Genomic DNA, 72,089 nt, shown 5'->3' on the forward strand with positions numbered 1-72,089 from the left:
CAGTTAGGTGCTGTGCTTCTGTAGTGGAAGACAAGATTAAGAAGTATCAAAATTAAAACCTAACAGTAAAGTTTCAGATGAGAACTATGATTACAAATGCTGAGAACAGGCACATAGATGTTTGCAATGTGTGCTCTACCTTACGTAAGGAAGATTGGAGGTCCTCTCTCCTACCAGAACCTAAGCCCTTTACAAGAAAGCAAAGGCAGGTGAGTGATGGTCATTCCTTAGGAACTGAAGTGGATATTATGTAAGCCAATTAGCAAATTCTGTTCAGGAAGTCGTTTAGAGGCTGGCATATTAAAGCAAAAAAAATCAGTTAAACCTTGTTATGCTCAGTGTAGTCTGGCAAGTTTAGTCTATGTCATCAACAATACACAAGCTGATGATTAACTGGGAAACTTGTTAATGTCTTATTCACAAAAGCATTCAGGGTTTCTTTGAAATGGTTCTGTTGCCTCTCTTGATCCTCCAGCTAATTTCAGCTCAGCAGTTAGGTTCAAGTGTCAGTGATGTCATCACATAGCAAGAAAAGGGCTTGGTTATAAAGTTTTATCTATGTGCTTATCCTTTTCTCAGCTGTATTGCAGCTCTTTCCTGTCTCGTGGATCTGACAGGAAAAGGCTGCTCTGAAGGTAGACAAAAACACAAGTAGAAGGGCATGTGTGACTAAAAACCCTCATGATCAAGAGGAGAAGTAAGGGAGAATGAGAAGTAGTCTAACAAGTCTCAGGATGTAAAGACTGAGAAACAGTAGAGAATTGTTAATTTAAAAAAAGTTCATTGTCTGGTCTGATGCTTTCTGTGCTATCTCCTCATTAACACAAAGTTGATTTCCTTCAAGGTCCCTTAACTCCTCTACTTTTATTAAAATCAAGGACATAAGCTGTTATGTATTCTGTAAGTTGTACACAAAACTGATTTCCTGCTGAAATTTCCATTGTTTCCCCATCTTTCTTGTCACTGTTTGTTTGGATTGCCTTATGTGGAGAAAATCAATAGACAAGCATATTCTAGGAAAGCCCCTCATTGTAAAAAGCTTTAAAATAAAAATAAAACAATAAAATAGAGCTCTTCTTCTGTCTGCTTCTTTTATGCAAAGCTGACTGTTGATTTGCAGAATACTGTGTTATGATTGAAAAAAACAATAGTCTATGCATAATAATAGGAGAGTTTGATTAGAAAAGATTTTTGACAGGCAATAGGACCTGTTTTGATTTTTTTTTTTTTTTTTTTACTTTCTTACTGTAATCCTGATAAACAATTTAATTACTCTTCTCTTGGCTATATTACTCTTGGACAGTGTCAACCTTTAAAGGGGCTATTTAGTTCCAGTGAAGGCTAGATTCATTATTAGTGAGCCATAGCCTTCATCAAACCAGAGACAGTGTTAATTGCACTATCCATTTCTTTAGTGATTAAAAGACAGATAAATCTAGGGGTTGAGTGAAAGCATTTTAACAACAGATGAAGCTTATTTATCTTCTGCTTTAGATTTTTTCCTTTCACTAGTATAATTTTGTTTGAACATCAGAGATACTTACTCATAAGCACTGACTCTATATGGTAACAGCATGACAGACTTCATTTCTCACTAGCATCATATTTAGCAATGAATGGTGCTGAATTACAGAAACTTCAGAGGGGGTTTTGAAGTAGATTTCTTTCTCTTTCTGTGTTTGCAGTTGTTGGTATTGGAAAAGGAACAAAAATGCTGAGGACTATGTTGGCAGGTTCCAAGGTAAGGAGTGCTAAATGACTTGTATTAGTGGGGGTTTTTATTTGTTTATTTTCATTTTTTCTTCCAATGAAGAGCTACATCAACATACAAATACCTCAACTATCCTGTGTATTTAGTTCAGTTTGAATGTGTACTTCAGTTCCTCTTTGTATTTAGTCAGAATTTGACATGAAGACTTTTACCTCCAGAATGGTTATTTTAAATTCTTTGTTTCTCTTGGTTGTTCTAGAAAATTTTCTAAAAAAATTTTCTTTCTAAGAAAGGCCAAATTCCTGTTTTTCAGGAAGATTCCTGTAATATTTCATGTTTTCAACAAAAAAAAGGGAGAAAAGTTGTAATGAAGATGGTAGTGTAAATCATGTTTTTGGGATGTCATTGTGTATAGTTATTCAGTTTCTGGTTGTTTGCTTGATGTGCAGATAACATAATTGTTATTTAGCTTGCAGTAACAGATGTTTTTTGTTTCTTTTCTATGTTTTTAAATACCATAAGGCCTTAAAGAGCCACCCGATGGAATTGAGTGTTATGCCTTGATGATAGTACCTATCATTCCAGGCTGCAGCTCTTGTAGATGGGTGCTCCGCAAATGCATGGATAAGCACATGTAAGAAGCCATGAGATAATCCAGACTGGAGCCTTGGCAAACAGCAATCTTACTCATTGCTGCTTTTGATTAGTTGTACTATGTCTTTGGTGAGTGCACTGCTGATTGTAGGTGTTACACAAACCAGTGCAGATACTCCCAAGAAAAATCTACCACTGTTGATTCCTTCTTTGCAATTAAATTCCCATTGTTTTAGCCATTATTTTTAAATGAGAAGTTTAGGTAAGAATGAGAAATGCAAAAATCATTTAAGCCTTCCAGATTTCATCTATACTCAGGGGAACTCAATAGTGGGCTCAGAAAATGGATAGCCTTTCTAATGCATTTTATTCTGCTACTTTTCACATTCTCTTCTAAGCTCTTTACAGGTGCTAAACTGTTAAGTTCAACTCAAAGGAAAATAAGTTGACAGAAGAGAATACAGTCAGGATAAAAATGCACAGCTGTAGAATCTGATCCAAAACTTTTGTATAGTCAGCATCAGTCTCTGCACTGGTTATAATGGGTTTGCACTTCATTTATAGGACCAGGTTTCAGAGGCATTTGCATTTTGAAACATGTAGTAAGCAGCTGGAACTGATTTACAGTGGAAGTGTAGGCAGTTAACACCTGGCATCTCCTTTCGAAGAACTTTTAACTTAAAAAAAAAAAGGCATTTAGATGTTCAGCTAAATGAGGTCATCTTAGCTAATTGTGTGAGAATTGTTGATTTAGAAACGTGTAAACCAATTGAAGTACATCTGAAGCTGAAGTTCACAGTGGAAACAGCTGTGATGGATGAAGTAGTTTAAACCATTTGGCAGAAGAGGGTGTGTGTATGCTCCTTAGTGACTTCACTGTGAAATCATGTAGCCAGTAGGAGTGTTGTCTAGCCAAACATAGTGCTCAGGTAGCTCAGGAAGGCTTAAAGCTGCAGCCGAGGGACAAGGGGGAGGAACTTGGGAGAAATGGGCAGTGGGGGCAGTCCTGTAAGCTATCCTGTCTGGATCAATTGGCTCTCATCTGGCCTTAGACTGGGTTGTGGGCACATGATTCAATGAGGCAAGCAGTTACATCGTTGCAGTGCTCTTCTGCTGTGATTGTTGGTGTGTTCTGATGTGGTGGGGAGTGGGAGGTAGCTGCCATCTGGGCCAGGTGGCGTGGTGGGCATGAGCCTTCATTTGGAGCTTGTCTTGTTTCTGCTCTTTATTTATATGAGGCATACAGTAGCTTGAGAGACTTAAGGAAGTTGAGAGGTCTCCCAGAGTTATCTGCCTGTTTGTTTTTTTGACTTCACTGACAGCAAAGGCTCATAATGTAGTGCAAGTTCTGCTACAGATAAATCCATGGCCATCTAAATAGATTCAAGTATTTTTTTGCATCCAATGTGCTAAGAGTTCATGTTCTTATTTAATTTTTATTACTGCTGTGAATGTTTTTAAGATGTTTTTCTTTTGTTCCTTTTGTTGCTATAAAGATTCAGATGAACTGCTTGAGCCTCTCTGCTTTGAATTTACTGTTTGGTTATAGGAATATATCTTATAAAGGAGTAGTTCAGTCTATCATTGTTGGCAGCAGAGCTGTGCTGAGTGGCCAAAACGTATGTTGCTGCAGTAAACTCCATATGGTGGCTCTGCTAGGGATTAGACTATTTCTGATTTTTTTTCCAAACATTGTGTGAAACTTTCCTGACTCTGTGGCAGCTCTAAGCACTATCACTCAATTTTGCAACTCGTACACATTTTACAAGGAGTGTTACTCAGTTTAAATCTAGTTCTCCATTGGTTTGACCTCCTTATGAATTAACTAAAAAAAAAATAGGAATGTGCAGCTAAGAGCTGTACCTACTTAGTCTTCCAGATTTCTCATTGAATTCTTAATATTTATCCAGAAATAAAAATATATGCAAGCTGGCTTAGGTTTTGTTTGTTTGCTTTATTCTGTTTCAAATGTTTGAACTGAAGAGGAGAAGCTGAATCCTGGTGGATCTGGAATTTAAATACTGGGCATTTAACATGTGTTCCATAGGAGAATCACTTTTCCTTCTTTTTTTTTGGCACTTTGACTTATTCTTGCTTGGACTTTTTGCACTGCATTATTTTTATCATGCTTGCAAAATAAAGGTAGTAGATGAGAAAATATTTCCTGCTTCACCAGGAAAATGAGTATGATAGGAGTGGACCAATTTTTGTTATGGTAAATTGTTTCTGAACCACTCAGTCTTATGGCTGACTAGTCTGTCTCAAACACAGTGTAGAAGTGGTTGTTTTTTTGGGAGGGAAATGAGTTAGAAAATGCTAGGTAGCAGCACAGTTTCCAAAGCTGTAATCCTGTTTCACAGCCTCATCTACCAGAATGTTCTGTTACATAGAAGAAATGAGGGAAGAAATGATCAGGGGCTTGTCAGAGAAGAGAAAAAGGAAGAGCAATGTGCAAAAATAATGTTCATTATTCTAATACTTTCCATTGGGAGAAGATATCTTCTAACACATATAGCCTTTATTTTTAGCTGGGATAAAACAGAATAATTGAAATTTTCAGACTTCAGTTCTGTGCTTAATTTGTCTTTTTCAGTGAGATAACATCTGGGCTCACCCTAAGAGAATTTGAGTCATAATAGTGTGAATGAAGCCAGAACTTGGCCATCCATCAAACTGCTTGAAATCACTGCCTCTCAATGAAGAGAGAAAGCAAAGGCATATTGGTTTTATCTGAGGGTGCAACTTCTTGTACAGTCTGAAACCCCAGGTGCTCAGTCATGTGAGAGGAATTGCTTGAGTACTTTGCACTGGTTGCACAGCCTTGGGGAAGGGACTAGCTAAAATAGAAATTTAATCTCAAAAGCTGTGGCTTCCCCAGACTGAAACACTATAAAAAAAATTAAAAAATCACTGGATGAGTAAAACACAAACTCCAAATGATCACAAGAACTAAAAAGATAAAAAAAGATTATGGGCAGAATGAAGATAAATCAGTGACCTGATATGTGAAAACCTCTGTTTATGTTAAAATTTGAGTTCTTCTGCATCTATGATAGAAAATGAATGCTAGTTCAGTGCCCAGGACTCAAAACTTGCCAGTCACACTTGCATCCCATGAGAGTGTGCATGCCTGAGCAGGAATTGCTTCAAATCACATAAGAGAATTTCTGAGAGACATGTGAGTCACTTCTTGCAGTGTCATTCCAATATTAGAGTTTGTATATTGTGAAGTTTTTTCTCTCAAGGGTTGGCACCAGATGCTGTGAAACAAGGTGTTCATAAAGGAGATTGTTTCTTTACCTCCTGTGATTATCTTACTGTCCTAAAAATTAGGCTTTAATTTGTATCTTTTAACTTATCAAACATGAAGGTTGCTAGCTTTCTCCATTAATTAATTTTTTTTAATGAAGTACTTAGCTTCCATCTTTTGGCAGTTAGTTCAAGGAATTAATAATACATTAAAAAGCACATTTAGTAGCTCTATAAAGAGCAGAACTAATGAAGCATTTTCTTGTGACTTCGTTTGTTTACAGCTCGTTAGACACCAAAGCCCCATGTGGACTCTTGGTATCCCATACTGTGAGGCTCCCTCTGGAGCCTTTTTCTTAGTGGAAACTATAATGGATTTATTTTCTCTATTTTCAGGAGGCTTCGAAGAACTCGGCATCTCTGAGACTTCTATTTTTCTGCCAGCACTTGTGTATTTGCACATTAGCCGTGATGGTGAAAGCACTATTTCCTTAGACATCCAAATTCCCTTTTAAAAGATGTTTGTGGTGTCTTTTGTTTTTGTTTTAAATGTATGTCAAAAGCAGTTTGCCTCAATTCATATATTTGAGTTACGAGTGCAAAAAAATTGAGTTGACTTTCCTTTTGGAAGATCCTCTTGGTGGTGTGTGCCCTTAATCTTAAAAATTTATTTACAGCATCACCAGCTGAGCTCTTTGCTTCGTTGTGCTTTCTTTTGTAGCTGGTAAAAGCAAGTTACTTATTCATACAGTGCATAGTGTTGTTTTCTGTTTTCTTTTTTAATATTCTGATAACTTTAACGTTCTTTTGGAAGGGCAAGGTTTGTGGGTAGTGGTAATATTAGTGGTAATATAGTTTTTATTAAACTAATCAGTATAGTATGGAAAATTAGGTATTTGGACATGAAAGACCTTTCTGAGACCTAAAATAGAAGCTATGGATTTTAAAACTAAGTGTGTTTCGGATTTGTATAAGGTTTAGTGAAGTAGGCATCCTACCATTTCTAAAATAAAAAGTAGCTACTGTTTCAGTGTGGTATACCAACAATTCTGGGTGGGCAAACAGTTACAGGTAGGATCCCAAGACCATTCCAGTCAGATGACCTATATTTCATTGCCTGCTTCAATAAAATAGAGTAAGAAAACAATTTATCTCCTGTGTGGGGTTGCAAAGGTTTTGTTCACAACTGATCAACCAAGCTTCCAATCACAAGGCAAGGCGGGTGGCTGTTACGGCTTGCTTGATGATTCTTCAGGTCCCACCTTGCTTTTGTTCATATATGATTTTCACTGGGCTTTTTCTTCCAAGCTGCAGCATTACTGTATCCAACTGTCTATATTTGTCTTGGAGGAGTCCAAGTAAAAGTGGTTTGTTTGCTCTTTAGCTCTTGCCCCAGGAAATTTTTCATTTGCAACACCTTCTCATTTTTCACTTTGTGGTTCATGCCCTTTTACATTCCCACACCTCTTTGTTTGTGGTATCCCATCCACAGTAACCAAGGGTCTGACTGTGTTGCTGTTTCTATTGAGATGGGAGAGGTAACAAAAGAACAGTTCAGTGTGTGACCTGCTCATTAAAGCAAAATGGATTGTAGCTACACAAAATGTCATCATTTTGCCTCTGTTCGAGCCCAGAGAAATTACTTCCTTGCAAGAGAGGAGAGAAAGAGATGATAAGGTTATCTCTTCGTGGAAGGAGAGAGCCTGGTAGATTATACATTGTGGCATGTGAAGGCGTTAGTGTGAGGTAATGTTATAGTGTGCCATAAATCCAGTATCTCATTGAGCCCTTTTTTTTTTTTTTTTTCTGAACTCAGTGGAGTTATGAATTTTAGTTCCCAGGCTTGTTTTTAAAGGTGTTTTAATGGTTTCCCTTGAGGGACAGGACTGGCAGATTGGAGGTGGTGTGATTGTTTTATGAGAGATGTTAACCCACAGGCAGATAGATGTGTTTCAGCCTTTGTAAGACTGCCTAGGTTAACTCTTCCTGACATGCAGTGGTTGCTTAATTTCACCCGTCTAGTTACCATTTGGTGTGTTAGATTGAGGACATTACATTCCTGAAATGCAGGTAGAGGACAGAAATCCTGATATTTGATAAATGATATTTGTTACAGTATTGTGCAAACATGCAAGGAAGTATGTTTGCACAATACAGTGCAAAGATGTCATGTCTATTAATAAAACCTGTCCTACTTATGTCTGTAGTCTGTCACAGCTGCATCTAAGTACTACTATAATAGTTTGCTTTTTTTAACCACTACTGACACCTGAGAGAGTTTTAACAGAACCAGAACTTTCTACTTTAATTCCACAGCCTCTTTGTAGAGCAGAGGAGGTTGGTTCAGAGACCTATTGTTTATGCAAACCTAACATTGGTTTTGTATCCTGTGTGTATTATTGTACATTACTGAAAATGAATTTCTTTTCCCTGAATGCCTCAAGCTAGAGATCAATGTCAATTTTTAAAAGTATGGTTGTCCTTATTTTGTCACAAGGAGAATGCTTATATAAAAGGAAGGCTGGTAAAATGCACGCATGATGTGTTTTGAAAATGTGTAGAAGGTGTTATCAAAACTTGAAGTGCTGTCTCTACAAAACAAAATGAGCTGAGAGAATGTTAAGCCTGCACAGTGGAAGGTGCAGGAATGAGAAAGGGCTGAAGTATTAGCTGGATAAAATGGTCTTAGATATCCTCCTTAACATGTTTCATGCTATTGTTGATATCTTTAGTTACCTGTTTCTGCAAAACATGATACATATTTGTTTTAACCTGCTTTTTTTGATAACAGAGCGTAAGAAGATAAGAGACTGATTTGAGTATCTGCCCTTTCCTGCCATGCCCAGTATCTCCACGACAAAGTTATAGAAGAGCTCTTAATTAGCGTAGATCTATGCTTTCCTGCAGTGGTACCATTAGTAAGCTGGCTTAACATTCTATGTATTCCTTGAGTCTCTTTCATGCTCACCCCAGAGGCCTAATCTATTAATATCTCAGCTTCATGCTCTATTAATATTCACACTTTTTTTAAACTGTTGGAAATCTTCAGGAGACTGCACCTATTCTGCTGCAGAAGCTCTTTCCTTCAAAAATGCAGAATATTTTAAGAGCATGCTCTAGTGTGCTCTTCCATTCCTAAGGTCAGTGTCACCTTCTTCCCGCCTGACCTTTCTATAATTGTGCGTGAGTCTGTGCTACATCTATAGTTCTTGCTTGCATTAATAAAAAAAAAAAAATCAAGACTGCAACATGGCAACGCTTTTTTCCCTTTCTTAATAAAAACACATAAAAAATAGGTTAACCGATTTGAACTAACCATTCTGCATTGTTTTCTTTAGTGTTTCTTTTTTAGTAATTTGGAGATGCTCTCAGACCACTGCTTTTTAGAATTCAGTGCATCTTGTCCCGAACAATGTCTTTGAATTTACCTAAAGGCTTTTATGCATTCAACTTGCTTTGTCTTTGAATTTGTACCTATAGTCTTACCCCTCTGGAAGGACTGAACTGTCTTATTTCTGGGCAGGGAATTATGTATTTCCTTAAAACTCTTGTTTCTCAGTAGCTGACGGTCACCTTTATTTGTATAATCTCTGGTGTGGGTGCTAGAAGACAGAATGATTAAGCAGGTAAATAACAGGTATTAAAGCTGAAGATGAAATTTGAGGCAACCTGAGACGTTTTGGTGAGTGGGGTAGGTTTCCACAGAGAGAAGGTTTTCATGAAAAGAACGTGGATTACAAGTAGCTGTTTTTGCATGAGTCTGCATCTCCTCTTGGATGCTGTGAGCCCGTACTGTTTTTGTAATTGATGTGTGGCCTTGCTGTCACCTTGAGTGACCTAGTGATCTTGTTACTGTTGGAATTGCTCCCCCTTCTACCCTCTTTCTTGCCTTCTCTTGCATCAAAATTTAAACTTAATACAGTTTTAAGCTACCATCTTTAAAGCTTCTCTCAATTCCAGGGAAAGTATATTCAGGTGGTTCTAGTCCTTCACATTAAAAACGTAAGTCACCCCATGTTTGAACCTTTTAAATAAGCCGACATAAGAGGTCAGAAAATTCTTTTAGTCCAGGAGTAAAGGTAAGATAGTTCTTCAGCAATGACAGTGCAATTACAGCATTGAGCAGTAAATAAAATTTAGTGCAGGCTTAGCACAAAGTCAGCTTTTTATTTTAGGAGAAAAAAGTGAACAGTAGAGAAGTTGTAACGTTTGTGTGTGTTAAGAGTACATGTTCAGTGGTTGATAATTTCCAATTTGCTCTATCGTAAAATATGGACCTCCCTCACCTTTCAGTCTTTATCTTGCCTCTGTGCAACCTGCTTTTAAGAGATTAATTTTCTGTACTTGTAATATATTGGAATCTGCTTAGTGAGTGTGCTTTGTTTTGGAAAATGATTGAAACTATGGCAACCCTCAGTTTTGTTTTTTTCTCAGCTTGTTTGTCTACCTTATGTACTCCTCTAGTCTGGTGGATGGTTAGCATACTGGAAGCCATTGGTAGCTGTTAATGTTATACAAACAACAAGTATATGTTATATAAATATTAAATCCAGAGCACGTTAGTTGTGCATTAGAAATCATTGCAAACAAACTGAACATAATTGCAAAATGAAGAGTTTAAGGTCTCTTCACTGTCTCAGTGGTGTAAGCCTGCAAGAATACAACTGCTCACACTAATCCTGATCAGTGCTTGCCTGCTGCATGCTGGCTCTGATTTGCTTCAGGTTCTTCAGAGCACTTCTATTTTTGTTTTTTTTGTTTGTGTTGTTTTTTGTTTCCTTGAACTTGTCAGCCTCACCAGACATCAGTGTACATACATTGACTTTCTGTTTCAGTAGAACATGCCTTCTCTTCTGGTTTTCAGTCTCTTGCACAGAGGACTGTAGCCTTTATTTATTTATTTATTTCACTTTTATGCTTCTGTGTTTGGTTGTTGCTGGGATTAGAAAATGGGTCATCCTTGGATGAACTCTTAGGAACTGCCTCTTCCAGAGAGCTTGCTTGCCTGGGAAATTCTTGCAGTGGGAGCCATCTTAAAACCTTCCTGACAGCTACTAGTGACCTTATTTCATAATTACTTGTATTTCTGTCTGGCTCTTCCAAAGTGTGGCTTTTCCATGTTTGAAAAAGCTTTTAAAAGATGTTATAGTTCAAGATTTCAAGTCTCTGGCATCTTTCCAAGTAAAACTTTGATATATTAACAGTTAAACTGAGAAGCCCTGTTCCATGGTCTGTCTCACAATAGCACTGATAAGTGGGGCAGACATGCCTGGCATTCAGCCCAGGGGCTTTAGCCTCCAGGAGCCCCTCCTGGGTGGGTTTGCAGCTAATAGCTATGCTGGCAGTACAGCCTCTCTAGTGGGAGGAGATTCTTCTCCTCCTCTTTCTCCTTTCATAGTTAAATAAGTATACTGATAAAAGTTTGCATTTTGTTCTCTTTTTAAGGATATGGTTTGTATTTCCATCTTAGCAGAAGGATTTCTCTGAAACTGGATCTGAAATACGAAAGCCAAATGATAGATATTCTCTTACAAAAATTTTATTGTAAACATGTTTATTGTTTGGGTGCATTTTGACTGTGTCCTGTGCTTGTGACTAAAACAAAAATCCTCTTCACAAGATTTATTAGAGAGTTTTTAATTTATTTCTTAGGAGTTCCTGTAATCCTGTTCTTTTTCCGGTCTTGGCTTTTATGGAATGCTTTTTTCTGGTCACAGATATGATAGTAAATGTATGGCTGCTGGGCACTTTCATCTCTTTCTGGTCTTGTTGAGGTTGCATCCAGCCTGTGCTCCAGTCTGTGTTTTTATGATACACCATCATTGACAGAAGTGGTTTGGCACTGTAAATCATCTTCTTAAGGCTGTCTCCTCACCAGTGTTGAGGAAAGAAAGAGTTGCTTGTACTTCAGGACTTCTGATCACTTTATTGCCTTTTGTTTCAATTGCAGTAACATCAAGAAAATGGTTTTCTAAGCAGCTGAGAGATGTAGCCATTCCCTAATGCAGAATAGTTTTGGGAAGGTCTGTATGCCCTCAGGGTTGTTGTACTATTGTACAATTGTGAGACTTAGCTTTGGGACCACACAGACCACCATTAGAAGTTGGAGTGAATGTGCAAAGCTGCAGTGCTTGCAAGTTGTGACTGGGAATGCATGATCTTGGCTTTTAATGTGCCGCACTTGCGTGTTGCGGAGTCCCATAGGGAAGCTGAGGGGCTACTTTTAATCTTTAAACGGTTTGGGTCATGGTCTCCTGAGATGAGTAGGGGGCAAGGACCTGGGGGCTGTTGATTGGCAGAGAATTCTCTGACGAGCTGCTGATACAACTACAGTTCCTGTCACAGTCTGCACTTGCTTGGCTTTTCCACTGCCTGCAACACCTACAACCCTGCTTTTTTTATTTCAGGTTGAGTGGGTTGAAGACAGTGTGGTTGTGAGCAGTTGCTGTCTGTGTTCCTGCAGTGATTTGCAATTAAAAAGTACAGGAAAGATGCCTCTAGATGTATTTTATAAAAATAAGAGAAATAAATTATTGCCAACATAAGTGAGAAAAGGTCACCAAAAACTTTATTAAATGACTCAGAATCCATTGGGTGCTTCTGAGGGCAGTGTGAGTTAGAATCTGAAGGGAGTTAATGCTGAATTTTGACAAAACATAAAGAGAAACAGTAGATTAAATCTGTCCCCTCATATTATCTTCTACAAGCTCCAGGTCCGGCACGCTTAACACAGGGGAAGTAAGCCCTTCTGAGTGGCTAGTAAGTATATGATATATAATTGTAGGTACCCAAGGGCACTCCAGAGACTGATCATAGACCAACTGTAATTCTTAGTCTCCTGACCTGTTATAGCCTGCTTTGGGGATTACTGTATTGCTGGCTTGTGTCTTTTGTGATGCTTTAAGGAATGTGAATTTGTGCCTAATTTTTAAGAGTGCTCTTTTTACAAATTAGATGGCTTCTCACCCTTTTAGCAGAAACCAAAGGGGAAGTCAAATGTTGAGATTTGGGTTGTATTGTTTTTATAGGTTGTGTTTACATATAAACAGATTATGTTATTTCTCTCTTGCTAGGAGGTTATATGTTACATGTTACTGTAACAGGCAGTCTGAAGCAAAATAGCCAAAACCAGAATTAAGAGGAAGAAAGCAATTTATACTTAAGTAGCATCAATACTTTGATTAGGAAGCATCTTAAGCCAGAGTATAAGGTTGCAGACTTTCAGATTTAGAGTTCTACTGAATTGCTAAGATCATTCATCATGCTAGAATTATTAAGATCTGCTCACATGTTTTATTAACCTCTAGAATAGTTGCTGAATAATGTCTCTTTCTAGCTATGCTATTAAATGTTAAGAACTAGATCATTACTTGTCTTGGAATGCAGGCAATTTTATGGTCCTAAAGGCAGATAATAGACTTTAAAGTTTGATCATTAGTTGGGTAGCCTTCATCAATTCTTCCCTTCATTTCTTTTCTATACATTCTGAAAGTATGTAAACTTAAAGAATTTTATTTTAAAAAGCCTAATTTTTCAGGGTTGTCAGGGGATTCAGACATCTGCAGTACGTAGGAAAACAGTAGCCTTAATGTGGTAAGCAAAGAACAGTTATTTTTATATTAGTCTGTGCTCCACTGCCTTTTGTCTGGCTCTTCCTGCAGCTTCCATTTTGTGGCAGTTGCTTGAAGAAATACATTCAAGTGGCAGATTTTCACATGGAACAAAACCAAAGCATATCTTAGTAGTTCCATTTTGTAGGTGTGATTTATATGTCTACAGTTTTAATTCTTGAGCTTGTTTGTACTTTGCAAGTACATGAAAAAGGATGCATTGAATCAAGGAGTAAAATGTTAGTGCTTTTGCCTGTTTGGATACATTCCAGTAGACTTTGGTTAAGAAAAAAAGTCTAGAAGCAGCAGCATCTCTTACAACTTGGTTCAAGTTTGTATTCATTCAATTGGGAGTAAGGTCATGGAAACCTTACTGGGAATCAGGCATATGGAACAGCTTGATTTTTCTTTCCCAGTCTATGTAAATCACAGATAAATCACAGAATTGTCATGGTTGGAATCACCTCTGAGGTCACCAAAGACAACAACCAGCACAAAAGAAAAACAACAACAAAACCAAAACCCAAAAAAACCCCACCAAAACCCAAACAGAGACAACCAGGCACACTCCACCAAAAAACACCCACAAAAAGCCCCACAACATCAGGCACTAGAGCATGCCCTGAAGAGTCACATCTACACGTTTCTTGAACACCTCCAAGGATGATGACTCAATCACCTCCCTGGGTAGACTGTTCCAGTGCCTCTTTCGGGATATAAATTCTTCCTGATATACAATCTGAACCTCCCCCGCTGCAACTTTAGGCCATTTCCTCTGGTCCTACAGTTATTTACGTGGGCTTTACTGTCAAGGCCCTGGACTTAACACAGGGCTGATGGGAATGGAATGGAATGGGTTAGGCAGTGGGTCAAACTGCAGATTTATACCTGAAGGTATCTAAAAACATGACCCTCACTTATGTTCCAGAGTGAGTCTTTGTGTGTTGGCAGCCTTGTGAAAGTACAACTGGTTCATGAGACGCCTTCTGTCAGCTGCAGCAGAGTCTGCCACGTGCCCACAGCTTGGCAGTACTTAGGGTGAAAATGTAGAAAGGGAGGACATCAGGTGAAATTCAGGAAGGACAAGAACTACTGGCCTGGAAACAGGTTAAATCCTTCTTGCAAGCTACAAACACATACACCAAAGAATTCTTTAGGGAAGAACTGTGTAAGGAAAAACCCTGAAACAGAAATATTCAGAGAACAGATGATAAGCAGAGATGTCACTCAGTGGCTTTGCATTCCTTGTGCTGGTTCCAGGATCCCTGCCAGATTCCACATGTTCAAAACTCCAGCTTTCGGCTAGTGCTTATCACCGTCTCTCATAGCAAAACTGAACAGTTGAAATGCTTTGCCTTGGAAGTGGGTGTTTTGCTTTCAGAAGTAAAGGTCTTTGTGTCCTTTTTTTTTTTTTTTTTTTTTTTTTAATTGTGAAGGAATAGAACTGTGTGAAAGGTACTCTGTGTGCATTGCTTCAGCAGTGACATATGACACCCCACAGAGACTGATTTTACCACCCTATTTCCTTCATGGTATTGATGTATTCATAGTAAAAATCAGATTCCATGTCTTGGATTTTCTAAAACTGAAATCATAGCCACATGTAATGCAGGATTTAATTGTCATGGAGTTCCATATCCTTTCATCTTGTTGCTTCCTCAAAGTTGCTGGATTGACTATTCAGATAGTATTCTTTCTGTCCTGATTTGAAGTACTTGGTAGTTGCTGTCTTTATTAAACATGAAACAAAACCAAACAACAACCTTGAAGACCTGACTCTCTGATCTTTCTCTTTCTTTCCCAGAAGTACACTGCTATTGGACTACTGGGCAAAGCTACAGATACATTAGATGCTACAGGAAAAGTAACTGAAGAAAAACCTTATGGTAAGCATAAATGTGTCTATATACTTAATGTAATTTGAAGGCATAAATGGTCTTTATCATAAAAAAGAGGAAAAGATGTTTGGGATGCTGTCAATTAAATTTAAATGTGAAATCCAACTTAAGATGATTTCATCTTCAACTTCAGTGCTCATGTAATTCAGACCAGATTAATGTGATTATGTCCAGTGCAAGTGTTCATTTCTTTTGGGAAAAAAAACCAAACAAACCAGGCATTAGATTAGGAGGAAGAAAATAGAATTGGGTAGGACTGTGTCATTTTAAATTTTTGACAGGCTGACAAATGGCTTGCTGTGTCCAGTAAAATTTTTCTCTTTCATTATATAGTCCCATGAGTGCTCTTTTAGTAACACCCTTCAAGGCCAGCAGAGGAATAATGTACTTAGATCTTCCCTCTGAGATGCCTCTGAGTACAGATGCTCAGCATTAAAGAAGGATGGCTTAAACTACTCTCTGTATATGTTCACCTGCCAATTATTGCTTTTGCTTGCAGTCTGTGGACTCAAAACTATAGCAAATGAGCTTTTCTGACCCACAGAGCACAGTGCAAGAGTTTAAGTCTTCAGAATTAATTCTGAGTGTGACTTTATTGGAGTGGGACATTTCACACTACCCAGGGCATCTTAGAAACAATGTAGGACTAACCAGAGACAGTCCAAATGTGTCTTCACATTTGGAGTTCTTTCACAAGGTTCTTTCACAACCTGGGGAAAAAAGAAAAAACAAACCAATAGGTAACTGGTTGTTTAGCAACTCTTACATGTTCTCACACTGTTTTTGCTACCTGGTAATGGGCATATGAAGTAAATGATCTTTTTTTTGATAGCATGGTAGTCTGGATTCCACCCCTCAACCCATGTCTCCTTTCTTTTGCTGTTTTTCTTTTTGCAAAGGCAGGCAAGTGAGAGTTTCCTGTCCAGTTTAACTTGATGGACCATTCTGAATAGCGTTTGCTAGGTCATGTTATTCAGAGATGTTGCATTATTTGCTCTCCTTCAGGATCAAGTTCTAAGTCGCTCTCTGAGCTTCTGAAGGAATGAGCATCCACATGGTGTTAGAGTTGCCAGCACTTCAAGATGGTTGGAAAACACTTAATTAGTTTTTATGTATCTCTCCCAAAAAGTGGAATTCTGTGGTTCTGCTGTGCTGAGTAGTATTGATGGTAGATACTTGCATATATATTAACTGTGAAATAGCAGTTCAAGTAGATGCAACTCCTGTGGTAGTATCATTTTTAAAAAATAGTTAATGTCTCTCTTGAAAGACTAGTCCTGCTTTTTAATTTTGTCTTGCTTACTGCAGGCAGAATTGAGAGTGTTGTTTTCATGGGTGTTTATTTCACTGGCAGCTCGTGGTTAGAAGTACCCATCTCTGCACCACCTCCTCTGTTATGGTAGTTTAGGGGTTTCTTAGATGGTGTACTTAGAAAACTGATTTGGATTTAAAATGTCCTTTTTTTTTAGTTGTTGATCTTAAACTGAGATGAGTTGCATGATGCAGTTCATTATGGAGTCTCAGGGAGAGCAGTATTGGCATTTCTGAGGCAGCGGAGTTGTGGGTACTGGACAGTTGCCTTTTGCTGAAGCTCACAACTGAAAGAAATCTTTGTGAAATTGGTCTCAGTTGCTTTCCATGTTGGTGCAAATCAGTCAGACTTGAATTCTTGAGAAAGAAGAAAAAGACAACATGCATACTCCTCCTTTTTCTCCATGCGATCTGCATATTTGGTATTTCCGTCCTTTCGTCTTCTAATAAACCAGGTATTTCTCATCTTTTCCAGTGTCTTCTCCAAAGCAGCTTGGTTTCTGGTATGATTCTCTGGGTGGCCCACCATCCCTAATCCCAACTAATACTCCAAGAACAGGCAAACCAGATATTTGAGCTGAATTTCAGCTTTCCTTTTGACACCTAGAAGAAATCTGGTGAAGCAGAGCATCTGTTAGGGAATATAAATCCTGCAGGGCCAGCAGCATCCAGGATTGGCCTTGGTGCTGAGAAAGGCCACTAGCACAGTTTGCAAGAGATATAAAACTCCTCTTGAATGACTGCTGGACCACAAGAGGAAAATGCCTGCAGAAAGTTGCCAGCTATAAGGCACTTCAAGAAAATGTTGCATTTTGGTCCTCAAAGTGTCCCCAGACAGCCATTTAGGAAGCAAACTTTTTTTTATTGCAGTCAGTTGCAATGAGAGGATGTACTGAAGAGACCTCCTTGGGTTTAACATGTCCTGAACTTCTCATTGTTTTTTTGTTTGTTTCTTAGCAAACAAACATTTCCACATGAAATTAGATTTTGCTTTCATACTGCTCCCAGGCTATCAGATACTGAGTTTGGATGCAAGTAGTGTTTTGCATTCCTCTGGTGCCTTCTTGAAATTTAATGTTTGTTGCCCTTTTAAAATTTTATAACTATGCACAGGAATGTACATTCTGAAACCTACTTCCTCCCAGCTGCATGCAGACTATATCCAGACATGGAGAGCAAAATTAATGAGGATTATTTGCAGGCCTGTGCTGATTTTGCTGAAATAAGTGTTTAATAGGGCAACCTGAATAATTTGAAAAAAAGTAATCCTTCCAGCATTCTGTGTGTTTGCTAGGAAATAATTTGTGCTGAGCCAGACTGAGTCAGGGTCATCTAATATAGTTCTGTTGAGCTGTGACAGATAATTCTTCTGTTCTGTTTTGGTGTAGTTTGTTAACAACCACAGGGCTGTGTCACCGGTCAGTGAAGGCTTCTTGAGGTTGTGGCACAATTGGCACCTTTTGGTTTGGTGACTACCTTATGAGTATAGCAGGGAAATCAATCAACAGTGTTCAGAAGCACAACTGTTCTTCAATATTTTCATCTTGGAAGCTAGTAGGCTTATGTTCAAGGTTTTTAGAAGCATTGGAGAACTGAAGTTTTGGGTGCTCTGAGATGCTGATAGAATCGTAAGAAATAGTCCACTGGAAGATGCATAATGTTTGCAGAGATCACACAACAGCAGTAGTGGTCTTAGGAAGAAATTCAGAAAATGGTGTTGAATTCTAACTAGTCCACATACAGAACAGGCATAATAATTTTGTCCTAAGACAAAATTCTTAGAACTGTTAAAATAAAAATAAAAGGAAAAAAAAATAAAATTCTGTTATTCCTGGGAACTGGATGCAATTACCCCATGGGCCAAACCTTCACAATCTTCTCTGAAATAATTGTAAAGCAGGGTGGCAGCTTCTGCACCTCTTCCTGGAAGGACACAGAGCTGCAGTTTAAGTCCAACTTCTAGCAAAAACTGCATGGTGTAGTTGATGAGGATATTTGGTATTTGCAATGCGGATTTTTGGAGGAATAGACAAACTCTTGGTAGCAAGGGGAGTGACAGATGTGTCCTGCAGAAATATGTCTCAACCCCATACTTTCAGGGAGTGGAGAAGGGAGGTCAAATAGGGAAAGTTTAGGGACTGTTGACACTGATTAGCCTTTATGGGTGCGTTCCTATTTCATGCGGAGGATGGAGGGCTGAGTCTAAATGCAGCCCTAAACTTTCTGACTAGACAAGCTATTATCCTACTAAACCCAAGCCCACAGCTGGGTGAGAGAGACCTGTGGGCCAATGGCCTGAAGGGATACAGTTCTCCTGGGCAGCAGGAGAACCTCTGTTGTGGAAGTAATTACTGTGGGAGCTGAAAAGCGGTGAAGGAGCTGGTTGAGAGAGCCCTGCAGAGTCACAGGTCCAAGCCAATGCCTGGGACAAATACACACAGTTCAGTCATAGTGAAACTGTTTGGGACAAGACTAATAGAGCATTCTTTGTGACCGAGAGCTGGCTGAAAGCTCCACCAGCTTGTGTGTTGTTCTAGGAGACGGCAAGAATCTAATACAGTCTATTAACACAAAGGCAGGGCATGCTGGAAGAAAGATACAGAAAAGCACATGAGTTTGTTTTCAGAATGTAATACTAGCCAGCTTGTGCCACAGTGTATTGCAGAAGACAAATATGATTGTTTTCAATCTTAGTAAACTCACCTGTAAATATTTACTTTTACAACAAACCACACAACTTGGTTAATGACTTAATACATAGTTCCTTGCATGAGGAATTATGTTTTTCCTGAAATAGAGATTGCCTATAGCATGAGGGATTTCCTTAGAAGCTGTGTGCAACTTGTCAAATGAAGGATTGTGAGATCAGAGTGGGAACTGAACTTCAGTGTTTCATTAAATGCCCTAGCCACAAATTCAGGTGAAAATGGGAAGAGACCCCCAAGTGACACTTATACTGAGATCTTAAGCACTGAATTCTAGCCTTAAGAGACCAGAGATTCACAAGAATGCTGCCAGGATCACTGGCATAGAGCTGGGTCATGCCAACTTTCCACCATGTAGTTTTGTTGTGATATGTTGCTAAATTGCCTTGCAACCTTGCTGTTAATGTCACTTCTTGAGACAGCTTCTACTCTTGAGGCTGCCAAGTGTGGTCTTCTAAAGCTGCTGTGGAAAGAAACCTCTTCTCTTTTACTTACAGCATGAAGTACGTTTGTTTTGTAAGGTTTTCAAGTAGAGGTCTGTTCCAAAACATAATGAAGGCTCAATAAACACATTTTGTTGGTTTATGTTCCACGATGCTGTTGACTTAGAGTGGCACTAATTGAATATAACTTTAAGAGAAACAGGACTAGTCAAGTCCTAGACAGTAGAAGTGCACTGAAGTGTGTTATGATTACAGATATTATGTTCGTTCTCTCTAAATAAATTAAGGATGAGTGTCATCGCTATTGAATTTCAAAGGACCAGTGCAATCAGCTACTTAGGTTATAGCCTTCTAGTAAAAGTGGTACAAATGTGTATGTGTACTCTTAAAAGAGATTAGATTGCCTAAAGCAGCTATCTTTCTTTTGCAGGATTTCTCCTCTAAAATTGCCTTACTTAATATATAACAATACCCTGGTGTGCATTTGCAGGTTAGTTGTTTGATATGGAAATTTAGTGTGTTGTTCCATTTGCAGTCTTTTTCTTCACTAGAAAAAAACTCACAGTCCTCTAATGTTTTAATTTTGCCTGCAGTAAGGTGTGCACGTAAAGAGAAGATGCCAAAGTTGGATGAGCATTTTATTCTCTTTGGTCCTTTAACAGAAATTAAAATAGGACTAAATTTGTAGTTTTTGCAGTTTTGCATCCCAAGAAAAATGAATTTACAGTCCTAAGAGAGAGAAATTGCAAAATACGACTGTATATTGGGATTTCTGCCCTTCTGAAAGCGTCCAGACTGTCTTAATCACCTTGGACAGTTTGTTCCACTCTTTTGGTGATAATTCACACTCCTACCCACATTCTGTTTTTTATCTCTCTTCTTTGATGTTTTTCACCCAATCTAAATTCAGATGAGAGGGAACTCTTCTTTGTATTTGTTGCAGAATATGATTGCTACCATTAATGAATGCCATGTGAATAATGAATGCTAACATGCTGTTTTCTTTCTACAGACCAGATAACAAAAGGAGATCTTGAAAATGTGCTGCAGAAGTTTACAGGGGAGATAATGCAGGTTCCTCCGCTGTAAGTTCCGCAATGTTCAGACACTCTTGGCAGTTGTGTTCGGCTGATGGGACTTGCCAACAGAAGTAATTTCTCTCAGAAATAAAAACCCCCACATTTTGGCAAGAGGATAGAGGCAAGGCAGTCCTAGGAGTTTAACATTTGCAACTGCAGGTTATATGCATTTGAACATAGAGCACAGAAAACAGTGACCTTGCGTTTGTGGGTCTTTTGGGTAAATGAAGTAGCAAAGCAGTCGTAAACAGCTTTGCAGGGCTTGGTGACTTCTATCCTGTCTTCCAATTAGAAAGCAAAGCTCCAAGTCTTTAACTTTAGTTGTGTGTTATGGGGAGGCTTACTGACATCTGTCTGGAAGTGCCTTAAATGGCTTCAAATTAGTTTTCTGAAAACCTAAGCGTGTGAATGAGTGATCAGTGACAGAGCTTCTGTAGCTTAGCAGATTTCTTCTAGTCAGGTGAGACACAGTAGCTGGCAATGTGCAAGCACTTAGCTAGTGACAGATGGCTTTTATGGTGATTTAAGCTAACATGCTTTCCTTTGCATTTACATTTCCAATGGGTTGGTTACTGTGGTTCCAAGTGAGCCCTGTAAGGTCAGTAATTCAGTTGGTGTTCTGCTTCATGTGACTTGTTTCAAATTATCCTCTGCTAATTTGAGCAAATTTATTTTATTTTTTTTTCTCTGGTCATCTTTCTGTCAAGATAAAAGTTGGGTTTTTAGATAAAATTTCATTAAATCTGTGAAATTAAAGGTTTTTTTTGTTCTATAGTAGTTCCCTAACCACCCTAGAACAAGGCTCATAACCTGGCAGTTGCTGTTCAGGGAAGACCTTGTTGTGAGACCAGTAAAGGTGCAAAGTGGGATTACAGCAATTGCCTGAGGAGCTCCCAGTTCTCAGCCCAAGGTGACAGGGACCTAGAGTGTGCTCTGCAGACTGCCAAGGGATGAGAGGCTGGCAGCAGCTGCGAGTGTTGTCCTCCTTGTAAAAACCCTTTGTTTTAATAAACTACAAATTGAGGGATGAAACATTTTGATCTGTACAGCAAGAGAGAAATACAGGATCATCTCTTGATTTCCAATTTATAGTGCTATTGCTGAATGAGATGAGATTTCAGAAGCTGATTTTTGGCATTTTTTTTGTGAGTGCTTGGAGAGGATTAGAAGGGTAAAATGAACACAACTGTAGTACAGTATTAACAAGATCTGCAGGGTGGGAAACGTTCTAATACAACCATATGACACACATTTTCATGCTTTATCTGATCAGCTATTCTGCTTTGAAGAAGGATGGAGAAAGGCTATCAACTCTGATGAAGAGAGGAGAAGCAGTTGAAGCAAAGCCTGCTCGGCCAGTAAGAGTATACAGCCTCTCTCTCCAGCAGTTCCAGCCCCCACTGTTCACACTGGGTAAAGGCCAAAGATTATTTCTTAGAGTGATGCTCGCAGCTTGTTAGTCCTTATTTATACTCCAAATGGGAATAAGATAGTGAAATGGGTTTCATTTTGGTTAGCTACTTATTTTGATGTGAGCCCATGTGCAGAGACTTTCACTTTGCAGTAAGAGCACTGTATTTTCATTTTCAGTTAAGCTGATTACATGTAATCTTTCTGTGAGGGAAAATTCTGAGTGGCTGGTCAGGGGATTATTTGCATCTGTCCATGATTTTGCAACCTCCAGCTCACTCCTCCTTCCTCAGGTTTGCTTACTCCACTTCATCTATTCTTTTAGCTAGATGCCCAGATCTGCTGGCATCTCTCCCAGGATGCAGCAAGGACCAGTGTCAGTTACTGTCAGGTCTCTTTCTCAGTTGGGGAGGCAGGATCTTATCCTTCATTCTGTTATACATGAGGAAACTTGGGTTCTACATTAAGAAGCACCAAACCAAAAAGCCGGTTGTAAATGTTTGATGCTACTGTGAGGTCAAGATAATGTCTTGCATTAATCAGCTTCGTAGCTGACCCGTAGTCTTCTGATGGGCCAGAAGGTATATGATCAGCAGGTACAAGGGACAGAACTCAGTGCTGTGTTACTTCAGCCCTTCCTTTAGGGTTGGGTGACTAGCAGCTGATCACTGGCACAGGGGAAAGGGAAGGGCTGAGAGAGCAGGGAAAGATAAAGGTGAAGTTTACATTTTTATTGGAGCTGCCTGTGTGCAGTATCTTAAAAGCATTGATAGTCAGTTTAGACTATACTTGAAATACCTTTTAGTCATTAGAAATATGGAACAGCCTTCTGAAACCTTTAAAATTAGTAGGAATTAAGCATTTGTTAACGTACCAAGGAAGTACTTAGTTCCTAGTGAGTTAGTTCAGTTGCCATTGTATTTGCTTTCCCTGCTGTCTGGCCTAGCAATCTCGCCCGCACATATGTTACAGGATGAATAATTGATGTTGCATCCTATAAATATTTTATCACTGGGTTGTTTGCTTAGCACATTTTTACGTTGATGTGGGGGCATGGTTTCTATGTAGAGTTGCACTTCTGTGTAAAATTACACTGCTAATTTACCATGTCACTGTTAACATTCCAGATGTTGAGTGTGGTGGTGGCTTTTATGTCAGGAGCCTGGTCAGTGACATTGGCAAAGGTAGGCATGAAAAAACAACATGACAGCTTAAGGAATGAATGTGTCTGTCTATGCAAAAAATTTGTCATTTTATAAATCCCCAGTAGCTAGACTTCTGCGTTATTGTGCAGAATTGCAGTGCTATCACTTGTTTTTATATACGAAGGTATTTTTCTTGGGAGGATGGGTGAATAAAGGCTAAATAATTGCCAAGGGACCTTGGAAGCTGGGGGATAAAAATGGTGCAAGTAATAGCACTGAGCAAGATAATACAAGGCAAGGTGGAGATCTTTTTTTTCTCCTCCATGTGTTAAAGCAAACTCAGATTAAGGATAAGAGGAAAAAGATTATTAATCACATTTTTAAAACAGATTGCACAGAATGTTACCATGCACATAATAAACCCTTATCTGTTGGAATGACTTTTACATTTGTGATTATTTTTTCACTGCTTTCTTTCTCCTTTACCTGAACTGTGAATGGTTTTACTTTCCCACAGGGTTATTTGTCTTGTGCTCTATATCTATCAAACTGCATGATGGAGAACAGATAATCCATTTCAAATTTTTTTTTTAAATTATACATTTGCAGATCAAGAAAGCAAGTGATGTGGGATAACCCTGTGAATTTCAATGTTATTTGTGCTTAGGCAAGTCAAATATTCTCTGTTACTGCCTTCTGAGCATACTGGCTTGTGTTTAGTCCTTTAATGACAAACCAAGGTAAAGTCTGTCCTTGGCTGATTTCTTTTCAAAAATTTAAAATGCAGTAAAACTCCTTCTGCATCAGAAAGGATGGGAGAGATTTTGATACACCTGGTACACCTTTTGATACACAAGTCAGCTCTGGTTGCTGTTACGTTTTATAGCCCCTCATGTAGTTCTGTCCTACTGATATTTATTTAACATATCAGAGCATTTGCTTATTTTTTTCAATTTTTTTTAATCTCAGTTTATATTTTTCTGATAGGCAGAACAGGAAAAAAATGTCAAAAATCCTTCTTGAGGTTGAAGTACTAAGACTTAAGTCACTTGTGAATACAGAATGTTCTGTTTACATCCTATGTCATTATTTCCTCTCTTTAAATCTGGAAAACCTTTTGACAGCTGTCAGATTTTGAACTCTTTAACATGCTGGAAATCTACTGAAATCAAAGGAATTCTTTGGCTAAAATTTAAGAAGATATAAATGGGTGGTAAATTTTCATGATCTCCCTTCTCAAACAAAGCAGAATCATGTAGAAGTCTACACCCTAAAATGCATTTTAAGTGAGTTGCAAATAGTTAAACTTGAGCATGCACTTTTTCCTAAGTCCTCTTTTCTCCTTTACTGTAGAACTCTCTACCTGTGCCACTATGCAAGAACTGACCCGAACCAAACAGGGGCCATTTACTCTTGAGGAGCATGCCCTGTATGAAGACAAATGGACAATTGATGAAATTGCACGATCCTTGGAGCGTTGCATGTCTCTTCTCCCAGGAGAGCCATCTCATAAAAAATTGAAGACAGAGCATCCTGGTGAAACTGCTGTGAGCTGTGAAGATAAGTGATAAGTTGGGTCAAGGAAAAAGACTGAATGATTGAGACGTTTTAAGATTGGATTGGGATTGTCTTGCCTCCTGTGTAAATTTCCAAGTCTGCACTGGGAGAGTGACAAACTACAGTGCAAGAGAAATGGTTCTTTTGTTTTCTGGGGCTAGAATATGCATTGAAAATATCCAGTGCTTGCTATTTCTTGATCTTTTTTTTTTTTCTTGCACACTGTAAACGGGTCTGCCACTGATGTAAAATCTTCATAAACTTTTAAATAACTTGTGAGATGCAATATAGCTGTTATTGCTAATTTCTCAATTAAAAATGCTAAACATGAATATTTGATGAATGTGCTAAAAAAATAGTGTTTTTTTTTTTATAGCTGGTAACCAAACTGTGAAATACTATGGTGACAAGCTTGAAGGCTGCAAGAATATGGTGTGACAGTTTGCTTTCTTATAATCCATTTCAGGAAATGTTCATTTTACTATAGTTTTTCCTCTGCAGATTGTTCTTTCAGTCAAATGTTATCCAAGCATTAAATATAGATGCTCGTATTTTACATTAAGTCTGAAAAAACAGTGTAAGTGAATAGTTTTAAGTATAAACAATCCCTGGAAATAACTGTTTAACAGCAAATGCTCTGAAAAGTGCAGTTGTCACTGCAGGTGTATGTATCTTATTCAAATACAATGTTGGTAGGGTTGATGACCATCCCTAATGTAGAGTCAACTGTTCTGCCTTTCTTAGGGCTTATGGAATTTACTTTTGCCATCTGTGTATTGCTTGAATAGTCTCCCATGGATTGGGTGGAAGGCTGATGTGCTTCTGGGCTTTGATTTGGTCCTGCTTAGAAGTTGTGTGGGCATCAGAGGGGTCCACCATCAAGGATCCTTGCTGAAACCATTTTAATTCACAGGGGTAGTGGGGATCTGTTCTGCAGAACATGTAGTCAGCAGAATTTGATTACATTGATTATTTCTCACCACTGCTTCCCTTAGGATTTTCAAAATTACTAAAAGTGTGCTAAAAATCACCCTAGTTTGTTTCTCTGTGTGATGAACTGTCCTAAGAGGACTTCCCTGTGTGTCCCCATACAAGTTTGTAGCAGCTCTTTTTTTCCTCTTGTCACAATGAGGACCATGAGGTAGTGGTCACTCACATGTAGTTAAACATATGAGTGATACCTGAGAGAAAGCCCTGCTTTTGAAATTGTCAGTGAAATGCCTCCAAAGAGGAATGGACTCGCTGCTGTTAAGTGTTGTGCTGCTGGTGGCAGGTGGCCTGCTGTGGCTTTGTACAACTGCTGCACCTTTGGGCTTTGCTTCTGAAATACAGGGACTTGTACTCCGACTGAATGCTATAATGTCAAGAGTTTGTGCTTGCATTATTATGTCTCTGTAAAAGTTACACTCTTAATTTTATTTATTGCTCTGTGTTAATGGACTTACTGCTTTCCATAGTAAGTTACCATGGTAGCTAATTACCTCTGTTGCTTAAAAGAAAATGTTTTATTCTTAACTTCACTTGAATCTCCTACTGCTTTATTTTATTTCTATATCTGCACCTTACAAAAAGGTATTATGTGAATTGATCCAGTTTCAACCTTTCAATCCAAGAAATATCCTGAAGTTTCTCATTGCAGGATACCTTTCCAGACATCTATAGGGGTTTTTGTGTTCTATGCAATAAGAAACTGAAGTCTATGCAAGATTAATGAAGCTTTTATTTAGAGGGAGGATTGAGTTTGTTTTGTTGTTCAGTAAATGGACAGTTTTCTTCATTTGTATATTGATAGAAAAAAGTTACAGGAAATGCTGAAAATATCACAAGCAAATAGAAATGTTAGAGCACTGTAGCAACAGCGTTTTTAATGTGTGATGTGGGTCAAGTAACCACTGTAAATTTTTTTTGAGATAGATTGGTGTTCAGTAGGAGAACAGTGGGAGATTTAAGGTTGTTTTGTTTGCAGTTTCTTTGGAGTGGTTTTTTTGGTTCTTTGGAAACAGAGAAGAAAGAGAGTATTTCCTAAAGAAATCAAATAAAGCAGAAAATGTCATTTTCCAGTGTACTTATCTTGAATGATCAAAGACTTTGAAACACAGCTTCTCTCATTGTCTAAATCTGTATTTCTCCAAGAACCTAATTTATGTTATCCCAGTAGTCTCCTAGATTAAGTTCTCCTTTTATTTATCTTTCTACTTTTTTAAAAATAGCCCAGTAGATATAATTCTATTAGTCTTCTTGTTTCATCTACAGGGATTTATTTCTTTAAAACCCACTGCAACTGAGAAATCTTTCTATTAACAGGGTACATTTATATACAGTGTTATAAATGTCTAGCACATTTTTTTATCTCATCTGTGTGTTTAATGCTCACCATAGCTTTCTTGCTATCCCATGTAAGACCCCCTGATATCTTTAATTTCAAAAGACAATTATGTTTTCATCAGCTTTTAGGTAAGCTTGCAGCTGGTCTGTTGTAATTATTGCTAGCAGGTCTGTGATCCTGAGAAGACGGGTCTGTTTCATAGTCGAGTCACTGGAGAAATGAAGTGGCAATTGAAAGAAGGCATCCTGTTGACCTCAGCAAGTTTTGATTTAGGCTGCAAGTCCCGATGCATATGGAAAGAGAGAAGGAATGTAGTTGTACACATTCAGGAATCTGCATAAAGTGTGTTTCCAAAGTCTATCTAAAGACTAGACTATGTTTCAGTTTACAAACCAACTTCCCTCAGTGCTTTTATTCCTCTGTAGCAAATGGAGAGACTTTTACCAGCTCTAGCTGGGTTTTTGTTTTTTTGGTTTTTTTTTGTTCTGGGATTCCTCTTCCCCAACACTAGGTTCTGTCATCTCTATAAATAAAGGCAGAACACCTAAGGACAAACTTCTCCCCACATAACTTGTACTCAACTGTAGAAGCTATCTCACTTGAAAGATGGGTAGCAAGTATGATAGCACTTTGAAACAATCAGACAGCACACACAACTACAGGGGGTAGCTGTTCTTAGAAGACACAGAGGGAAAAGTGCATGAAGTAATGAAGAAATAACACTATGACAGCTTGTTTTATGATTGCTGATGAGTGTCAGCCCTATTCTAGCCCTAAACAGTTGGGCTATCTTTTCAAACATCTAGACTCCTCTGACTGCTTCCCACTGTCTTTCCTAGGTGCACTTGCATGGTCTTTCTTAGGTACCCCTGTGCTTTAGTGGGTCTCTTCCCCTTGAGCCATTAGTCCCAATGAACAATAACTCGAAATCCACTGAAAAATCTAGGAATAGCTTTTTTAGGTATGTTATAATAAGTGTTTAACCCAGTATCTAGAAACTATCCATATCTCAAAGTAAGTGGTGTGTTCCCATGGGAACCTAGGGAAATACTCATTTTAACTTATTAATGTGCACATCCCTGAGATACCAGACTTTAGAATTGTGCTAAAGAGAAAAATATAGAAAATATTCTGTGATCCTGGATCTTGATTACTGACAGCCAGGCCATCTTAACATTAAGGCCTATTTAGAGTGAGAGGAAAATTGTATATACAATGTTTCTGAGACTAGTAGAAAAGTTAGTACTGAGTGCCAAGGTGAAACAAACTGTAGTTAATAGGATTTTTGTGCTACTCTGGCCAGAATATACGTATGTCTCTGTCATTTACCATTGAAGATATATCCGTGAGACAGGCTGAAAGATTTGTATCATTTTAAAGAGCGTTGTGCATGAGGGGGAGGTCCTAGTGGAAAAACTTGTCCTGCTTTTTAAGCTGAATATTGTCTGTTTTGAATCTGGGTTTGTGATCTTTAGTCCATAGTCGTGTGCTGCCATAGTCTGGCCCTGACTCTGCCTCCAGTGCTGGTGTTGCTTCTGTGAGATTGACAAGACACTCATAATTTCTCTTCTCCTAATGTCTCTGCCTGGCTGGATCTCTTCCTTATTTGAATGGTTATTTTTATGTGCACTTCATAATATATATCTGCTGCCAGTGGGTTGAGCACTTTTAAAATGTGTGTTAAGCAAAATCAATAGGATTTTTTTTTTTTTTTTAATATTAATCAAGTTTGAGCTATTACTGAAGTATTCTTGGAGTGCCTTCATCAATAACTAAGCATTTAGCATCTTACCCTGTAGTTCTGTTTCTGGTTTATATGTTTATTAGAAGGTGCCAGGGGACAGGGTTTAGCGGTGGACATGGCAGACTTAGGGTAGTGGTTGGACTCAATGATCTTGTTGAAGGTCTTTTCCAACCAGAGTGATACTGTGAAATGAAGTCAAAATTTTAATAACTTCCCAAATTTTGGGATACCTTAGGATTTTATTTTTTGGTGTAGTAGATGGCAAAATTACTATTCTGGGCATGAATGGCTCTGGGACTTTAATGGCTTGGATCACTCTGTTTGCTTGGCAGAGTCAGTTGGCAACAGAATTAATTTTATTAAAAAGACCTTAGAGAGGCAAAGTGAGAGTGCACGTGTGTGTACATGAGAGTGTGACTACAATGTACACCCAGGATGAAGTCATAGAGACAGTGAATAGATTCAGCCAGCCTGGGCAAAATGACTGTCCCTATTAAAAAGCAGTCATTGTTCCTAATAGCCATGTGTTTAATTTGCTGCTTTGTGAGACCTGACTAAGTAAGTCACCAGTACTTTAAAACTATGTCAGACAAACAGGTTTATCATCTGGATGCTTATGTATCCACTCTGGGTGATGAGATGGCAAACCCTTTCTTAGTCTCTCTGAGATCAACTGCTGAGATCACATTGGTGTTAAACAAAGCAAGATGGTAAATGGGAGTGGATGATTTTAGTGTTTGGGACAAAAAAAAATGGACAATATTGCAAGAAGAAAACCATTTTATTTTTTTTTTTTCTCTTATTCTGTTTTTTGGAAAGTGTTGGAGACATTGCCATGGCTCAGAGAAAGTAGTAGCATGGCTACCTAAGAAAAAAACTAATGTTTGTGTTATGGATGTGAGTGTCTGGGACTTTAATCCTTTTCACTCCTCACCTCTAGCTCAAAGAAGCGGGGTTCAACCAAAGCAGCAGCCTGTCCCTGACTTGGTCACATTACTGTGCGTGTTGTGGATGTTGAAGCGATCGTGTGCTCAAACTCTGGGCTGTAGAAGGACTTGTGTGACTTGCCCCAGAAGTTAACAGTAACTGAGAATGAGTAGGATGAGAAATGTGGCAATGGAATTTGTAGAATAAAGACAAAATAACCTTTCTCTTACCAGATATATTCATCTTACAGCTCTGTGCCTGGCCTTTTCACTTTGCATCTCATTAACTTATCTACTGTTTGAGACAGTTAATCCGAAAACTCTCTCATCCTCACTTCTGAATTCCTTTCCAGGTAACCTGTGAGCCTTGGGATAGCATGGAGGAAAAATGCTGTGCAGTTTCTGGAGGGACAGAAAAGCTGGTAACAAAGTAGAACTGAAAAGGATTCCTCCCTTGGCCCTTTCATAAGAAAGATGTAGCTCTGAATGCTTTAGTGCCATTTCTCTGGGACATAGGATTATTTTAGCTATTTCAGAATTAAATACTTCAAAGTCAAATCTGCAGCTAAGAGCATGCATTAAAAACAAAATACATCATTTCACAGATGTCACACTACTTTTAGTCATTTCCGAACACGATTTTACATCATGTAAAGACAGGAGTAGAAGAGGAATGGCAAGAGGTAAATGCATATTTCAATTGTTTTTTTAAAACAGACCAACTCATTTTAGGTAATCATGTAAGAAAATACATTTATTATTCTCATGGAGAAAAGCTAAAGAGAAAGGACACAATTTTGCTACCTTTTCTTGTAGCAGATTAAACAATTAGCTTAAACACATATTTTCGAAACTTAAGAAGCTTTTATGTGGAAATGCATGAGTGGCTGTTACTGTATGCTCATGTGAAAAGAGACATTTTCATTTCAGCAGTTGAAAAGGTAGTCTTTTATGATGCCCTTCAAAAGGCAGTGTTTTGTTTTGCCTATATTTAATTGCTGTAAATCTTTAGCATAACTTAGTCTTTTATCAGCGGTGTATTCATATTAAGTCATTCCTGCAGCTGGCCTTCCTGGGGTCAATAAAACTGCTTAAACTTCTGCAGGTACATAGGAATATTCTCAGTGTAAATGAAACATTGTGTACAAACAACAAATATATTTAGAAGACAAGAATGTAGTCTTTGCTATGCAGATTGCTATTTCAGACAAATATTATCCAGTTTGCATTAAACCTAGCTGCTGCTTTGCTTTGTATGCAGTTTCTTCTTACCTTATACTCTAATGACAAAAGGTGCTAGCAGACTGTTTACTTCTTGTCCAAGTGATTAATTTCACCCAACTGCTGCTCATATATGGAGGGATTAGTGGCTTTAACTTCTGTATTTACTAGTTATGTTTTCCTAGTACCGTGGTCAGTGCCTCTGCCCCTGCAGCACTAGCAGAAAGAAGTGTCTGTCCACCTCATCTAGCCCATTCACTGACTGGTATGGTGCAAATTTTCTGCAAGTAAACTAGCCTGGGTTAGGAGGAGGCTGTATGTCTCATTGTGTTGCTCAGCTGAGCTCCAGCAAAAGATAGAGGGGGAAGCAGGGGATAGTAATGTTCTAGTACTCCCTCCAAGCACATTGGTGGAAAATGTCAGTGAGATGTGTGGGCACATAACTAATTTAAAGCATGTGATCATTTCTCTTGACCTCAGTGAGAGCACTCCTGCCCTGCTTTACTAAATAATGTAAACTATTGCTCACTGGTTTAAGCCCTTATGTATTTAATTTTCTCCTATTATGTTTTTTATAATTTTTAATTTTTTATTTTAGTAATGCAAACAGATGGATTGAAAATTGGATTTCTTTTTAAAGGAGAAAAAAACTAAAATAAGCATTAATGGTGTGGCATAGCACCTAGACTTGTTCCAAATCTAATGAATAAGTAACAATTTTATTTTCTACTTTAAAAAACCCACAAAAATTGTCAGAATAGAGTTAACGTTACTTTTAAAAAACTTGTTTATCTAGGAAACGCATTTCTCTAGATTGTGCTGTTAAAGACTATGCAGAAGAGATAAACAAACCTCTTTGTTGTGTGTGTTAGTGATCTGTTTATAGAGTTATGAACATGTAACTTGAATTGTGTACCCTTTCCCTGCACCAATTTTATCTGTTCTCCTTTGCTGTGTTGTAGGTGTCTATTACTAGAAAGAGCATTGTCACAGTATCCAGCCATTCCTTTCTGTCAGTGGAAATACAGAGTATTAATCCCCACTCTGTCCTCCTGCATTAATGAATCCAGGCTGGTCTTTCAGAATTGTATAGAAACAACCCAGAAATAAACCATTATGCCACAGAGAGGGCAATATCTGATTAGGATTGGAGGAGATGAGATTTATTTAGAGGCATAGCATGTTTTATGGCTGCAAAAGGAGACAAAGAAATGTCCAGCAGGATAACCTTTCCAATGCATCTGCAATCTGGTTGTGAACATGGAAAACTAAACAGCTTTTCCAAGGAAGTGTGTTTTTTAGAAGAGTGTCCAGCCATTGGATCCCACCATTTTGCTGTGTCAAAATAAATGAATACAGTTTCCACCTTTCCCTTGCTTAAGAGGCTCACCAGTTCAGTTTTACTCTTGCATTGCAAGGCTGTTGTTCAAGCCCTTCAATTAGCTCTTGAAATTTACATAGGTTTTGGTGACTGGTGTACACACCAGAATTGACTGGGAGAGCTCCTCTGACATTCCCTTTTGGTTTTCTTAGCTTGTTTAATTTGGGGAAAAAAAAGTAAGAAGGAACACCTGGTAGCATTTCTTTCATTACAGATGTAGACTTTCTACTTTGTGTCTGTTCTTGTATAGGATAAATCCAGGAATGGATCCTTCCTGGAGTGCCTTTCTGATCATCCTGTGTAAGAAAACCACAACCTTTCTCTTTTAACTTCTGGAAGATGTGCACACTTGTTTTTCTCTAGAGTTGCACAGCTTTCCCCAAAGCCCTTCTGCTTCTCAGTATCCAAGAGTCATTCATCCCTCGCTGCAAAAAACCATCAGTTTCATAACTGCCGCAAGGTTATGAAAGAAAGTTACAGTCTAGGCATTTTGCTGACTGGGGTCCAAAAAGAGGAAAAAGTTGGCCAAAGCCAAGTAATTGTTAGTGGCAGAAACAGCTGGGAATTCTTGGTAACTCAAGAAAAATGGCTGGTGTCTGAAAACACTGCTGTGGTACAAGGCTGGAAAAAAAGTGTACTTGGGCTTTCTGAAGTGTTTTTGTAGCACTTAGCTTTGTACTTTCTTAATATTGATACAGTTGCTCAGAAAAGTATCAAGTCAAATCCAGTGGCAGGTTTTGAGAAGCTCAAGTGATACAGCATTCGTTTGTTTTCTGGCAATTTTTTATGTATTTATAAGTCCTTAAAATGCAGTAGGCAGTTAGCAAAGTTGAAATTTGAATTTGCACATTCTCCTCTTCTGGTGCACTTTCCAAAGACCTTGACTTAAAGAGGAGCAAGTACCCTGTGGGTCCCTTGTAACTCGTCTTTGCTTAAGGTGGCATAGGTGTTTTAAGGAAGGAAGTGGCTGTGAGGAAGAGAAATCTTCAGACTGCATATTAGTGTGTTTAATCCTTCCATGTTAAATTTTTTTTTCAGTGTTCATTTTCAAGTAAGGTCAGCCAGTGACTTCTAATTAAATTTAAGCCAAGCAACATGCTTCATCTTCCTTTCTGGAGATTTATTTGAGCCAGAGAGACCAGTGAGAAGCTGTTGTTGGGAAGAAAACACTTTATGTTGCAGAAAACTGGTAACATACCAGATGTATGCCCACAATAAAAGAAATTTTGGCTACATTCAGGTTTACATTTACCTGAATTAATTGACATAAAGAAATAAGAAATTTTTTGATGTCTCAGCTTGTTTTGTTTCGCAGAATGTTTTCTGGTTTGGGGGATCACTCCAATGTAATAATTATAAATTCATTGCTGTTTATGTCACAGTGTATGAGAGTAGGGAGAAACTCAGTTCTTGCCTCTAAAATGTACAGTCTCTACTGACTGCAGCACAAGCATCTGACCTGGTGAGCTGAATGGTAAGCTTCAGCCAAGCATGCCTCCTTTTTATTTATTTTGAAGAGTATGAAAAGCTGTAAAAAGGAAATGAGTATCAAATAATTATTTGAAAGAGGAAAAGAATATTTGTAGTCTGAGCCTTTTGCTTTGGGAAATAGACCTGTTGATAATCTCTGAGGGTTAGCAGGGAACTTTTCCAAAGCATGTGGGTTGATGTCTAGATAGAGAGGAGGATTATTAGAGAAGCTGTTGAATATTCTGACCATTTGGTTCAGTGAACTTTTGTTCCATGGGCCTGACTGCCACCTAAGGGGTCATTCCTAATGGAGGTCCTGTTAAGTCACTTATACTTAATTCCAGTTTTCTGTCATGCTGATTTGGTCAGTTCATTGACTGGTCTGTTGAGGTTGCAGCCTGATGTATCAAAGTTTGAACAGTGCCACACAGCTGGCTTGAATGTAGGTGACCAAAATTAACTCAGTGGGGAAGATGCATCTTATCAGAGAGCACAAGATGTGCTAAATGTAAGAGTATGCAGAAAAAAAGGAAGTGTAAGGAGAAGGGAATTTTTTATTTTTCTTTAAAAATCAGTTTTATTGTATCTTACCTGGCTCTGGTTGATCAACTTTGTACTGTGCAGGCTATTGCAGGCTGAAGGCAGAATGAGAAGAAACTGCAAATTCACTTAAGTTCTCCAGGTCAAAACTATGCTGGTTAATTGAAGATCTGTCAGTGCCATAAGAGTGCATAATATAAAGGCTTCTGTATTACTTAATACTCATCTGCTCATCTTCTTTCTCATCTGGAAGTTCTTCATCTATCCAGGTATGTATCATAAAGGGCAAGCACTGGAAATGAAGATAATATTAATATGCTTGGTTTTAGAAGCAAATGGTAGAGTCAGAAGTGTTGGCTCAGGGTCACAAGGGTGTCAAGCAGGACTTTCAGGCAATTACTGAGGCATTTAGTTCACTTAGAATAGGATTTAGTTCATTTAGAATAGAATGTGAGACAGCATTAATGTGAAACATTAGTGTTCCTTTCCAGACTAGGTACATATCACAGCAGATGATAGCTTTTACCTCTCCATATGTTTCCCAGTTAAATAGAAAGCCAGACTTATCTTGGGGAGAGGAAATAAACATCCATGTTTATGGATGAGAACCCATAACAACAACTAAGCTCAACAGATCACTTAGTTGGGCAGAGAATAGCAGTTACCTGGATCGTGGCCTTTGTCACCAAACTGAATTTCAAATTGCAGTATAATTTAAGATTCATAAAGATATGGTGAATGGACATATAAACTGGCATTTTAGGCAGGAAATGCACTGTTTTTTGATAAAACTACTTAAAAAATATATTTGGGAGTAGTTTATAGTTTGGTGTATATTGCCTTAAAGCCTCCAGGTTACATGTGATAAATCTGAATTTGATTAGAACACCACCCTTTTCAGAGCATGCATACTGCTGTGCTCCCCTCGCCCACTGACAAATTGTAAAATACCTACTTGTCTCTTCTTGTGGTTAGATCAGTTTTAACCAGTTTTACTCAAAATTTTCTGTGTAATACCCAAAAGTTTCCATTGACTTCACTGACATTACTCCAGATTTATATTGGAGTGATGTAGAGCAGAAATCTGCCCTGGTGAGCGTGGAACCCCAAAGGCATTCATTGAAGCCATTCTCTATAATAATAATGAAAAAAGATGTTGAAATTGAATGTCGTTTGTCATTGTCTTCCATTTGCTTGTATCTAGTTATAAATCAGGAATGCAAGAAAGCCATCCCATTAGCTGCTAGCTCAAAAGTAGTTCAAAAGGAAAGCCCAGTGCCTCCAGGAATATCTTTCTAGCAGTAGTCTGATCTCTGCAGGTTACTGTTCAGTTACTTTAAATCAGCCTGCCCTTGGGCTTTGCTGGCTGGAAGGAAGTACCTGCTGTCTGCAATCCTCTTTAACTTGCAACTTGAAAACATAATTGAGGATATTTTTTCAAAGCACAGTGCTTTTTGAAACTCCATTTATGAGAAGGATTTTGCACTTTAACAAGTTGTCTTCTGATGCAGTGAACATTGACCTCTATCCTGTTTCCAGTAAAGGTAAAGAGAAAATGGAAAGGCTCTGGCATTCTTAAAAAAATTTCCACTAAATTTCTGTGGCCAAGCATGTAGATGAAATTTAAATTCTGTCTTTTATTATTTTCTGTAAAGAAGGATCTTGGTAAGAAGCAAATTGTTCCATCAGCAATTCATTTTTCTCAGGCTGAAGGAGTTCAGACATAAATGCTGTTCTTTTATACTGTCACATATTTGTGTTGCAAATATCACTCGGGGGTATAAAAATAATTTGCAAACGTTAATTAAGGATTCCACTGCAGTCAAGTGGTAAGACATCAACAGATTTTTCCCTGGGAAAAAATGAGTTAGGAGATGGCTGGCAGATGAGCAGTACAAGGTCCTAGTGTTGAGGCTGGGTACCGGGCTGCTTAACCTCACCTTTCTGTTCTGTCTCTTTGCCTTCCCTTTACCTGCCTCTCCAGTCTGAAGTGATTTATGGCAAAAATACCTTCCCAAGGTGCACAATAAAGCCCCAACTTCATTTTAGGGGTCTAGATATACCATCACGTAAATGGATTTTTGGTTCTGGATTCACTGTGATGCAGCTGCTGGTGGATGCGTGAGGAGGAGCAGCTCTTGGCCCAGCAGAACTTCAGCTGAGCTTCATGTGTTTGCTGTGCAAAGGGGAAGGCTGGCTGGCCCCCTGTGGTGCTGAAGTTCCCTGCTTTGTTCTTGGCTGCACATGGTTGCTGATATAGCCCCACCTCTTTAGTTTTGAGGTGAGCTGGCTGTCAGGCCAGGCTGAGAACACCCTTAAGGCCTGTTGCAAGTTTATGCATTATCGTCGGGGAAAGGCCAGAATTCCTCCTAGGTTCACTCACTGCCAGGTTGCAGGAGTGTGTCTTCTGTTAGGAAGATTAAATTTAGACTCCACGATGACATCTGCAAGCAGAGTTCAAAGGTCAGTCTAGATTATGTTTCTTTTTGTTCAGGTCCTAAACTGCAGCTGCCTTATCCTGCTGTCAGATGCCTGGGGCAGGATGGTATTGCAAAGTTACGCATGGTTTTAGGCCAGTGCAGGAGGAAAGAGAGAAGTCCAGTAGTGTATTAACTGCAGAATGTGAAACCTGAATTTTTTTTTTTGTATGCTCAAGAGCATGATTCTGGGTTTACAGCCATGGGAGCTACATCACAAAGTTCAGGTGATGAAACTACATTTTCTGGAAGACATAAATGGTTTCATTTTCATTTTACAGAGCAGCAGAATGCAGCTAGGCTGAGGGGTTTTGTGTCTCTTCACAGATACTCAGTGGAGATGCTGACCTCTCAGTGGTACCTGACGCTACCATCACAATGAAATATCTTCTTTACTGTCAGTAACTACTACCTACTGGCCTAGTTTCTTCCCAGCAGCTGCACAGTGTGGCACCAGCAGTGTAATTCAAATCTAAATTTATGAATGTCTGTTAAAGTGTGAGTTGCACTCTTATGCACTGCTTGTTCTCAAACATGTTAGCACGGTTAGAAAATAAAGGAGTGGATATAAAGAAGGCATAGTAATATAGTAATAATAGTGGAAAGCACATTTTCCTTTCTAGTCATCTGAGGAAAAAATGTGTTAAGAGGTTCTGAAACAGTGCTGAAAGCTTGCTGTACATGGCTTGAAAATTTTAGTGGGGAAATGTTCATCCTTGAGGGTGTTTCCTGCTTTCTCCATCAGAAGAGCTGATGTGAGCTCAGCTACAGCAGCAAAACATGATCAGCTCTGTCTTCCTTCTGTATTTGGAATGACAGTTGAAATAATCCATGACCTGGGATGCAAAGACAATGAAGGTCTTCTAGTGGTCAATGAGAAAAAGCTTTTTGAATCCTTTTGAAAATCCCAAATATTAATTACCACAATCCTTTAACTAAATGGTCCCATGCACTAATTCTGGTTAACCTGTTTTGGCAGTAATTGTCCAGGGTGAATTCAGTAACAGGGATCCCCCCAGGAGCACACTTCCTTGTGCTGTGGCAGTGTCATTTCCCTGCCTCAGCATTTTCTGTTTGTAATGGTTAATAGCTCTGTGCTTCTCTCCTTCACCTGGCTCCACTGTTCCTATACACATTATTTATTTTCTATCATTGCTTGGCACTGTATTTTTCCTCTGTTGTTGTTGCTGTAATAAGGCCCCAAACAGTTGGATTTTCCCCTCCCGGTATGTTTTTGTATTGCCTGTTTTATTTCTCACCCCAATGAGCACCTCACTCCATAGGCTTTCCTGTACAATGTAGGGTAGCTGACAGGGATTTTACAGCCTTTTCTTAAATTACACTGCCCTTAGCTGGATTTGCCTCTCTAGTTTAGACCTCAGTCATCAACAGAAATGGTTTGAGAATTTGTGGGTTTTGCAGACAAAATATTTCCTGGAGATAAAGCACTGAGGGACACAGGGGACCAATAATACATCTCACAGTGACCCTCTTTCCACTTCACCTCCCTTCCAAACCTGGAGAGGGAGATGAGCATCATCCAAAACTGTACTGAAGGAGCAATTAAAGATTAAAGGATACTATTTCTCCCTTTCTCATAGTTTTCTTCATTGCTTTTAGTTAATGTGTTGTCAGTTCTTTCTTGCCAACTCACTACTTCTTCCAGGGTTTCCTGTTTCCTTCTAAATGCAGTTGCTCCCACCTTTTCCCTTATCTCTCTTACCTGCTGTCTCTCTGGCATCTACCTCTTTCCAGTCTCCCTTTTCCTTCTTTGAATCTCTTCCTGAGAGTTGTATCCGTGCATTTTCCTTCCTTGCACAGTGGGGAAGGTAGGGACAGCTTTCCTGAAGTGAAAGCACAGCCTGTGAGCACATACCTTAACTCTCTGTGAATTGTTTTTTGTGAGGTTCCTTGGTTCATCCAATGCAAGGTAGGTTGCCGTGCAAGGACGTTACAGAGAGCTGTAGCCTTAAATTCCGAGTTAGATATGTCAGCAGTGGTTACTAGGGAAACTTCTAAATTCGCACTGGCAATGTCTGTGCTCAACTACCATATCAGACCTTCAGGAAATGCACCAAGTGAACAGGCATAGACTGGAAAAGTGGCACTCTGTAAGACTTGGGGATGCTCTACATACAGGTAAAATGAAAACCTCTAAATCTTGAGAATGATACAGGGTCTGTGACTCTGAAATCCAAAGCCAGGAAAATAGCATGAATGAAGTAAAAAGCATTTCATACAGACAGCAGCCTTAAACAGGATTATATTTGTTGTTTTTGGATTTTGTTTTTTAGAACTAAGAAAATAAGAACTGTTGTTTCTAGCAGATCATACATAAAAATTGTAACTTGTTACTAGAAAGTAATGGGAGATGATACCCTGCACTCTGACATCCCATACAAGGTAAGAGCATAGACACAAATTCATGCGTATTTAAATTCATGCTAATCAGAAATAACATTTGGGATTAAAGCAAATGTCAGAAACCTGTAAAAGAGTTAGAACTATTCAGATTGGAAAAGACTCTTGGGATCACTGAGTCCAACCATCCAACCAATTGCACTTGAACAGGCTCTTTACCTAAATACTCCAATACCTTCTCTGGCTGAGTAGGTCTGAGCCACAACCTACTGGAGATTGGAATAATGTTTAATCACTACGTATTTTCCTTATCCTGGTTCTATTTTTGGACCATTTACTGTTGTCAGAGGGGAGGGTCGAAAGTCACGTGTTGGGTTTGGTGGTCTTGAATTTTGATCTGACACAGTTGGGCTTATAAAAGCACAAATGTCAGTCCCCTGCTCATTAGAAGGACTGGCCTGTTACCCTGTGGTTTTGTACCCAGCAACCGAATGGGAGTTTGTCCATGGCTGGAATTGAGGTACAAATAATATTTTTCACATATTACATGTCCAAGTTGCACATATTTTTTTGTTGTCTTCACTCATACAAGTCTCTACTTTAAAATACAAACTTTACTAAGGAGACGTTTGTTCATATAAGGCAATTTTGATTTCAAAATATCCCCTCTCACCAGTTAAGCCTGTTCATTATCTGATCTCAGATGTTTTTGGATTAGCCTCTTGACTCAATAACATTTGTGGAAGGTCTAGTTACATTTTAATATATGTTAAAAATATCTCTTATTGAATGGTGCTGGCTGCAGCATATTAATGTGTTATTAATGGACTTTTACTGGCTTTGTGCAAGTGCTGCAAGATCATAATCTAAACATAAGAGGAGTGTACACAGAATATGGTACATACTCATCTACTGAGAGACAACCAGACAACTTCAGAACTAGGGAAAAGGCTGCTGTGAGAAGCTGATTGCTATGATGAATTTGAACCACAAGGGGTGGAAGTAATTAATCATGGTATGATTAATCAAAAGCTCATCATGTTCTGAATGTTATGCATGAAACAAAAAATGCCTCAAGTAGCAAATTCCTTGGGGGCTGAAAGGAAGTGACTCTTGCTGCTGGAACATGAAGAGCCCTGATGCAGAGCTGGATGGCTGCTCTGGCTCACAGACCTGCTGCTTGCTGTGGATGCCCTCATCTAGAAGAGTTTTCTTTTAGAACTTAAATTACCTTAAAATATGATATCCATCCAAAATTATTAATAAACCATCAAGGTCTATTTTAATATCACCTGCACAAAACTTTGTTTCTTTAGGTTTTAGTATGACAGGATCTGCTGGCAGAGAACATTCATGCAAGTCTAGTCCTGTGGAGCTGGCAGGAGGAAGGCTCCAAAGATGAATGGTGAGGTACAGTGAAAGCAGCTTGTAGCTGTAGGAGCACCTTCAGGAGTATGTGGCGATGCCATTTCTCCCTGCTTCCTATTGTTTCACCAGGAATGATTTTTTTATTCTTGATGCAAGAAGCTGCTGCCCTGAAAACTTCAGTGTTTTGAGTCATGTATGTGCTGAAGAGGTCTTACAGTCTTTCTTTTTCCTTCTATAGCAGATACCTACTAACGATACAGCAGCTCCCCTCCTGAGGAGCAGAGCTGACACACAGCTCAGCAGTTCTGAGAAGCTGTGGGAACATTTAGTGAGATGTAGCACAGCTAGTTGTCTGGTTGGACCAACCCCAGCCTGCCAAGGTGGCAGCTCATGGGGAAGGGGCAGCTCATCCCATCAATTCTATTTTGGCTGTTGTCTGCAGTGATTTGCTGAGTGGGAGGAGGCAGAACTGCCTGGTAGTGTGGCAATTTACTCCACACCTTCTTGACCCACCATTGCTCCTGATGTCTCCTTACTTAGATGTGGGTCAAAGGCAATGAAATTTAAATGGTCCTTTTCCTCCAAGAAACAAACCTGTACTTTCAAGGGAGAAGCGAAGCACATTTTTCCCAGCTCCCCAGAAAACCCTGTAGGAGATGAAGGGGCCTTCAGCATCACGTGCATTTTTTTTCCTGACGCATAAACTGTATTTTAGGCACAGTTATTTGCAGAATTCTGGTGTAGGCAATAAAAACACAAAGCTGGTTTATGAAAACTTGAAGCTCCTAATTGAAATCCGACTTTTGTTCTTTAATCTTCACAAAGATGTGGAGAAAGGCTAAGAAAATGTGTGTGAGTGTATTATAAGATATTCCTGTTTCTTTAGGGCAATGTTTAACGATCAGTCAGTGACTGAGTGTACATACATTAAATATTTATTTTTCTTCTGTAGAGCTGAATGGGGAAATGTGCTCACATTTCTGCCAGATCACTAATTGGGTAACTGCGGGTGCTTAGGGTGTTTCTGAAGCAGCAGTTTTATCTGTGGTACTTGTCTCATTAAGGATTTTACTGTTTGTATTCCAGAAGTCATCAAATCTCCAGCTGGGGCAGAGGCTTTGATAAATTGCCATTTTGTATGCTTGAAACGTTACCTCTGAGTAATAAAAGTTGTCAGTTTGCATGTATAAAAAATATTTTTATAGAACAAATTTTTGTTCATTTTCAGCATTTGCAAAATCCAGAGTTTGTTGAAATCTGTGGATTTCTGTTAGTTGATCTGGCTGCAGAAACAAGACTATAAACCTGTAGGATGTGTTTGATTTCTTACTTCTCCTCTATTCCTTCTCTTTCTGTTCTCAGATTTCTGGTGGGAGTGTTTTCTCAAGCCTCTTGTTGCTGCAGGACCATTCTTCTGACAGGCATAAAGAAGCCTTGTTTTTTCTCAGGGAAACAAAACTCAAGTGGTGACTGACAGCCACGGGAATCCTCTTTACCTCCTGCTATTGAGTGGTTTGATGCCATCACCAATCTCTTTCCCGTCTCATCAGTGCCTGTGATATTTCTGGGGAATGTCTGGTCTGCACAGGTTGAATTCTGCCAGACACAGCCCCAGCCCCCTCTATCACTAAGGGCAACAGGATCAGCTTTAAGGCAGTGCTCAGCGTTTTTTAGGGAAGGCAGTTTTGAGGCAATGGTAGCTGATCCTACTGGAGTTGTAGATAAGGCTTTTCTCATGTCCTGTCTGAGCTTTTTTTTTCTCCCTACAGGACAAGCATTCCCTTCCAGACTGCTTCCTTATGCCTGCTCTACCCCCAGTCATGCTGCTGGCAGCTTCATTTGTTTTGCTGTCCTCTGCTTTCCATACTCTTACCTCCTTTTTACAGGGATAGTCCACCTGAGGATCACTCTTCTTTGTCAGAGCTGGGCTATACCATCAGTTTAGCCCAGCAGAAAGGAGTTGAGCTTGCATAAGGTTTGCAGAGAAGGATCCTTCTGTCCAGCAGGATCTGGAGTCTGTGAATGAGTCGTAGATTTCTCCTTCTCAGGAGAGGTATTTTATCTACTGTTTATTTTAAGTTCTGCCCCAGATTAATTTTAGAAGCCTAAGAAATACCTTAACTCTTCAGCTTTTTAGTGGAAAGTAGTATTCAAACTGCATACAGGTGCTAAATCTGCCACTTCCTTTTGCAAGAAGCCCTGAGATACTGAAGTACTGAACTCTTCAGAGAACATTATTTCTTAGAACTGGACTAAGCATTATTCTGATAATTGTCACCCTTAAGTGTGCACCATTTGTCACTCTGAATGTTACTGCATGGACTAAATATTACTTTACAATGAAGCTAATGTTGAGTCTTCAAAAAAATTTTCCCTAATAGAATTTTAGATATAGATAAATGAACATATGACATGTAAGGTTTGTTTGTTTGTTTGTTTTGTGGGTTTTTTTTTTTGTTTTTTTTTTTTTTTTAGGTTTGGTTAATCTTAGTAGTTTGCTTTTATGTTATGACTGGTTCTTTTTTTTTTTTTTGGTACATTAATGATATTTATATAACAGAGCACCCTAAGGAGGCTTCATAGCCAAAATATTTGAAGTCAAAAAGGGTCAAAGCTGCCATTCTAGAAGCTCAGCTTAGAGTTACATTAATTAAATCCTCAGTTTGTCATTTCTAAGGTCACATTGTGGCAGGTTTACTTATCTCTTTGTAGCCCATGAGCAGTCTATTTAATGACTGCTGTGTTTGTATGGAAGAAAAGAGAATTCAAGGCAGATTTTTTGGCACTTTCATCTTAAAAATATTTAATATTTATGCTATCAAAGTGAAAACTTCCTTAAGGTAATGACAATTGGAATCATATAAAATATTCCTTCAAGAGGTAAGCTGTCAGACTGATGGTCTGCTTTCAAGTATTGCTTTCTCCTTAACCTACCCATCCCCCTGCTTCTTTCTTGATTTATCTGCCTTGAAGCTTTTAACTCATATGAATCTCTCTTTTGCCTGTAAGGTCTCCTGTAATTTTTTGTTTAATGAAACAAAGGTTATTTGTAGGGTGGATTTTTTCTGAAGCTAAATAATTATTATTTATCTGAGCCAGTGAAGCACTCCACATTTATATTGTTAGCCTTAAAAGCAAGATTTTTCCTTTGTAACTACATCCTCTTAGATATACAGTAGCATTTGTCCATCCACTTTTGTATTTATTCATGAAATGTAACAGTGTAGGAGACTCAAACATCCAGCTAAACCAAATCATTTGTTGCTGCTTTGATTAGTTTATTAGATAATTTTTAGTGTGGTAAGATACATACAGAGGAAATCCAGCCTCAGTGTGTTTGGTTTCAACATAATCTATGAATCAATAGTTTCTGTCAATAGTTTTAAAGCTAAAGGGCTCATTCATGGATCTACTGTCATCAGCCAGGGGTTTTCAATGCCTAAATTATGAAGTGGGTGTCACTTCCTGTGATTTTTTTAGTAGAGCAACTGATCTCAGTGAAGGTGCTTATAGGAGAGTTGTGAGCTGTATCTAGGGAGGACTCTGTTTTTTGGTCTTCAAATGAATACATTTTCTGAGCTTGAGAACTTGATTTGTTCTGAAAGAATCAGGTGAGTTTATGCTGATTTATGTATCTACAAGTAGTGTCAACTTTGTGTCCACAGAACTGACAGATCTGTCATTACTTTATACACACATATATAGAAACAGATACACATATGAGAATGAACCACTAGGTTTACATCATGTTGCATACTGAAAAATTATAAAGAAAATCCTGGAAGCCCCTTAAGAAAACATTTAAGTGCAGAGACCAAAACTGTTATCTGCTCTGCCACAGTGTCCTGATGCCAGCCAGGCCAGACTTACAGGAATGAATACAACAGCGCTGCTGCAATTTAGTATGAGATGCAGTGTGGTCATTCTTACTGCTCAACATACAAGATAAACACCAGCTTCAGTGGACTTTGTTTTAATTTGTGAACAGTTTTTTAAAAGAACTTAAATCCTTAATTTCATAAAGCACATGGGTATCATGCCCAATTTCTGCATACATGACAGAAAGTGTTGGACAAGACAGTGGAGTTAACTCAAAGAGCAGTTTGTATTTACAGAATCTGGGCAGTAAATGATGTTGCAGCTCTTGTAGCAGCATTGCTGTGGTACTTGTCTTCTCTTAAGGGTAAAAAAATTTAAAAAAAAATTGAGAGAGGAAGCATCTGAGATTTTAGCCCAATAGATACAGAAATAGATGAGATCTGGGACCTGACAGTTTATAAGTTTTCTTCCTATTATCACCTTCCCTATCTCTAGTCTCTAAAAGTTCATTTTGAAGAAAAAAAGATCTGAAGAGCCCCACTATTTTTTATAGTTAAGAAATGTGCTCCAGACACAGGAAGTGTTCCAGTTCACAGGAAGCTCTGACATGTCTGTCAGCCACGGGTAGGTGGTTCCTATGTAGAAGGCTGGAAATGCTGAGAGCAGAATGGAACCCTATGTCTTTAGTAAAGTAGCTGCACTTATTATCTAATACCTGAAAACTAAGCTGTAATGATTTTACTCTGCAAAATGGTAATGAATGGTGTATTATAAAATCTCTGAATTCTACTGCTTCTAGGAAGCCTAACTTTTAGCTTAGTTCTGCCATCATCATCTCTACCTAGAGCAGGTACATTTCCCAAATGCAAAAGCTTTTGGGTTTTTTTTTACCTTGGAAATACCATTTTGGATGCATGTTAGTTTTGGAAAAAATTGTTTTATTCTGCATGGTTATGCTTATAGAAGATTAAAGGTTATACTTACAGTAGACTAAAATCCTCTTTTTCCTACTTTTAGAAACATTAATTCTTGGTCAAAGCACATTAATGCTCCTATACCATTGCTTAATTGTTTTGTCTGTGTCTAGAGAGGTGAGAAAGCAGTATCTTTCCTTCTGCTCAAATTTAAGAACTTACTTTTGTATCCCCTGTATTATCTCAAATGATGGCATACACTTTTTTTTTTGGCTTGTGCTCTTCCTGAAAGCAATGTTCTTTTCTGCATGTTGCTCTATAATCTTCTTAAATCATCATTTCACTTGCATTGTAAACAGAAATCCATTTGTGTAATTAATTATTTTTATATGACTTTCCCCTCCCCCTCCCTTTAATTTCTCTTATGCATTGATGTAAAACATGCCATCTTTATCCTAGATCTATCCCACACAATGTGTTAAGGGATCTGCTTCTTGCAGAAGACAAAGCTGAGGCTTTCAGGTAAGAAGCTGCATTTTTGGCCTTATACTTGTGAAAAAGATTATTCTGAAAGTGGAAATCAAGCAGCTGAGCAACCTGTCTGGTGTCTCTGAGGGAGTATGCACTTCCCAGTCACTTTACTCCTATTTAGGAGTTAATCTCCAAATCTAATGTATAGACCATCAGTCTGTTAACCATTCTTACAAGTGTAGGAAAGCATCAGATACGAAGCTTACAAAATGAAGGGAATGAGTGCAAAGAGAATCAGCCACTGTCTACAGAAAAGTAAAAGGTAATAACTGCAGTGACTCAAAAAAGTAGCCAATTAAAAAAAAGATAATTAATTATGCTGATTGTGAGAGTACAACAGTGGAAAGATCATATTCTCAGTATGTGCTCAAAATTAAGAGAATTTTCAACTGTCTTTGTGTCAGTTAATTTTTCTGACAGGACAGCACTTTCTCCTATTGGCTAACAGGCCTGCAGCATCTTCAGTTCTTATTGTAGCATGTGGACTTTCACCAAATGTGGAATCTGGCTCTTTGGTAGAATAACCCCTACATTGAGGTGGAAAAAGATGGAAGTAAGGTCAACTTTACTCTAAAATTGTTCATTGATAGGCTTTCATTTCCAGCAAAAATGGGAAAATTGTCCTTATTCCCTTTTAAATAGGAAAGTAGGTTTAGGAAGCACAATTTTTCATTCTCTGCTAGCTGTAAGGAAAAAATATCTGTGGTTTTCTCTTGGATTAGTCACATATCTGATTAAAATGCATGCATTTTTTCATACATTATTTAATTTCTTTAGCGTTTCCATATCTGAATTTGGTATTTTGTATTAAAAAGGAATTACCCCAAACCGTTCATTATAATGAAAATCCAGAAACTGAGAGATGTCAGACATTGAGGTAACCATACTCTTTCATGACCTTGCCTTGCCCTGTACAGAAGCCAGCTTAAGTTGGTTAGAACTGACTGTGATTGCTCATCTTTTCTAGTCATTACTTCCTGCATACACAAAGCAGAAGAAAAGTCTTGAGCCAAAGAAGATTAATGAAAATCTACGTTACACTTCATTCAAAGCATCTGCCTGCTTTGGAAGTCGTGCACTGGCACACATACTAATTAGAGCAGAACAAAATGTGCCTTTTTTTTTAAATTCTTTTTTTCTTTTGGGGAGGAAAATGAAAACCAAGCAGCTATTTTATCCCCAATTTTTAAAATGGTCACAGCAGCCGTGTACATTAAACATCTCATATGCAACGTGCATTTTGTAACTGAAACTGCTTCAGGGGTGAAATTAATAATTCTGCTTTCTCAAAAAAACATGATGTAACCATCACTCTTGAAGAGGGAGAAATCTACTTTTCTACAAATGAAAAAGTCAGAATTATCACTAAAATATATCTGCATCCTTAAAGAATCCAGTGACCCTCTTGCACAGAATGCTCTATACTAGCTGCTTACTAAGGGGGAAAACAGATGGTGTATTATTACTTCTTTTAACAGTGGGAATGAAGCGCAGGTAATATGTCTATTAACAGAGAGGACTGTTGAGGAATTTCCTGGAATTGTGGAATGAAATGTGCAGTTATGCATGCTCATTCTGGTTTTCCTGCCTCATGGCTGGGAAGAGAGGTAAGGGGAAGAAGGCCACTCACTTGAGGGGAAAGTGAAGTTGTTTATCCAGGTGTTGCACTGGGATGAACACTCCCTGTCCCTTTGCACACCTGTTGGTTGGTTGCATGTTCTTCTCAGAAGAAGGGTAAATCCAAGACATTAACCCTATGTGTGTTCCTGGGCAGAGTCTTGCCCTTGGCAGTGGGAAATTGCTTTGCTTTTGTGACCAGGATCCAGGAGGTGCAGGTGACTTGTTGCAAGGAAGCATTGCAGTCACCAAAAGGAGATTGTCAGAGTTGCTTTGAATTTAGATGATCACCCAGTTTGTCCTGACAGGTATGAATGGCTCGGAGTCGTCAAGGAAATGATTGCACATGATGGAGAGAAAAGGTAGTCAGTTTAACACTGAGAAGATTGCTGGGGAAAAAGAAATTACTACCAAATGTGTGTATAAAAAAGAAAAGTAGCATAGCTGCACTCCCAGGTATCCAATTCCAGGAGATGGATGTGCTTGAAAGAAAGAAAACTTTACAGAGCTCTTCATCTAGCTTGCTACATGGCAGAATAACATCCTTCAGTCTGTCAATTTTTTGCCATCAAAAGGCTATGAAATTCAAAGAAATGTGTTATTTATACATTATTCAGTGTAGCTTCTGAGTTGCATACTTTGTAAATAGTATTTTTAGGGGTTTTGTAATGGTGAGAAGACAGGGGCTGGCCAGTTTTCATTAGACTACCTTACAATTTTCAGCAGAACACAGAATAATTGTCCTGTTCTGTAGAAAAAGGATGGATGACAAACATAATCACCTATTTTTCTTAAACGTGTGGCTACAGAAAAAGACCTTCTGACAGTGAAATGTAGTTTGAGTGAAAAATCAGGGTGCATTAGCTAGGTGGCTCCAATTTTGTATGGAAATTGCCTTCCCACACCCTCTCAGTATTAGTGCTTTGGTGACAAGCACAGAATGTAATTCTGTTTTGAGCTTTTTATCTGATGATAAGTCTCTGTGCTTGCTGCTCCCTAACTTGTCACCACTGTGGTGAGATCAATTGCATCTTAAGTGCTTCAAGTCATAAGATATTTAACGTATATTCATTAAAATTCCTTATTTCCCTCTATTAATATTTTTGAAGTAACTTCCTAATATTTTTGAAGTAACTTCCTAATATTTTGGGTTCCCATTGGGGTTAAAGCTAATTTTCAAGGACTTGTTTCAATAAATTCTTAGAAATATTTGCTGAACATTAATTTTTCTGGGGTATGAGGGAGATTATTGCTTTTCTGAAAATCTATTGAACATGGGGACCTCAAGGACTCATCCAGGTAGTGCTACACTTCAGTAAACTGGGCTGCAAAATTTTAGGTGAAAAAGCTGGAATTGATTCTACCTTAGAAATTCATGACATGGATATCTGTCTTTGGCTTATAAAATCTGGACCCAGACAATACAAAGCAGAGAGCTTGGATTGTTCATCTTGGTGAAGTCAAGTCAGAGAAATATTAATATTGATAGCTATGAAGAAATTGTGGGGAAGAGGAGTAAACATCAGAGAATGACAGCAAGTATTTGAGGTAGAACAGATTCTGACACTGGCTCAAGTGCAGATAAAGAGCAACTTGCCCCAAGGTTGGAAATTAGACATTTCTTAATGATTAAAAGACTTTGGCATTGCAAGGGGTGGTTTGACTCTTACAGTTGAACTCAATACTCTTAAAGGTCTTTTCCAACCCAAGTGATTCTGTAATTCCAGGACTCCAAATAGTTTTATAATGACAAGAGCAAGATAGCAAGTTTTTGGAATGGCTAATCATGAATTTACATTGGGAATGTTATGGTACATATTCAAATTTTGAGATGCTGGAAGTATAAAAAATTATTTTCTCTTTAAAAGGTGGGATTTTGGGTGGATTTTTTTACTTTTCTCTTTCAGTTTGTTGTACTGGGGACAAGAGCAGGCAGATGCTAAGCAATAGGTGCTTCAGAACATATTTCTCAACTCATGGTTTGCCTTGCACATCAAAGTACCTCAGAGCAACTGAGGTTTGGGCCCTCCAGGTTACTTTGCATTGCCTGGGATGAGCCATGTCCAAGCTATGCACTTGATTTCAGAAAAGACTGAGGCTGCTGCAACCACTCAGGAACAAATGTGATTGTTAAAGTCTGCTCCAATGTGGCATGCAAAGGCAGCCTAGAATTAGACAAATATGAAGAATTAAGGCCTGTAAGCCTGCAGGAGGCTGCTTGGGATAACAAGCAAATCCAGATTTAAATGTTTAAACTTTGAAGTATCTGAGCATTAATGTGTACATTTGAAGCCCTGGAATTCTGTTTGTCAGCCTGTGTGTAGGTAACATAGTCATACCACAACATTTCCTCTGTACTCTCAGTGCAGTATTTTACTTCTGTCAAAATCAATTGCTGAGATGCTTTAATGTGTTTATTTAATTGTCTCAGTTACTGGTGCAAAGCCTATGAAATCAGTCTCCTTACTAGAAAGGCAGTCTGTAAGAAAAGCAAGTGCACTCATAGTTTCTGCATATTTTAGAAATGCTGAAAAAGGAAAAGACTGTAGGATTTATTAAAAGATCTGGTTTCAACTGTGAAATAGCAAGAATACCTCAAGCTTTCTTACTTAGGAAATTCTGAGAGCAGAAGTGTAGAAGTATTACCCTAGATGTGGTTTTGTGTTTCATATGTAGACAGCTCTCTTTGGAGACAAGTAGCTATGACAGAGCTCTTCACTGGAAACACATCTGAATGAATCATTATGTTTTCTTGTGTCTTTTCTTGCATGCTATGGACTTAAATAAAAATGAGCTTATGTGGCTTTGGCTAAGAGTGGAAGAATGGTCAAAAATATGATTCCACTCAAGAAATGGACAGTGCCCTTCAGCTTCAAGTTTGACCTCAAATTCTCATATTTCTTAGTAGGAGAGTAAGAGGGCACTGTAGGCTTAAACTGTTATTTATTGGAGGTTGTTTTATAGGTTTTTTTTAAATAATGAGCTTGATGCTATTGTAAGGCTGGAAACAGAATTTTTCACCTCATAGTGTGGAAAGATAAATGCAAGGACTAGGACAGCCTAGTCCCTTCTGATCTAATAAACTGGTGTTTTGTCTGGAAGAGGGTTAAAAATTACTTCCTATTTATCCACACCCCTGCTGAGACTCAAATTAACCTAAAGAGGTGTTTATGGCACCTACTAAGCCATCATATTAATTAAACAGCTTTATAACTTTCTGGGAAAGCACCTTTTTTTATTTGACATTATTTCTTTTATTTGTCACTATAGAAATAATATATACTAATAACTCTCATGTCACTAGTAACTTTAAACATATTTTTTTTTTTTTTAGAAACAGCTCCCACACTGTTCTTGGCTATATATATATATCTATGTGTATATCAATATTTTTTATGAAAATGATGCTGACAAAACATCTTCTGCCATCACATTCACAGCTGAGGCAGCCTGGGAATGCAAATTAATTTGGCCATTACAAATTTTGTACAGAATTTTTTCTCCTTTTCAGGGGAGATGCAGAGATAATGTAAAAGAGGGGAAAAGGCTGTTTGATGCAAGACATGGTAAGGGGCCTACTTAACAATTCAAGTAAAGAAAAAACCTGACCAAAATACAGTAATAAAATTTGCTGAAGATGACTTATGACCATTAATACAAGTTATTTGCTTATCTTTTAGTTTCTTTCCATAGCACATTGTCTGAAGATTTGACAGATACCCAGGTGTACAGCCTTCCTGGAGCCTGCAGGGCAGAAAGTGCTGTTCTGCTGGAGCACCAGAGGAGCAGAGAATAAAAACCAGGTTTCTTGTTTAATAGTCCTATATTTATATTAACACTCTTCTTCTTCTTGTATGTCACAGTGAAATTGGTGCTGCTCTAAATGCATGAAAAAAAAGAGATTTGTGGCAGGCAGCTAAACCTCATGCCAGTGGACATGCTGAATTAGCAACCATATTTTCATCGAAAGGATTTGGATCACATTGAAGTGGGATGCAGGGACATATAATTGGGTTGAAATAACTAATTATCTGAAGTGTTGTACTAAATGCTCAGCTACAGATACTGAGTTAGCTCTGCCCCACCTCAACTCCTTTCACTAGCTTGGATGCCCAAAACTGGAGCACTGTAAATTTGGTGAAAAATCCTACATTTCTCTGGATAGATAAAAAAATGTATTATATTAACATTTTTTGAAATGATGAACTGTTGAACTCACACTAATTGTCTGTTCGACTGTAACTTACATTTACAGATTCCCACTGTGATACAAAAGCTGCAGGTATTTTTCCTTCAGCTGGTTAATGTATTCGGAGTCTTTTAACTATGGCTGTAAGTGATGAAAACATGTCATTTTTCTGACATGTATTCTCAACCAAGAACTCTTTACTTGTCGTTTGCAAGTACAATAGACTGTCTATAATAATATCTCAGCTCTAGCTGGGTATTTTTGAAGCAGATGCTCATGTTAGTCATCAACTCTTGCTCATATTAGTATGCCTTAGATACACTGGTATCTCACTGAAGGCAGTGAGATTTTCCATGGCAAAGGCACACTCCAACATGAATTGGGACTGCATTATCCAGTCCTTTGTGTCGAGATCTGTGCCCAAGGCAGAGTGTTAAACACTACCAGGGAATGTAGGAACAGGAAATAACAAAATTTATCTAAAGCATATTTTGTAGGGAGCATTCACATTGCATTTAGGAGTGGCTACCATATCAACTCCGGTTTCTCTGGGATTTAATTTGTTCTGGGTGGTGAAGATATTTTTGTCTTTTTTTTTTTTTTCTGGACAGAAAATAGATTTTGCCTTTTTTGTTTGTTTAGTTTAAATGTAAATGAAAACAAGCTTCTCAGAAGTTATTTTGTGTATGATTTCAAACCCTTAAAATTTTATAGCTGTTCAGAAGATCAGCTGGGGCACATATATTTTAAAATAAGTATTGCATACTTAGGGCTCTATGGATAAGCTAAACATATAAAGGAATTGATATGTACGCTAGCATGCAAAATGTTTGATATATAGAAGCAAAACACTGTTGTGATATCATTGCCCTTGCCTTGTGCTCGGGTGGCTTGTCCCCAACCTTTAGAGATGCTGCTGGATTCCAGCTGCCCCATGATCCTGTTCTGCAAATGCTGTTGGGTATAATGCTCCACACTGAGCTCCCTTGGCCATGTCAGCACAATCCTTCATCCAAACCCAAAGCACAACACTTGTCTGCCCATTTAAACTGCCCCACTTATGTGAATCCTGAGGTGGTGTTTGGGAAGTGCTGGGAATGGCCTCAGAAAGTAAGGATCTTGCTGCGACAGAGACAAAGACTTTTCAGGTCTTTTTCTGGCCCATGTACCTTCAGGACAGTTGTTACGAGTGGTCAAATCTTAGCTTGTGTATTTGCAATGATTTGCCTTCGTTGCTGGAAATGGGGCTGCATATGATGCACATGAAAGAGAATTAGTTTGGTGGCTGTTCAGTAAACCAATTATTTCAAGTATTGTAATTTTATCTTTCTCCTGTGAGCATGGATTTACATATCTTCAGGCAGAGCAGTGAAGAATTACCATTTCGAGAAACACTCACCTTCTTGCTCAGACTGCAGCAAAATTATTACATTCATTTCAAAAGAGTTTTTTAGAAAGTAAGCAGACAAAATGGAGAGTCACAAAAGTGATTAAATGTTTGGAAAACCTGCCATGTATTTAGAGGCTTAAGTAGCTCACTCTTCTTACAAGAAAATTAAAAGTAATGTGATCAGCAAATACTTATTTTGTTGTTCCTAGTAACAGCTCCTTTCTCTCTCACACAAAAGCATTAACAAGATCCGGGCAAACTACTCAGTGCCTACAAATAAGAAACAATATTTCTAATTACATAGGTGGATAACCAGCCTAAAGGAGAATGGATACTTGAAATCTTTAAATCAAGACCATTGACTTCCTAGAAGGAGGAACTCAGCTCAGCCACAACTTGATCAGGGCTAAAGGACATTCACCACCAAGGGTATCCAAAAGATCAGTCTGAAGCAGAAGGAATGATGAGAACAATTCTTTCTGCCCTTGTAATCTATAACTGTGTATAAGGGAGATAGATAGGTAGCAGAGAACAGAGCTTATTTGGAATAGGCACTCTTTTACAGCCTACTAAGAGTTTCAAGGCCAACGTGAATTCCATAATAATGGCAATTAAAGTATAGCTGGCCATCTTGTCAGGTTAGGCTTTTGAGTTAATCATGCAAAGGTCATTATTAATGCCACTCAATCATAGCAGAACACGTAAAACCACCTCTAAACCTCTGACAAAAATAAGTTCCAAATCTTATCTTTCTGGTCAATTAAACAGTGTTTTATCTTTTGCCTTTTTTATTGGTAAGATGTACAGGTTATTTTTTTTTAAAGAGGGACTATTTCAGAATGCAGTGTCTATTCCTACATATCTAAGATATGTTACTGGGATTTCAGGTGTACAAATAGAATTTACTTTTTATTTTCCTTCAGAAAAGTAAGTAAATACTGAAGAGAGAAATACTGCCTGAGCAGGCAGGCAGACAAACCAAATTATTTTGGAAGTATGTGACACAAAATGGGTAGACACAATATGCACTATAGCATAAAATATGATTGTTTTAAAAAAGGGACCAGTTGCGCTCCTGCTTCAAAGTACAAATCTTGCAGTCTTATTCATGGAATTGCTACCCACCATTCCATGTGGCTTGTAAAATTCCTGATGAAAAGAAATATTTTCTTCGTTCATTGTAGAGAAGCTGTTTCTATTCTGATACATAGCAAAAGTTCTAATCATTAAACCTTTTTTCTCTTAATTTGTGCTCCCACTGCATAGTTGTATGTCCCTCATTAGCACTTCTCCTTCACCTTTTCTCCATAATTAGGAAGCAGACACTGTTTGAGCCTCTGTTCCTAGAGCAGGACCTACGTTGTTAGGGATTGAATCTTCTGCAGAGGATGAGCTCTCTGCTGTACCTCTGCAAGGAGCATGGTGCCAATTATTTTTAGGGAAGAGCTGACTTACAGTAAACATCTCTCTTTTAATGGTGACAGACGTAGCTAGGAGAGTGAAATAACAAATTGTACAGGAAGAGGGAAATGACCAAATTATTGAAAGAGAAATCACTCCTGCCAGGTACTAAGAAATCTGATGACAACATGAAAATCTCCAAACCCTGGAAGGTTTTGTCCATCTCTTGAATAAAACTGTTTTGCATTTTTAGAGCATTTAATGTCCTCAAAATTCAGAACAGATGCTTCTTAATTCTCTTAATGGTTCTGTGAAGTGGGTGAGCACTATCGTGCCTTTACAGATGGGCATAGAAGTAGAGAGAGATTGAAGTATTTGTCTAGGACCAGTGGGAATCAATGTCAGAACCAGAAATAGGATCAAGAAGTGCTTGGGAGTACATGCTGAAACCACTCAACCACACTGTGCCCATCATAAGAAATGGAAATTAATTTTTAATATTCCCTTTTCTAAAGTGAGATTTTGGATTTTATAAAAATTAAATATTTATTTCATTATGTATGACTTCATAAGCCTATAATTTATACCAGATAGATTTATTGGCTTTATTTCCCCATGATAATTATACAGTCCTTGTTGATCTAATGGGTTTGTCATTGTTAGTAATGTATCGGGCTGCCCAATGAAACAGCATTATTTGCCTCTTCCATACTTAGGAACAGAGTGGAACAGTATGAACATAAAAATTACACTGAGCTTCAATATTAAAATGAAAGGTTTTCCTTCTCTTAAATGCAGATTGAGTACACTAAATTAATTTGCAACAGCTTCAGTTTTCTAAGCAAATTTAATCCTCTGCTATTTATCAGGCTGGCAGAATTGCAGCCCTCTATTTACTTAAAATATTGAATATTTAAACAACTGATATGTAGCAATGACAACAGCAGATTGTGAAGAGTTTACAAACAGTAGTCAGTCTGCATTTAGCAGGAAAGAAAAAGCACCCAATGCCTGACTGGATGGTCATTCAGACCTAAGTGCAGGGGAGTGACGCTGATTGGGAGAGAGAATATTCAGGACTGAGACAACTGCAGTAAAAGAGGTTTTCCCTCAGTCCCAGCAACCTTCTTTTGGTTCAGAAACTCGATAATTATTTTGTGGCTGATAATATGATACTGAAACCTCTGCAGCCATGGTATCACCAGAAATATAAGTTTAAAATTGCAGTCCTTTTGCCTAGTCAGACTCAAAATTAATTTCTTCCCTTGACTCATTTTTTTTTTCGTGTTATAAAAAAATGTCCCTTCCCCGAGCCACATGGCTTCTACTTTCCATGTGTGGTAGTTAGTCTCAGTCTTCTTGCCCAACAAATCAGAGAATCCTCTTGTTTGACAGGCCAGTCTTTGATCCTTAACATTTTTTTGTGTGTGACAACCAGGTTAAACTGCATCTTCTTTTGTGTAAATAGTATATAAGAAACTGGGAAAACTGTGATGTTAAAGACAGAAACCCTAAAAAAGTATCCTGACATTTTCCACAAATGAACTTTGCATTTTCAGCTAAACATAAAAGAAATTAAGCACTATCATGTTTTTCAGTTCTGCATTATTATTCTCATTTGCTCATGATAAATTTGGAGACTCCTACAGGTGCATTCAGCCAGAGAGTCAAAAGGAGGACCCTGCTGAGTATTTTTAATGTGTCCTTTAAAGGTTAAGTACGAATGAAAGGATGTGGCATTTTTGTTCAATTACACTAATGTTTTAAAGGCAGCATTACTGTCATGTAGTTGAAGCCAAATAACTTCTTAGAAAAACACAAGGATTGAGGGAGGAGACAACAGTGACACAGAGGAATCTAGACCCTGTATAAGTATAGGAAAAGAGACCATGATGGAAAGATTGAACGAACTGGATTGTGAGTGGATATATTGGTTGTAATCCTGCTTTTGCTGCTTCTTTCTCTTACAGTCCCAAATTAGACTTCATCAATCTGGTTCTACACTCACTCTCTTCCACTGCTTGCCAAATTTCTGCCTAGCACTGCAAGGATCAGAATTAATTCCTGAAGCAAGAGATACACATCTTTTTCCCTCCCTTGACCACCCCATTGGTGCTCTGTTCCTCTCCAGACAGCAGGAAGAATTTGGCCAGCATGGTAGAAAAAGGAGAAGAATTTAAAAGAGAAAAAACTAATACAGATGGCTTAGAACCACCTGCCAAGGATTCCCAGGGTGCAGAAAGATTAATGTTGCAATTAACTACTGCAATAGATGCAACTTACTCTTTGCCACAGAACTTAATGAGAACAAGACACCTGCTACAGGTGTGAGTGCTAAGGATGCTGGTTCCTCTTTTTCTTCACCTATTCATTGGCAGGGGGCACACACACATAAAAAGCAAAAATACCAGAGAAATCCAACTGTTTATGATAGTCAATATTTTCTTTACTTCACATGATCTTCTATTTCTATTCTAATAGTTTAGGCACAATTTTTTCCTTTGTCTTGTACTCTCTGTTAAAGGCCATCCTATTGTACCTGGTTTGACAGTCATATTTTTCTTGTTTATAATACAATTTGACTGACAATAAGTCAGGGGACTGTGATGTGAACTCCTCATTGTAACTGGCCTGACAATCATCTCTTTCTCATTTATAATGCAGTTTGATTGACATTAAGTCAGGGGATTGGCAGCTGATTAGTTTATTTTTCCCTGAATGCATATTTCTAGCTAAGACATGACATCTATTCCTAAATAGTCTGCTACATCATTGGTATGGAATTCTAAATGGGTGATAGACCTCAACATTATTATTTTAAAAAATCTTGTTGTCTGGCTTTGTACCAATTTATATTTCAAGATGATGGTTTTCTCTCTTTCTCCTCTGCCAATTGTGTCTCAATGTTCATCAACATTGTTAAAGTGTTTTAGAATAACACTTTATATATTAGGAACTGTTACGTATGTTCTTGACAGTTTTTCTTCTTAACAAGTATCAGAAAATATATTAACTGCTTTGCAAAAGCAACATCCATATACTAAAATTGGGACGTTTGGGGAATTCTTTTCAGTGATTGCTGCTTGTGCATTGTTGACTGTAGCCGGTCACTTGCAGGATATCTTCTTAATTTTTGTAGAGAAGGAATTCTGGCACTCACTGTGTTGTTGGTGTCATCTCTAAATAAATACACTTTCTCTGACATTTGGCATGCTTCTGACTTCCACTAGTGGGTTTCAAAGCCAAAAGCAGCATAGTTTGTGGTGATGTAATAGCAAAAGGGTAGTTTGCACTGACCTTCTCCAAAACTTGGCCAGGAAACAATGCCAAAAAATGTCCATGAAACATTCCCTCTGCAGTAGAATAACAACCTGTCAGGATGCCTAATTCATCTGTACTTTTTGAAGGCAGGGGAAAGTGAGAGGATGGAAAACAGTTATCCTAAAAAGGATTTTTCCTTAGGATGGGGCAAAACCCCAAACATTAAAAACCAGGTCTTTGTATATTAGTGTAGTTCTGCAGTTTCAGGCTGCTCTCTAGGTGTTCTCAATTGGATATCCTTCATGTGTGCAGCCACTGTGGAGGCAGGTTGAAGGGCAAGGGAAGAGGGTTCATGGGCAGGAAATCAATAACACTGCAATTCCCTGGATGAGGCAGCAGATTCTGCAGCCACTTACGAGTCCATTATTCACATCAGTTATGGTGTCCATGGTTTGCAGGGTCCTGCCTGCATTATAAAGGGCTTATTCTTCATACACATCCTCACAAGATGCATTTAATTAAAGAAGTAATACAGCTGCAGAAATGCTAGTTGATATTTTTGTATAGCAGCCGCAATTTTTTTAACTGGAGGGATGTTACCAATTAAAATGTGCCACCTTCACATGCAAATATTTTGTATACAAATATTGGAAAAGGTTTTTTCTAGTCATTGAGTAAATATTCTGCTCAGAAATACTTTCAAAATTCTTCATACAGAATTTAGTCAGCTACATCATTTAGATATGCTTGAGGGACTGAAGACTGAATAAGCAAAAGTATAAATTGCACTTGTGCTATTGAGGAACAAAAAGTAGAACAGGTATGTTTGTGTCTACATTTGCTACTAAAGGATGAAAGGGTGAAGAAAAACTTTAAATTCATGCTGAAAGGACATTAGACTGCAGAATTCTGATGCAAAAATACTCCATAGAACAAGAAGCCTAAGATGAGAGCTAAAGGCACTAAGCCAGAGGATTGAAATGTAAAGTTTGTTCACAGTGGAGAGAAAAATATTTATTGCTTGTTTTCTACTCCAAATAAATTTATTTCTAAAGCTGTAATCTCATGTTGCTGTTTATCTCATCCTGTGACTCTGCTGATTCCCTCTTCTCTTCTGAAAATCATTGCAGCTAGTAGTGGTGCATTTCATCATCCTCTTTCCTAGATGATGGCAAATAGGGACCCTCTTCCCATCAACCACTTGAAGTGCTGAATTCCCCCAGTTAAACACCACCATTTTGAACAAGGAAGATGAATGTGATGAAGAAAAAAATTCAAGGCAACAGAACTAAATTTCAAAGACTCTCAAGGCTACTGTAACACAGCACTGAGGGTTAAGGACTTGTCAGTGTTAGGTTGATGGTTGGACTTGATGGTCTTTAAGGTCTTCTCCAGCCAAGGTGATTCTGTGAGTAGCTGAGGCTGAGATGTGCTGCGTTCCCCTTCTGTGGGCAGAAAGCTGGGTCTGCCTGTACTCTGCCCTTCTTGGGAGGTCCCAAGTCCAGACTCTGTGTCCATACCTGCTGCCTACTTGAAGGTGCACTCTCACCTCTGGCCAGTGCGTGCTGGGGAGGTGAAGGGCACTAAAATCTCTAAGTTGTGGGACCACATTAAACTGCAGCTGGTTGTTAGGGTTCAGTTCAGACAGGGTGTGGAAGCAGGCAGGGAGATGGGCTGCTTTGTGCAAATGGGTCCAGGTTTCTGGCTGTGTCACAGGGTGAGGCTCTCTGGGCTGGGCTAGTGCATGGCCCTTCTGTGCAGAGAGGTGAAGGGAATTTAAATACAGTCTAGGAGTTTGTTAATGTCCTTAACGAGGCATTAGCTTTATTTAGTATCAAGTGCAATGTGTGTCATATGAGGTCTGGTATTTCAGGGACAGATAATTTAAAATCTAACAGCAATTTACCACTCTAACATCGTACAAAACATTTCTGTTTGGATTTAATTCTGCTCCAACTAAGGGATGACAGCATTGAAGATTAAAGCTTTTTTTACTTCTCTTTAACATCTCAGCAAAGTGCAGATTTGAAACACAGAAAGAGATTGACCTTTGTATTAACCTGAATCTCTTTTCCTGTTTCTTCTTGAACATATTTTATTCTCTTTATGCACAGTGGGGCTCTTTTTTCATGTACTCCTCTGTTGAACAAAATGCCAAAAAGATGGAGTATGCACTTTTACATCAAAGAAATGATGAGACCATAAAAACTCATTTCCCTTGTGACTTCTTAAATTGTTGCTAAGGAATTGAATGAGTCTGTTTGAAATAATGTGTCCCTTTACATTCTGTTTTCTTATTTGTCTTAAAACACAAAGCTGCAGTTTCATGTAGGTCCTGATCTAAAGGCCATTGAAATCAATAAGAGATTCTTAGTTACTGTAGTGAGCTCTACATCAGATTTTCCAAGTATTTCTCTATGTAAAACCCAGGAGAGACTGTTTTAAAAAGATTTGGATATCTAGAGGCAGGGGGGTGTGTCTTGGGGGGAGGACTGGGGCAGGAGGGCTGAGAATCTTGGTATAGTTTATTTATTCACATGGGCAAAAATTAAATGAACTCCCTTCTTACAGAGTGGAATGGATCTGACAAGGACAGAAAGGTCAAGCAGTAGTTACATTCAGAAATCCAAACGAGAGAAAAATATTGATTTACCTCAGTTTTTTTCATACATAAAGGTGATGTGCAGTAGAAACAAACAAAATCCACAATTTAGACTCTGTTGGAAGGAAACCTTCCCCAGTTTTATAGAACTGTTTTGGATAATCACTCTCACTGCTGGGGTGAATGATTTGTTACTACTACAATCCAGTATGTTGCTAGAAATGGTCTTGATCGAAATGAAAAGGCATTGTAAAGCAATTAAGTTCTGGCTATTAACGAAGCTCCCACAGGGAGCATTAATTTTTAAAAGTAGACAAAGACTGCATTTAGAAGCTGTATAACTGTGGCTATCCTGAAATATGGAAAAACAGTACAGCAAGTCTACACTGTTGGAGGTATTTCTTATCAGTTTCCAGAAAAAGGTTGTGAAATTCCAATTTACAGAAGCATTTAAGCATATGATGAACTTTCTTTCATTTTTACTGGATGTAAATTAAGAAAATTGCTAAGTCCTTTGCTTAATAAGGAGCAATTTAAGTATCTGCCCACAGCCCAGGTTGAGATTTCATTCAAGTCTCTTTCTCTGAATTGCAGCCTTAATTCCCTGAACTGTTATGGTATTTTGGGGCCTACAATCCAGAAAATTCCACTTTTCTCTGAGACAAAAAGCAGCAGCCTTCTTATTAAAGATACTCATAGTGTGTATCCACATTCCTTTCCAAAACTTTAGCCTTCTGCTTTCTTTAATTTTCAGCTTATTTCTTAATCCAAAGGCATGTAGTAATTTAAGCAGCTAATTCTACAACTGTTCAAAATAGTAATTTCTTACCCTACCACTTCAAGAATAATCCAGTGTGGGAGATGTTACTAAACACTTGCTCTCTTCCCCTCTTTTGCAGATTGCAGTCTCCTAATGCCCAGTTTCAGGTTAGTCGGTCTCTATTTTATGCCTAGATAGAGATACTTGTTACCCTAATGCCCAGTTTCAGGTTAGTTGGTCTCTATTTTATGCCTAGATAGAGATACTTGATACTTGCTGTTACGATTCTATGCTGGGATAGCAGAACAATGGAAAAACATTGCTACCAGTAAAATATGTTTAGCTCTTTTCAAAATGCTGGAGTGAGCCCACAGTCCATACCAAAGCCTTTGCAAAAGCATCAAGCCTGTTTCTCAGATGACATTGTTTATAATCTCACTTGGGTTATTTCCCCACAACTTAGAAAAAGTTTGGTTTGTTTTCTTCTTGTATCTGAAATGAGTTTATCAGTGCCCAAGTGAGGATATGGGATATTTATAAAGCAAGGCTACCTAGCTTGACTAGGCAGCCTGTAGGATTTGGGTTAACTGAGTGGTTCTACCTATTCTGTTACTGAAGATAGTTCAACCATCTGAATTACAGGGGTGCCTAGTTTGGGAGTTGGATTTCTTTTTCCTCCTAGTAGCATAATTCTGAGCTGAGAGATTGAGCCAGGTTTTGTTCCACACTACTGGTTCTGAAACTGTTGATGCAGCAGATGCAGGAATACAGGTTGAGGGAATCATGAAGGGATAAATGGGCAAATTTGCTCAATGTTTCTGATTGCAGAGTTCCTTGTCCTAAGCATATTTTATAGTATGACTTAAAACTCAGAACATGATGATCATGTTTTAAAATCCAAAGAAAGTATACACCCATTTTCCATAACTATACCAGGTATGCTGTCCTGTTAGATACTGCAGCCAGTATCCAGATTCCAGAGGATGGAAAGTCACTGGCTTCAGTAGTCTGGGAAACAGAACAAAAGCAGTTTGGAACCAGTCAGAAGAAAAGATTTTATCTGTTATCCAATGGTAAAAATTATATTGTTCAATTTCTTCATCTTTAGTGCATGTGGTAACAGAGAAAAATCACTCTGCAAAGTGCTTTATGTCAAGGGAATTCCAGGCCACAGTAAAGGAGTGCACACTGAATAATGAAAAACTTAATTTGGGGCTATTCAGAATAGAAATAATTAGCGTGTTTGGGAATGTTGAACTCTTAAGTCTGCTACTCAGCTATGTGCTAGAGAATTATGCAGACACACAAACAGAGAGCATGCTTAACTGAGGAAGTTGTTATGACAGTTAGGACATGCTATGTATGGAAAAAGAATCCTTACCATGATTGATTCACTACTGACAAAATAAAAATAAAATAAAATAAAAAAAGAAAAAAGGGAAAAGATAAAGGGAAAACAAAAGTTAATAAATGTATTTTTGCCTTAGAATCAATTCCCTTTCAGTACAATGGAATAACTGTGAAAGTGCTTTTGGAACAGGGAGATGGTAGAGACCACTCAGAGGTCCAGAAAATATGATCTCTGAAGAAAGACTGTCTGAACTGGAGCTCTTTTATATTACAAAAGAGGAAGCTGGGGCTAGGTGACCTCCCTTCCAGCTTTATATTTCTGTAGTAATAAAAAAGAACTGAAGTAAGATCACTGCATCCAAAGACTTAATCCTACCTCTCAGGAAATGAAAATTACTTCTGTATACAGTTGAACTGTCACCAATCCTACAGACTTGCATAAAGAAATAAGGAGTCATCAGTGTCCTTTTACTGCCAGCATAGGCAGGAAAGCATCCTACATGGGATGTCAAAATTTTGTTTATATGCAGGAGAGTGGGGTGTTGATTAAATTAATGTTCTTGTTAGACAGCTCTTTGTCTATTGTTTTATTATTTTATTAGTATTTTGATGTAAATATCTAGCTAATAGATAAGATGATGCTTGGAAGTATGTGGCATTAAACCAGTAAATAAATGGTTTTTTTTACTGTGAGTAGTAAATGTGTTTATAGAAATCTTCACAATGAGCACCTGGCCACTGGGATAGATAAGATGATGTTTGGAAGTATGTGGCCTTAAACCAGTAAATAAATGTGTTTTTTACTGTGGGTAGTAAATGTGTTTACAGAAATCTTCACAATGAGCACCTGGCCACTGGAGCAGATCTTGACAACATAATTTTCTAACAAGAATCCTAATTAATACTATACACACAGTATATGTCATATGGCCATGTATTTTCACTGGGGTAATAAATGCCATTTTGTTTTTATGAAAATAATCTTTGCAAAATGGAAATGACTCTTCCTCTGCAAAAAAAAAAACCCAAAACAGATAAAAGATGGAGGGAAGTGAACGCATTCAAAACTGGTATGAACTAATAGGAAAATTCTGTTTGCTGTTCTCCAAAGATAGTCTGTGATAACATTCACCAGTCCCTCTTTTGCTTTGCTTGCAGAGAGATGACTTGTCTTTTAGGGTGGCAGGGGCATCGCATCCATGATGTTGTGAGAACTGATAGGCAGAGAAGGGAGAAGCTGAATGGAAGAAAGGGTGCATTACGAAGTCTGTTCCAGGTTTAGAAATCAGTGGTAGAATGAAGCCTAGGACTCGGGTCTCTTGATGCTTATTTTAGTGTTTACTCTCTGCCATGGTTTCTGAAAATCAATCCTGTTTCTCTTCCTTGAGTCTGCATATATTTGTAGGTTGCTGCTCTGCCTCTGTACTTTCAACCTGTCCCATGAAACAGAGAGTTGGCAGAATAGAAGGTTTTAAACAGATGCTTTTTAAGATCATGTTCACATTTAGCTTTTTTTTTTTCTTTTTTTTTTTTTTTTCAGTATAGCAGGAACACTGAATATGTGAAATTGTTAGTATTTTCAGTTGATTAGATGAAGAAACATTCCAAAGGTTACTGGTTCTTTTTCTGAGAAATTATAGCAATGTCCTTTTCTTTCAGGCTACTGCTGCAGAGACTTATATACATCTGCCACATTTGTTTTAATATTTTTTAAATTTTATTCTTGAGATTCTGCTTGAGAAAGAGTTGTTTTAAAAATTCATTATTATTTGATTGCATGTTGGATGTCAGCCAACTAAATTTTTGAATTTGAAAGAAAATGCAGCATCAGCTTCTCTGAAACTATAATGGAATGAAACCCTCCAAGCACTCATTAAAAGGGCTTCTGACGTCTAGGAAAATTAGATGAGGTGTAAATCACTGAACTACCATGTGTGGGTTTGAAATGGAATATTTAATCTGTAAAGTCCAAACCCAAGGCTAAAGGGAAATTTAACTACATCAGCATAATATTTTGATGATGGAAGAAGGAATACCATTTTAAAGGTTTTGTTGTTTAATGTTTATTTTTTTAAAATGTGTTTATTAAGGGAATCTCCATTGATATCTGCATTGTTACCTGGCACACAGGCAAATGCTTGAAGAATAATACTAAAACATGAGAATAACTATCCTCTGCTGAAGAGTTTCTAGGGGCTGTAGAAGTATTATGGGCAAATTCTGATTGTAGAAGCCTATCATAGTAATTGTTTCTTCCCTTAGCTTCCTTCTGATAGTTTTGTACCCTTTGTTGCTGTTCATATCAGGGGAAGCTTGCTATTGCTTGTCAGTCACTGAAAGATGGAGTCGATTCCATTGGGGAAGTAGAAGAAATCAGGAGCTATGAAACAGTCTTGCCTTTGATTTTCCTAGTATTCAAAATGCAGCTGAAAAAGGCTGTTTATTCAACAATAGCAATAGTACTATCAGTAAATATTTCTATTCATGTTCTTTCCATTGACCATTGCTGGGATTGAGATTTCAATATCCTGATGTCATGCAAGTTCCAAAGAAAAAATGCCTGGCCTCTCTTTCTAAAAAGACACAAGAAAAGGGATGTGGATGCATCATCTGAACAAAGAAATGCACAGAAGATCAGGTCTCACTTTGTTATACATAAAGTAAGATTGATTTTTATTCCTCCTGGCGTTATTTGAACTATAGCTTTGTGAGATTATGTAGTTTATTATACGGTTTCACTGTAGTTTAATTTGTCAGGCTGTGATTCAGCCTTTAACTGAATTATCAAGCATAAAGGTAAGATGGTGTTTTATTATCATTATTATTATCTAAATGCCTTTATAAAAGCAGGCAAAGACTCATTTCATATGCCACAGAAGTGTAACTGCCCTAACATGAAAACCAGTTTATACAGAAAAACATGTTTGTTTTCTTGTTTATATTACACATAAGAATGGACTACTTCTGTGCAAAAATGTACTTCCTTGTGATGGGATGGATGAGTAGTCTTTGATTCCTCAAAGAGAACTATTTGTTTGTCTCTTCAAGCCAGACAAGGTGGGACTCATGAATTGTATTTTAAGAGGAATTGCTTTGAAGGCAATGGAGAGATCATGTGAGAAAAACAGCACTTGGGGAAATCTTATGCAGCATTTCAAATTTACTAAGAATAAAGACATTCTTCAGAAAAGGAACAATCTTCGAAAGTCTGAAGATGTGCAGCATTGTGCTGAGAGTAAGGAAGAGATCTGGTCCCTTTGCATTGTTCTCTGGAATGGGGAAGCAGAGCAGTGGGAGTGTGTTTGGATCAAAGGATGGCTGGTAATTCATTTTGTGTCCTTTTCTAAGGGTACTTTGATATCCAGCATAAGCTGAAATGAATAATGCTCATTTCTTGAGGAAAATACGGTGCATTTGAAAATGAGTGTTCAAATGAGCAATAATCCAGGCTGGATTCCTTTGTGTTATCCAAAGCAGCAGCGTCTTCAGCTTGAGATAAGGGTAGGAAGACTGCTTAATTTCAGAGGTTTTCACTTTTATCTTAGACTGGGAAATCTGAATACTTTAATGGGTTTAGGTTTTTAATTTAATTCCAGGTTGCTCATCATTTCACCTTTCAGCTGGGCTAGAGAGATAATTCAATCATATTTCCCTTGACAAGTCATCTGAATTACACTTATATTTCTCTGCAAATGTGAAAATAAGCTGCCATGATAGAGAGCATGACAGACACTTTTGCCTTCCTTAATTTAGGGACCATTCTGCTCTTGCCCCATAATGCAGATGTCCTCTGACACAGGCAGATGAGGGACAGCCCTCCTATGGAAATGTAATGCCATACTTCTGCATAGGCACAGGTGTGGAAGTAAGGCCAGGGAGCAGCCATCAGGGAAGAAATGGATCCAGTGTAGTTTGGAGTTTTGGGGAGTGTGGGCTGTATTTCTGCCCTGAGTTCAAGCAGCATACTGATCTGTCTGCATGCTTTCTCCTCTTCAGAATTGTTTTCCATAAGGACTGTTTTTATTTTCTTTTGCCAGAGCTACTCCCTTGCTATCCAGCACATAAACAGATCTTAACTTTAGATCCAAATACATGAACATGGAAGAGGATTCCCTTATATGATTCTTGGCCCCAAATGGCTGATCAAGAAAGACACAAATATGAGAAAGTAGTTTTTTTAATTAAAGTTTCTGTGTTAGACTCGACATATTAATTTAATGTGTGAAAGGTCTTCTCCTAGAGTTACCCCAACCAAGCTCAAGCATTTCACAGATCTGGTTGGAGACATGCTAAAATGAATGTTATAGCATTTCCATGCACAGACAAGGTCTGTCTTTTTAGTGTTAATCTTCCTTTTGAGGTCACTACATGTAAATATTTTTTTCTTTCTCCAACATCCATTTAATCACCTCAGGTTTTGTGCTACCCTGAAGGTCATGACAGTGGCAGCTGCTTGGGAGCTTAACCAGTGCTGGCCCCCGTGGTGCTTTCCTGCTTTTGGAAGTCCTCAGGTGTGAACTCCTACCATCATCCCACAAAGACATTTTTACCTTCTCTGCCATAGGCAGCTAACTGTACTACCAGCACTTTCTTTTAGTTAGAAGGCCAACAGGCATCAAAGGCATGTAAAGTACTTTTTCCCTCAAGGTCCAGACTGTAATTCCTGACTTTATTCTCTTTAATTGTAGACCATACAAACTTGTGAAAGCTCAGGGTCTAAATCTGTCCTTCATGTTCTGCTGGCATAGTTTTCTGACATTCTTCAGAGAGATGCTGGCATTCACTTTTGCCCAAAATACTCACAGGAAACATCCATACTGTCTGCTATTTATAACATTGCCATTCATTTTTGTGTTTGACAAGGGTTCATACAGAACCCTGGACATCAAACAGCCCTTTTATTCAAGGCATTGTTGGTGCCTTGCAGAAGATAGTCCCTTCCAGCTGGGAAAGTAACACAAGGATCTTTCTTCTTCATATAGGCAGCTTCTAGAATAAGGTATGTATGTAGGTGAGGGTATGTGAACTAAAACCACATATATGTTCTGACAGGACCTTGTCAGACTAACACAGACTGATGGGTGATGCAGATAACAGTACAGTGTCCTTTTGTAAGGCATAAACACTATCTCTATTCTTTACGTAAGGTCTCTGAACTATGCTGCTTGGATGGAACTGGGAATACTAATGACAGAAAAAATAATTTTAAAAAGTAATGAGATTATTTTCTGGTTTTGGTTTTTTTTTTATTTTTTTTTTCAAATAATTCAGATAACGCAAAATAACAATAGCTGGATAGCTGAAACATGTTGAAGAACATTTATTGTAATATCCTGTTTAAAAATAAAGGTAAACTGGTCTGTCAGAAACAACCTCATAAGCACAAGAGATGCTCCTCTTTCAAATACAAGAAACATAGTATTTTGGTCTCTAATTATTGCCAAGAGAGTTTGATAAGCTCTGGTTTACTATGCTACATTTTACTTTAAGAAAGTACACTCTAAAATTCTCCTCATGTAAAGTTGAGGAGTATTTTGTATAATTTCCTTTAGTCTAGAATTACTTCCAACTGCTCTCAGATTAGTAAAAAAACCCCTCTAGGATCTACCTGGAAGATAAAGAAAAGGCCAAATTTGGAAATAATGGAAAAAGAATATTCAGGTTGATATAAACAACAAAGCAAAAGAAAGTGAACAGATAAGGTCAGAATGAAAATTTAAGTGAAATATTTATAGCTTGTCTGGCATCATAGTATTTCTTCAGTCAGTAAATTATCTAGACAAAGTTTATTACAAATTATTTTTGTCAGTGAAATTAGATATTTGAATTATTTAAACCAATGGGAAGTGACTCAGACCAAAATATGAATGTTTCTCACTTTGTGGTTTTTTTCGATTGTTTTTTTTTTTTTAATAAGAAACAATGCAATCTTTTCATTGGCTGGAAAAAAAGAGGGAATGGGAGAAAATACAGAAGCACTAAATACACTAAGCTTAATTACACTGCTGTGTAAAAAAAGTATGAAATAAGAATACTTTGCTTCTAAATTTTCTCAATGAGTTTTTATTAAACCTTCCTATTCTCAGGTTCTCTTATAGCCTAAATCTGTTTGTCTCCACAGCATCACAAAGTTATTTGTACTTAGTGGTAAAACCCATTCAGAGTGCCCCCTTTGACCGTGCATTCTTAGTCTTGATACTGATGCGCAGCTGGTGACTTCCCTTGGCAATGATAAAGCCAGAGATCTGCTCTGTGAGATGCAGTTGAAAACCATATTTCATAATCTTGTTTTGAATAGCATTTTAATATTTAGCATGACCACATGCAACTCTGACAGGAGTTAACTGTGATACAAGGAATTAATTTCAGCTGGCCAGGTGCATGCCTCGTCTTGTACCGACAGTGGACAGTTCAAGTCAACATGGCTGGGAAAGGCACCTGAGAAAATGGAACTCCACCATATGTCTTTTGACATTACTTTTAGAGGACTTAAAGAAGCACAGCAGCAGTATGAGATGTCAAGAACAGGTCAAAAAAGGTTGACAAGCCATTGTAACCTGATGTGATCCTTGTGGAGAACAGCAGTCTTCTGACAGTGCAGTACAGGAGTTACTACTATTTCAAGCACAGATCTGTCCCATTTGAACCAAATATGAGTATCATCATGCCACTTGTGACTCACTCTGTGCTTCAGCATTTTATATTTTATTCTTGGCTTACTTGTGCTATTTATTTACATTTATCATTATATATGTGTCCTTTTTGCTATATTTATGATTTTCTTTGAGCTTTTCAGATCATTAAAGAGTTCTTGATGCAATCATATTAATTTTTGATAGGCTTCTAATCTTTCCTCCATTTTAGGATAATTTGCTGTTGTGTCTTTATCTCTTGCATCCCTTTTTTCCTTATCACTTGCATTTCCCTGAGCTATTTGTAGTCCATTACCCTTATTTTGTTATTTGAAATTTAAGGGAAGAATGGAAGACTTATCATTTTTATGATCGTTTTCTCTGGAATTAACTTCCACTTTAAGATTTTCAACCCCTTCCTCTTAAAGAATTTGAGTTAAAACTAAAATAGCTGCTTTCTGTCTAATTTCCTCCACTTTAGAAAGGAAAAAAAGCAGCTCCTAGCATGTTTGAAGAATTGAAGCCCTGCCTTCCTGCTTTTTTTAGCAGAGCCTCAGGAACTTGTATTCCCATCTAACCACAATGTCTTCTTATATGGGTCTTTCCAGTTTCTGCCCCTTGGATGCCTCCAATAGTTGTTATATTGAAAAAACCTCCTGACCAAGAAACTCTGGTTTAAACTTGTTGTTATGTGCACTTTAATTTATCCTCTCCCATATTTCAATTGGTATGCAAGAGATCTTCCTGTCACCTTTTCCTAGACTTCAGGAGAAGTCAATATGCCCTTCACAAGCCACCACCTGACTGCTCCTAGGTCTGCTCCTCTAGAACAGGCTATGCCCTCCTGTAACTACATTCCAGTATGACTGTTTACCCAGCCACACCTTTGCAATGCTGGTTAGGTCACACTAGGGTATTAACACCAGCACTATTAACTCTAGCACTTATGTCTCAGACAGCAGTGTTTGAGGATCTGTATTTCAGCTGTTTGATGGCTCACTTCACATTTCTTCTTGCAATTTGTTTCCTCCTCTCCTCTCTCTCCTCCCTGCCTAGTCTTTGACCATATGTTTTCTGAATCTATAACCTGAAAAGTGAAGGAGGTAAAGCCTGCAGAATTTTTTCACTGGCACCTTTTAAAACTAGTTCAAATTCTTGCTGATGAAGAGCAACTTGCCAGGCAGGTAAGAGTGTTTTCCTCAGCAGTAACTCTTACAGAGCTACCCTCAGGCCCACCTTCACATGCCTGTGGAGCTGGATCTCCCCTGGCATGGCCTGGTCCTTTATCCCCAGCTTTATGACACAGGTAAGGTCAGCATCTCTACTTGTAGCTTCTTCAGCCTCACTCATACCACCCCTGCAGTACCACCAGTGCCCAAGCACACAAACAGTAGATGCCACATGGGAAGATGTTTTGCTCTTTTGTGCAGGATGCATGTCTAGGTATGTGTAAAACTTGTTATTTCAGGGAAACAAGGTAATTCTTACAAGAATTGCTTCTACCATTCAATCTGCAGATATGGAAATTAGTGTCTTAAGCTAATTAAGTAACTGCTTGTGTGTCTGTCAAAATATTTTATTTATGCATGAGAATTATTTCTTTGAATTACTGAAAATAATTACATTGAATTAATACAATATGCCAGTTAGATTCCTGGCATATGATACTTGTTTCCACATTGATACTGAGGGAAAATTTAATCTACTTAATTCTTTTTTGACATCTGTATAGTAGACAAGGCAGGGATCAGTGCATGCAGAGCCCCTCATTTTTGCCAATTTTATGCAAATCAAAGGGTAAAACCCAGCATAATTTTTTTCCATGATTGCATTACTCCTAGTACAATTACTGTTTCATTATCCTTGTGTAGCCCATTTGATAGACTTGTTTTTTCCATTCTTGCAACTATCACTTCCCAAAGTTTCATACTACAACTGCTCAAGCGTTAACTGAGAAAAGAAACAAGTAATATTTAAAAACAGATAAAAAGGAACGAACAGGAAAATTCAGTAGGCTCCAAAAGTAGTAACTGGAAAGGAAAATACAGTTTTAGGAGAAGCAAATCATTTTATTGCAGTGTTCAAACAAAATATTGAGAAATTAAGTACTGGAAAGGAATAGCCATTATTAAAAGATTTTTAAAAGAAGAGTAAGAAATAAACATGAAATATTAAAATAGAATCACTACAACCAGGCAATATCATTCCAAAGGAGCTGAACTATAATATAAAGATGTAAATGGTATGAATCAAAATACTGATTGTACTGTTGAATTAACAGTAACCCAACATTTTACTTTTGTTGTGTTTGGTTTTTTTTCTAGGCATGAAATTTGTCACCCTGAAAATATGGACTGAGAAGTCATGCTTTAGTAGCCTTTGAAGAAATTAGTCTAGGACTTAAAAAGCAGTTGGGTGAAGTGTAATGTGATGAGAAAAAAATCAGTAACCACTAATAATAAATGCAGTCTTCTTAAGCCTTGTGGAGAAAAAATAGTGCTTAAGAGAAAATAAAAATATATGGTTTATTTTGATTTTTCAGATTCTTTTAGTGAGGCTGTTTTTGACATCATTCAGCCTTAGCCAGAGAAATGTGGAAATGTCTCCTAAATTCTTAAGGAGGGATGTAAATCCCAGTAAGATCAATGGAATTTCATTATTATAAAACAATTTTCCCAGCATTTTCTGGGACTTATGAATAAAAAAGAACAAATACAGAAATAAAAGCAGCAGTGGTATGAATCCCAAAGATCATTTCCTGATTTAGAAAAGAATAAGAGAAAGTAACTCAAAGTAAATTCTTTCTCAGCTAAAAAAAAGTCTAATAGTCGTGTCCCTTTGGGATCATTACGGGTATTGGATAAATTCACTATACCTACTAATGATGTGTAAGAAAGGTTGAACTGTGAGATGGAGCCTTGCTGACAAAGAAAAAATGCCCTGGCTTAGTCAAGATTAAGCAGGATTGTGAAAAACTCCAGAAGGAATAGCAGTGAAAATGAAATAAAGCAGACTGGCTGCAAAAAAAGACTTAGCAGAAGGGACATTCTCACTGGAAAATGTCAGTATTTTCCAGATAATTTGTAGTATATTTCAG

General features: G+C 38.1%; 1 protein-coding gene across 1 annotated transcript; it reads left to right on the forward strand.

Annotated features, from left to right (window-relative positions):
* Positions 1-1,685: 1,685 nt before the first annotated feature.
* Positions 1,686-25,038, forward strand: TRUB1 (TruB pseudouridine (psi) synthase family member 1; the record flags this gene model as incomplete). Its single annotated transcript, XM_010003978.1, has 6 exons — positions 1,686-1,741; positions 14,969-15,050; positions 20,534-20,606; positions 21,874-22,013; positions 23,138-23,194; positions 24,509-25,038. Coding segments are annotated over 6 exons (623 nt in total), but the record flags the coding sequence as incomplete, so codon positions are not given.
* Between the last annotated feature and the right edge of the window lie 47,051 nt (positions 25,039-72,089).

The sequence above is a fragment of the Chaetura pelagica genome, unplaced genomic scaffold (assembly GCF_000747805.2).
Source record: "Chaetura pelagica isolate M959 unplaced genomic scaffold, ChaPel_1.0 scaffold248, whole genome shotgun sequence".
Taxonomy (NCBI): Eukaryota; Metazoa; Chordata; class Aves; order Apodiformes; family Apodidae; genus Chaetura; species Chaetura pelagica.